Source organism: Prunus persica, chromosome G2 (assembly GCF_000346465.2).
Source record: "Prunus persica cultivar Lovell chromosome G2, Prunus_persica_NCBIv2, whole genome shotgun sequence".
Taxonomy (NCBI): Eukaryota; Viridiplantae; Streptophyta; class Magnoliopsida; order Rosales; family Rosaceae; genus Prunus; species Prunus persica.
The window spans coordinates 5,193,767-5,265,855 of NC_034010.1; the positions used below are offsets into that span (position 1 = coordinate 5,193,767).

The 72,089-nt window shown below is 37.6% G+C and overlaps 3 protein-coding genes across 12 annotated transcripts in view; all 3 read left to right on the top strand.

The window, feature by feature from the left end:
* On the top strand, positions 37,268 to 46,388 carry LOC18786558 (alpha-humulene 10-hydroxylase). The gene is made up of 7 exons (XM_007218890.2): positions 37,268 to 37,726; positions 38,137 to 38,336; positions 39,703 to 40,350; positions 41,388 to 41,538; positions 43,494 to 43,670; positions 44,152 to 44,321; positions 45,742 to 46,388. Exons 1-7 carry the CDS (start codon positions 37,456 to 37,458, stop codon positions 45,841 to 45,843), a joined length of 1,719 nt encoding a protein of 572 aa, XP_007218952.1. The 5' UTR covers positions 37,268 to 37,455; the 3' UTR covers positions 45,844 to 46,388.
* On the top strand, positions 48,317 to 49,045 carry LOC109947239. Its single transcript, XM_020557156.1, has 2 exons — positions 48,317 to 48,554; positions 48,741 to 49,045. Exons 1-2 carry the CDS (start codon positions 48,317 to 48,319, stop codon positions 49,043 to 49,045), a joined length of 543 nt encoding a protein of 180 aa, XP_020412745.1.
* The window catches only part of LOC18785505 (putative disease resistance RPP13-like protein 1), a 90,276-nt gene continuing 78,429 nt past the window's right edge, over positions 60,243 to 72,089 (top strand). For 2 of the 10 annotated variants that reach the window (XM_020556359.1, XM_020556367.1), the window contains exons 1-8: positions 60,243 to 63,799; positions 64,753 to 64,982; positions 65,195 to 65,492; positions 65,810 to 65,924; positions 66,025 to 66,234; positions 66,897 to 67,061; positions 67,270 to 67,411; positions 67,631 to 67,771. In XM_020556359.1, coding sequence (XP_020411948.1) covers positions 60,344 to 63,448 — 3,105 coding nt within the window. In that variant the 5' untranslated portion in view covers positions 60,243 to 60,343 and the 3' untranslated portion in view covers positions 63,449 to 63,799; positions 64,753 to 64,982; positions 65,195 to 65,492; ... (3 more) ...; positions 67,270 to 67,411; positions 67,631 to 67,771. Of the gene's footprint in view, positions 63,800 to 64,752; positions 64,983 to 65,153; positions 65,493 to 65,809; positions 65,925 to 66,024; positions 66,235 to 66,315; positions 66,381 to 66,468; positions 66,585 to 66,896; positions 67,062 to 67,269; positions 67,412 to 67,579; positions 67,772 to 67,888; positions 68,261 to 69,234; positions 69,353 to 72,089 lie in introns of those variants that run through there. The other 8 variants (XM_020556363.1, XM_020556360.1, XM_020556364.1 and 5 more) reach the window with 8 other exon arrangements.

The following is a 72,089-nucleotide window of genomic DNA, read 5'->3' on the forward strand; positions in this document are numbered from 1 at the left end:
TCCCATTGTTGCTGTAAGCCCTTATAAATTTCAGGCCCCTTGTTTTCCATTTTCTGTCCGGCCTTAACTTATGCTTTCTTCTGCAGATGCCTATTCATTCCTTTCCAGGATCATCTATTACGGCTTCTTTTGCTGATCCAGAACTGGAGGAGTTTGAGGCCATGGATTTGGATGCTCAATTGGATAGATTGGAAAAACTCAGCTCTCCTCCAGGTAGGGCAAAATCTAGGGCAGTGGAAGAGGCCATGGAGAGGTTGAAAATCTGGCAGTCCACTGAGCTGGAGCTTGACCAAGATAAGGAAGCCTTTGATCAACTGATGAAGGACTTGGACCTGCTTCACAAACAGAACATGGCTCCGAAGCCTATTCTTGAGATGGGCCTAAGCTTGGCCAGAGATGTGCTCATCTCGCATGATCGTTATGAGGATCTCAGGCCCACCTTCAAGACTTCTGAGTTCTGCAAGGCCACTCATGAAGCCAACCTGGCTGATTTTGCAAAGCAGAAAGCAGAACTGGACCAGATGGTAGCAGGATACAAGGAAGCGAAGGTCACCGCAGACAAGCTGGAGAAGCAAATTGAAGAGCTCCAAAAACAACTGGCGGAGTGCAGGGAAGTGCAGAGCAAGCTTGGGGCTGGATTGAGCTCCAAGACCAAGGCTACCTTCCTTGTGCAAAGCATGGTTGCAGCTTCCAGACCAGCCTTGGAAATTGCAGAGACTTCACTTCACCAGGGGGTGCTGCTCCAGAAAGAATTCTCTGTCAAGAAGGCGAATTTGCAGGAAACCCTTAGGAAACTAGGGTTTTAATCTTTTCTTCCTCTAGCCTCTTTATTATTTAAACAATTTTGCCGAGAGGGTGGCTATTTTTATCTAAGTTTATTTATTTGTCGCCCTTAAATAGCATTTTACTACTTTTTATTTTCTCTTGATGCAATAAGTGGACACAGAATTGAAAGTAAAAATAAAACAACTTTAAAGCAAAAATGGATCCAAACAAACAAAAAGAAAAAGGGGTCAGCCTTGTTCCTTTTCTACCCCAGGGTCTGTCTGTACAGCCTGCGAATCCCACATGGTTGGGTAGAATTTCTTTAACCGTTTGCCATTGATTGGGGCAGTATGAATAACTCCATCTCAGTCCTGCAACCTATATGCCCCCATTCCGAGGACCTGGTTAATTACAAAAGGGCCTTCCCATGTAGGTGACCATTTCCCATACCCAGCTATGTGTGCTCCAAGGGGCAGAATTGCCTTCCAGACTATCTCTCCCTCTTCAAAACTTTTGTTTCTGACTCTTTTTTTGTAGGCCCTCGACACAGCCTGTTTTCCTGCTAAGAGTTTGTTGAGGGTGTCTATCCTGCTTGCATCCAATTCTTCCAATTCCAGCAACATGGCTTGAGAGTAGTCCTCTCCAGTGCGACCGTGCTGGTGAGCAATTCTAAGAGACTGGACTGCTATTTCCATGGGAAGAATTGCGTCATGGCCGTAGGTTAGAGCATAGGGGGTCATGCCAGTTGCTTCTCTTTTTGAAGTTCTGTATGCCCATAAAGTCTCTGATAACTTCTCATGCCACTGTTTTGGATTCTTCTCCAGCATCTTTCTGATGATATTGATGATCACCTTGTTACTTGATTCTGCCTGTCCATTAGCTTGAGCATAGTAAGGAGTAGATTGAAGCAGTTTGAACTTGAATGTTTCTGCCATATCTAGCATATCCCTAGATATGAAAGAAGAACCCCTATCAGTTGTGATTGACTCTGGAATGCCAAACCTTTGTATGATTTGTTCTTCTATAAAGGTGATGATCTCTTGAGATGTTGTGGTTTTTACTAGCTTGGCCTCTACCCACTTGGTGAAATAGTCTGTGGCAACAATAATAAAACAGTGCTGCTGGTTGTTGAGTGGGTAGATTTTGCCAATGAGATCCATTGCCCATCCCCTAAAAGGCCATGGTTTTACCACTGGATTCATGGGAACCGAAGGAGCCTGCTGGATTGGGCCGTGCCTTTGACAGGCCTCACATCCCTTGGAATAGTTGATGCAATCCTTCATCATGGTTGGCCAGAAGTAGCCATACCTTCTGATTAACCAGCACATCTTTCTTCCCCCTTGGTGAGCTCCACAGATCCCCTCATGGGTCTCTCCCATGACTTTCATATATTCTGTCTTCCCGAGGCACCTTAATAGCACCTCATCTTTACTTTTTCGGACCAAATCTTCATTCCACATGAGGTAGCTTGTAGCCATGATTCTGACTTTTTTATTAGAGGGCAGAGTGGGATATCTTAAGTAAGTCATGATAGGCTCCCTCCAATCATCTTTAGTGATTAAGGTAGAATTGACTTCTATCTCCATCCCTCTAGTCAAAACAGATGGTAGACTTTTCCTTCCTATCTTGATGATCCTTTGGACGCAGTCTTCGGGCATTTGTATGCCTGATGCCACCTCAGCCAGTTCATTGGCTGCAAAGTTTTCCTCCCTTGGGATGTGTTCCCAAGTAGCTTCTCTAAATTCTGTCAGCAGATTTCTAGCTGCTACTAGATATACAGCCAGAGAAGGATTTAGACACTTGTATTCTCCAGCAATCTGTTTTAGGACAAGCATGGAATCTCCCAAGATCTCCACAGATTGGATTCCTAATTCTACTAACATCTCGAGCCCTATAATCAAAGCTTCATACTCGGCCCTATTGTTGGTGCACTGGAAATCTAACTGGAAGGAATAGCAATATCTGACCCCCAATGGTTCTTCCAGAACAATCCCGACTCCTGAAGCCTTTTCTGTTTTTGACCCATCAAAATATAATTTCCAAGGTGTGAGATGAATCGAATAGATTGGATTGTTAAGGCAAACATGAGCTCTAGTTAGCAGATCTGCATTTGCTATGTCTAAAGAATCCATGTTTTCAATTTCTTCTCCTGGGTGATCTGCCAAGAAGTCTGCCACAGCTTGCCCTTTGACAGCTTTCTGGGGGACATACCTGAAGGTGAATTCTGTCAAAGCCAAAGTCCATTTTCCAATCTGTCCCTCAGCATTGGTCTTGTTAGCATGTATTTGATTAAGTCTGTCTTGGCAATGATATAAATAGTATGTGGCAGCATATAGTGCCTGAGTTTTACAGCAGTGAAATACAAGGCCAGGCAAAGCCTTTCTATTGCGGAATACCTTCTTTCCACTTCTGTTAATGTTCTGCTTAGATAGTAGACTGCTTGTTCCTTTCCTTCTTTGTTATCTTGAACTAGCAGACTTCCGATGGATACTTCTGATGCAGATATATAGAACTTGAATGGTCTGCCTCTTTTTGGTGGGGACAGAACTGGTGGATTTGAGAGGTAATGCTTTATTTCCTGGAAAGCCTGTTGGTGCTGTTCTTCCCATTTGAATGTTTGTTCCTGCTTCAGCCTTAACAGGGAAGAAAAAGGTTGGATTTTTCCCGCATAATTGGATATGAATCTCCTTAGAAAATTGATTTTTCCTAGGAGACTCTGTAGTTCCTTCTTGTTCCGAGGTGGTAGGGCTTCTATGATGGATTTTGCTTTATTTCTGTCAACCTCTATACCTCTCTAGTGGACCAAAAATCTTAAAAAATTTCCTGCTTGGACTCCAAAGACACATTTTTTGGGGTTCATTTTTAGTTTGTGCTGCCTCATTCTTAGGAATGCCTTTCTCAGGCTTGCTACGTGGTTTCCTTCCTCGGGAGATTTAATCACCACGTCATCTATGTATACTTCCAAGGAATGTCCTATCATATCATGAAAAATGGAATTCATTGCCCTTTGGTAGGTGGCCCCCGCATTTCTCAAACCGAAAGGCATTACAGTATATTCGAAAGCACCTATATGTCCTGGGCACATAAAGGCTGTCTTGTGGATGTCTTGTTCTGCCATCATAATCTGGTTATAACCTGCATTGCCGTCCATGAAAGATAGCATCTGGTTATGAGCAGCTCCATCTACTAGCATGTCTGCGATTGGCATAGGATATTCGTTCTTAGGAGATGCCTCATTCAGATTTCTGTAATCCATGCAGATTCTAACTGCCCCTGTTTTTCTTTTGAGAACAGGCACAATATTTGCTAACCAATCGGCATAGATGGCTGGCCTGATGAATCCTGCCTTGAGCAACCTTTCTATCTCTTCTTTGACCTTTAGTTCTGTGTCCATAGACATTCTTCTTCTGGCCTGCTCAACTGGAAGGTAGCCATCTTTAATTGGCAGCTTGTGCTCTACTAACTGCCTGTCCAATCCTGGCATCTCATGGTAATGCCAGGCAAAACAATCTCTGAATTCCTGCAAAAGTGCCATGAGTTCAGTCTTGAGTGGTTCCTTCAAAAGTGTGCTGATGAAAGTAGGCTTTGGATCTTCTTCTGTCCCTAAGTTTATTTCCTGTAGAGGATCCTCCACTTCTGGCAGGGAGTCATCCAGTGCTGCTGGTGCAAAATCTAATACTTCCTTCTGTAAAATTTCCTCCTCTTGTTCCTTTGTGCTTTCATGGGTGAATTCTACCATATTGATGGCTGGATTCTGTATGAAAAGCCTCCTTTCTTCCCAGTATATCAACAATCTTTTTGTGATGGATCGGATTGTTGCAGCTCGATCCTTGTCCAGTTGATTGAGACTAAACATCAGAGTTCTGGTAGTTCAGCACAAAAAGGTCTATTCCAGTCTTCTAGAGAACTGGCTAAACCTTCTTCTATGAGCCTTTGGGCCGCGACACCATGGGGGCGGCCGTTCTGGTTGATTCCAAGGAAAGTGAAAGGACCGAGGTCATCATGATAATACCTTGCTTCAAAGCACATGGCAGAGGGCAGGAACGGCCGTGGATCGGCCTCTACAATCTCCATGCAGCCTTCTTCATTCCATAGTGCTAACTGTTGGTGGAGGGCGGAAGGAATACAAAGGCTCTGGTGAATCCAATCCCTGCCAAGTAGTGCATTGTAGGTGGTGGAAGTAGTGTCTATTACAAAGAATGCTATTTTCAACTCTTTGCTTCCGACTATGACATCCACGTCTAAGATGCCATGAATTTTTGTGATGCCCCCAGCGAAGTTGGTGACGGTCAAACGTGTTGGAATCAAATCCTTCTCCGTTCTGCCCATCTTGGTCAGCATTCTGTGAGGTAATAGATTAATGGCTGCACCTCCATCTACCATGATCTTGGAAATAGGGATACCTCCAAGATTTGCCGTTATAAACAAAGGCCTGAGGCGATTTGCCATTTCTGCGGTTGGTTTGGAGAAACAAAGTTGCTCTGTAGCTGGGTTATTGGCTGTTCCGCCTGTCCTGTGGTTGTCTGCTTGTCGTTCTGGTGGCTCCTTTGTCCCTCGGCGGCCCTGAATTTCCCTGGTAGGATGAATACCATGTTAATTTCCAGATCATCTTGTAGCAGGTCTTCCAACTCTGCGCCAAAAGCTTCTGTTTCTGCGTCCAATTCTTCACCAAATTCCATTAATTCTTCCCCGTATTCTTCCGTCCAGTCATCTTGCTCTACAACTCCGAGGGGTTCATTCCGATCATCTGCAGATGGTTCGTAATCCAATTACTCTTCTTCATATTCCTCAGTGTAGTCGTCTTCTCCTTGTAGCGGGGTAGACCCGGATTTCTCTGGAGCCTGTATGGTGTTGGGATGACTGCCGGATGACGAGGCTAGATGGCTAGGAGATCTGGCTGGAGGTTCTGTTTTTAGCAGTTCCCTTGACTGGCAAGCTTTTTGTTCTGTCTGGGGAAGTGTTTCAGGATTTTTTCCTTTTCTGGCAGAATTGGTCTCTGGATGTACTTGTTTATTATCCTGGCTCTTAAGATACGTGCAGTATTGCCTTTGAATTCTTCTTTTCTGAGTTCTGGTTAGCTCCAGAGTTGGTCTACAGCTTCTTCCTACGGAGTACCATCTACCCTCTATGATTGTTGCCAAGGGTTTTTCATTTCCGGGTGTGTTGACCGGTATTTCCTTCCTGGGTTGCTCCTTCCTCCTTTCGCTGTATTGTGTAGGCCTAAGACAACTCTTCTGTCTTGTTTTGTCTCGGGATGAGGTTTCAATCCTGTCGAAGACACTAGGTGTGGGCTGATTTTGTCTGTCTAGAACCACCTCTAACTCTGTTTCACATTTGCACCTGCTACAGAGCACCACCCCAGCCGAGGTGGTCGCTCTTGGTATTTGACTGGTTTCCCTTATGATTCTTCTGCCTCTGCTGCAACCAGCATCTATCATTGGCTCAGTTCCCCTCTGTTCTGGCCAATTCAAGTTGACCATATTGACTTGTGGCTGAGGGAAAGGATCTGTCGTGACTGATGGAGATTTTTCTACCAGTTTCAACCTTCCTGCTGTTATCCCTTCTTGTATTACGTCCCTGAAAACAACACAACTATTGGTAGAATGGTTCCAAGAGTTGTGCCACCGGCAGTACTGTCTGCCCTTGAGTTCTTCCGGCTTGGGTATTCTGTGGGGCGTTTCTATCGCCTTTTGCAGCAGCATTTCATCAAACAAAGCATCAACCTTGGTTAAATCAAAAGAGTAGACCTTGTTTTGCGTTGGCTTGTTGGGAACGAATCCTCCTGTGAATGGCAGTGGCTTTTGGTCTTTAGGTGGCTTTGTAAGGGCTTTGCAACTAATAGGATGTTTTAATTTTGCCATTTCTGCCACTGAAACCTCTCTCTCTTCTGATTCTTCTGCATCTTCTTGTGATTCCACCTCGATCAGGTGGACTGAAAAAGAACGGGTTTTGTAGTATGTACCTTTGGAGGAGTTCCTCCTTTGCTGTTCTTCCCTGAGTAACTCCTCATATTTGGATGCCTTATCAGCTAGTTCTGCCAGGTCTCCGAACAACATTCCGTCGAACCTCTTCCTGAGAGAGATTTTAAGGGCAGCTTGGGCCATCTGGATGAAGTGTCTTTCTTCTATAGGGATTCGGCACTTCATTTTGAGCTTTCTGAACCTGGTTATGAAATCCTGAGCCGGTTCATCTTCACTTTGCTTGAGGGCAGCTAGATCACTGATGGTGACTTCTGGCTGAATCCTGTAATAGTAGTCATGGAAGACATTTTCCATCTGTTCCCATGTTTGAACAGAGTTAGCTGGCAGGCTGGTGTACCAGGTAAAAGCTTGTCCAGAGAGAGAATTGCCGAAAAGCCTTAATTTCAACAGAGGGTTGTTCTCAATAGCTATGCATTGGACGGAGAACCTGCCTATATGTTCAACTGAGGAAGCATGGGGATCCTCCCCGTTGAACAAAGTGAAGTTTGGTACTTTGAAACTTGGAGACAGCGGTATTTGATCGATATAGGCTGGGTATGGCTTCCTGTAAGTAGGCCTTTCCCCTCTTCGAGCCTCGGGGTCCATGATTTCTCTAATCATTCTTTGCAATGCTCCTATGTCATTCAAAGCATTGACGGGGGGAAGATTTTGTCCCTGTTCTGGCTGGACGTAATCGATCCTAGGCTCTGCTCTGCATGGTCTGAGTGGAGCTTCCTCCCTGCGCTCTTCCTGCTCTTCGATGTCTGGGTGATTCCTCCAGTTTTCCCCCGGCCTATTCCTGTCATGATTAGCAAAAAGGTTATTCCCCCCTCTGCCTCTTCTCCCACTTGCGGGTGCAGGGAATGGATTAGGGTCCATCCTTCTGGGCCTATATGGCAATACTACTGGTGGTTCAGGCAGTAGTGCCAAAGGTTGATCATGCGGGGCCACATGAGGTGGAATGGGCTGAGGTTCTGGCTGGTTCTGTTGAGCTAGTGCAAGGTCATCTGGTCGGGCTGGGGCTTCGTGTTCTTGATTAGGAAGGGCTCCTTCCCTCGGACCAGCCTGAATTTCTCTGTGGTCTGGTACTCCAGCTATCCGTGCAACTAGGGGATTTTCCTGGTATGGCCATGCTAGTCCTAGCGGAGGGCCGTAAGGGAGATCTAACTGCTGGATTACAGGATCCGGGTTTGGGATTCTGGCCATGGTGGATTCTCGGTCCTTCCGGAACTGTTTGTTAACCTGCCATTGCATCATGGCTGTCATGTTATTGAGAGTGTCCTGGCTCTTTTGTACTGTGATTTCTTGTCGGAGTACTGACTCCTGTATTTGATTCATCCTTTTGGAGCCAGTCCTGGAACGTCTACTTCCTGTACTGCCGTGGGCAGATTGCCTAGCATCGCTTTCTTCTGACTCGAGGCCTTCCCTGAGAGCCATCTTGTTTCTCTCCATATCTGGTGCGGGTTCTGGCTAGAGCTTCCGGTATTTGAAAATCTGTGAATGATTCTGTCAGAGTATGTATACTGAGAAGTCCCACTGGGCGTGCCAAAATGTTCACCCGTTCTCGTGTTTACTCCTGAGGTGGAGGGGCGAAGTTCCCCACTCGCTTGGAGACCACTTGTTGGTCGACAAGTCAGCTTTTTTTGGTGTGTGAGCGTGCCACTGCTAGCAATGTAAATTCTAGCAGACTTCTTTTAGAGTGGATAACTTGCGCCCCAAGTTACTGACTTCTAAAACAAATGATTGTGAATTTGGGTGAGGAATATCTCCCAAGTAAGTTCTTTTCTTGCCTCAGACTGGTGAGGACTTTCATAATCTATCTCAGTATAAAAGTGGCAGTTCTGTCCAGAATAGATAATAATAAAGTGGACTGTTTTAGGCAAAACTGCCTTTTACAAAATTAAGAAGGGAGAAATCAACTCTAGAAAGACAAAAAGATGGCTGGAATCCCATTTCTGCCTGGGTAGAAACTTCTGATCCAGGCTGGACTGAATATGTCTGTGCTGGACTTAGCTGTCAACAACTTCGACTGCTTAGTTTCAGCTGTAAATCGATACCAAAGTTCAATTTTGGCAGAGCTTTAATCTACTTCAAGCCTTGGGAGGCTTTTGAGCGGGCAGAACTGCGGCTTCTTCAGTCTGAAGGGGCAGGAGTGGCTAGACTTGAGGACTTAATAAGCTGGAATTGCACTGTAAAATTTGTTGAGGTTTTCATATTTGTGAAAACTCAAACTCTGCTTGTCTTGGCTTTTGCTGAACCAAATTTGTAACGAGAGAGATCTCGTTTTTAGAAGACTTATTTTCTAAGTCTGAACTTTGGAATTCTGATCTAAAGCTGGTTTCTCTTGGAATCCAAGTGAGCTTTTGGTTGTTTTCTTGTTGTTGGTTTTTTTTGATTGATTGATGAATTGAGTGTCTCCTTTCTTTTCTTGCTTACTTCTGTTTTTATAAGAAACCTTCTTAGGGAGGTGGTTTTAGATTTTAATAATGGGCGGTAAAAAGATCTCCTATAATGCAAGGTAGAAGGGATTTTTATCAATCATGGCAGATAGGTTCTCAGTAGTCGCCTCCTAAAGCAGTCCCTTCCCTAGTTTCCTAGGAGGCAGCTTTCTGTTTCAACCAACGCCACCGTCTGTGTGGGCTAAATTTTATGGCGGTTGGTTTTCTTTTGTATTTTCTGAACAACTCCCTGTTTTTCTGTTCTAACTTAGAAAGCGTGATCCGTGAATTCCTCGGAAGATGATGTATTTGCTCTGGAGCAAAATCTCCGAACACAGATGGGTTTTGATCTTTTGTTGGCAGTGTTTCAGAGATGTCCCTCTCATATTTTAACTTAGTTGAAATTGCTGACTTTTCAAAGCTGAGGCAATCACGTGGGTGTGTTTTTAATTCCCTTGGGTTTAAACCCAACAAAAATTACGGGCTGACCCTTGAAGCCCAAAAAACAGTTTGGTCTTTCTTGGGCTGGGGGCTTTGTTTTCGACATCCTGGCGTGAAGCCCAATCTGTCTGAATCCTAATTTTGTTATCCTCAAGCTTTTTGGGCTGGGCAAGTAATTTCACCATGGCCTGTCTTTTGAACTTTTGGCGTGCCAAATTGTTAGGCCCAAACAGATTATAAAAGGGTGGAACCACATTCTCTTGATATAGTATTGCAATTGTATAGCAAGTTGTAAAATTTGTTGTAAGACCGTATGTGGAACAGGGAAAAGCACTCATTTCCTTTAGTTGTTAAATTTTTTGCTTTTAGTGAATTTGAGGGGTATAAATGGAAGTGAAGGGAATTGGGTTCGGTTGTGTGAGTGAAATTATGCATCTTTGTGTGTTATTTCAGTCCAAATTTGTACCTTTGTATATATGTGTGTGTTGTTTTGTTTTGATAAATGGGAAGACAATTATGATTGGGTTCCTATTGTTGTTAGATTTTGAAATTTCAACTGGAAAAAATTATATACACTACTTAAACCAAGCAAACAAAAGTGGGTGTTTTTATGAGTCATTATATATATATAATTAATTTGATGTTAAAGCTCCTTTAATTTGTCATTTTGGATATCTATATAACGGTATATGTTTGTAAATCTTCTGAGTAGTAAACCATTTTAGATAATTCTTAGGTTTTGCACTTCCTCTATCTAAAGCACCTGTAATATATAATACAATTTACATCAGAGCATATGCTTTGTAATTGAATCATGAAAGCAATGTTGAATGAGGGGATTTGAACACAAGACTGTGAGTGTAGAGGTAGTTGCTCTTAACCACTTCAATGATAAGCCCCTTATAAAAAAGAAAATTTGGTAAGAAAACATGAAGAAGAGGTGGAAAAAAAAAAAACCCAAACCTTCAAGTCTCTACTTTTTCCTTGACCTAAACTATTGTATAATCTGTACACTGTTAAAAGGTCTTGATTTCTAAGGGTAATTGCTCCTGTCCTTAGTCAAGTATTTGCATCTATTTCACATCTATATAGGCAAGTTGCGAGCTTTAAGGATACATTTATTTTCCATTCCCTTACAGTCAACGTGTTTATTCTTTGAGTTTAGCACTGAATATGCATTTTTGGTGGTATAGGGTTATGAGAGAGAATTTTCAAATCTTTGATGACAACGACAATGCAAAGATAGTTGTTTTGGGATTTTGATTGTTTAGGATGACTTTTGCATTGGTAACTTTTGATTGTTTAGGCAAGTAACTTTTGATCGAATACTCTTTGTTTCAAATGCATCTAGGATCATTTAAACAGCCCTCTTCCTGTGCCTTTACAGTGTTTTTCTTTACCTAAAACACATTAATTTGGGTAGTCCTGAGTGGTTTCTTTCTGTACAGATTTTACTCAAGTTAATTTTTTGGTTTAATGAATAGATTGTGCATGTATAAAATATTCAAGCTAATTTCTTCTCTGATTTTTCTGTTTTTTCTTCCTTTTTCTTCATTTTTTTTTCAACCATGTTTTCTTTTGATATTTTGCAGGTGGTCTTTTGTTGCTTTGAATAGAGCAGTTTGGTTGGTGTTTTCAGTTCTATTAAGAAATGGGTAAGTTTCTAGGGTGAAATTCTAATTAATTATTTTAAGTTTTATGAATAGAGCATAGGAATTAGCTAATGGCATCAATTGACATTTGGTTGGTGTTAATTTGTTGTTAAAATGATAGGTTTAGATAATTACAATATCTGAGCATGTTGGTGAATCCTTTGAGTGTTTTGGCAATTGGTACTTGAGAACTTCCAACTTGGGGAGAGAGTGAGAATGCGTAATTGATTGGAAGGAAAAATATGGTGTCTTTCTCTTTGTGTGTATGTGGGTTAGTGGGGAATCAATCATTGGCCCTGTGTTATGAAGCAGCGTTTCTGATTGCAATTTATTGGAAAATTTTAAAAACATTTCAAAGTGGTCCTAACTCTAATTTTCTATTGTTTTTTGGTTTTTGAATTTGTTTGTTTCTTTTGTTTCTGTGTAATTTTTTATTCAATACACTCTCTCTCTCTCTCTCTCTCTCTCAAGGAAAGCAAAACTTGAAAAAGCTTTTCTGATCAGTAGAGTAACAATAATACTTAGATACTATTTACATTTTCATGTGTATATAAATAGAATGATGTTCCCTGCCTATTTTCATTGCTTTATACACGTTTCACACAATTTTAAAACCCATAGCATTGCGCAGGCACCTTTTGCTAGTAAGAACATAAAAATGAAACATGAAAATCGTAAAATATAGGTGAATAAAAGCAAACAAGTGTTTCAAGAAATATATGTATTACCTAAATGATCTTCACGGCCAGTAGGATAAACTCTATTTCCTATCTCATACCCCTTGGACATGTAGTCTGGATTACCTTTTTGAGTGAACCCCAATAACAAGGCCATATTTTCCAATCATAAATAAATTATATTAAACAAATAAATAATAATTTCACTCAAACAATACTAATAGAACAAAACAAATAACTTATATTAGTAGCAGCAAAAAAAAGAAACTTACATTACAACCACTAAATATAGGATATTGGTTGTCACCCATATAAACTTGAGTTCCTTGTTCAATTTGGGAATTCTGAATTATAAATAGTATGAATTTCAATGATCATAATTGTTAATTAAATGCATTACTAACAAAAATATCATTGCATTAACGTCATACCTTCATAATAATATTGATATCTTGCATTGCAACTACATTACCACATCCGTAATTGAGTGAATCACCAGTAGGGCAAACTGGATCACTTATTACCAATTGAAAATCTTGCCACAAATACAAATATCACATGTAACATATTGTAATAAATTTATAAATACATAATCAACAAAGTTGTCATTTTACTTGCTAACTTTTATTTCCTACTTGGGTCAGGTATTTTTAAGTACATAATCAACAAATACAAAGCTAATGGATTGATATTCCTTATACCCACTTAACTTTTAAAGAATTTTATTTATGATATGCCACAAGCATAAATGATGTCTAGTATTAGGAAAGACAATCTTAATTGCTTTTTTCATGGCTTTGTCTTGATCTATAATTATTCCCTTTGGAGCACAACCATACATACAAGCAAGCCAAGACGTAAACAACCAAATAAATGTGTAGGCATCTTCATTTGAGATCAACTCGCATTCTAGCAAAATCGATTGACCATGATGATTGACCCCACAAATGGAGCAAATGGCATGTCATACTTATTAGTCAAGTATGTGGTGTCAAATGTAACAACATCACCGAATTCTTCATACGCCGCCCTACTCCTTGCATCTGCCCAAAAAACATTTCTTAAATGACCATTTTGATCTAAATCAATAGCATATAAGAAATTTGTGTTGTTAGATAGCATATTCAAAAAATAATTTTGAATTGTAGCGGCATCTCCTTTCCCAAGCTATAATCGCCTAACCTTTTCAACGTATTTTCTACATTCCTTTTCTAAAAATGGGGTATTCTCATGTAGTTTCTGTGCAAAAATACAACTAAATTATAACTCTTGTTCAGCCTTATTCCAGCTTTATCATCTATTTCAAGCTTCCTCATAATATATGTGGTTATCTCCCAATAGCACTTCCAAATATGAGATTTGGTTGGACTCAAGTCATGATTATGGTCAAGTTTAGTAGAGTTGACTCGCCAGCTTCCACTCAAGCGTAAACCTACACTAATTTGAGCATTGCAATTATTATTTATACTTGGATGTGGCTTTAGGGTATTACTTGAATTACTTTTGCAGGTCCTTGAACGGGCACATGCAAGAGTAACATATCTCAACTCCCCATCATTTCCTTTTTCTGATGACCTCTTCATCACTCGGAAGCCAGATTGTTTCCCATATTCTCTATAATATTGAATTAACTCATAAATATTGTTAAACACCATTCCAACCTTCGACTCTTGTATTTTTTTTCTTTCACATTTGTTCTATTGTCCGTGAAAATCTCATCATCTCCATTATTTTCAATTTTAATCACATCATATTCCAGTTCAACAACTTCATTTTCATCAATAATTTCTAAACTTCAGAAATATTTGAATATTCTTCCATTCCTACATCATATAGGACATGAGCTTATGATACATAAGCATATAATACCAAAATTTCAATACTGCAGTCAATCAATTCATCTAATGGCTGAAAAAAAAAGAAAGAAGGGAGAATTCTAAACAAATTAACGCATCAAAAACATTCAATTAAAAAAAGAAACAATATAAGGAAAAAAAGAAAGAAAAAGAAAGTTATAATTCAATGATATGCTAACCAAAAAAATTGAAGAAGAGAGAGTTGAGCCCGTGATTCAAATCGTTGAATAACTAAATCATATTATAACTCAAAGATATAAGTAATATATACAAAATATTTGAATACAACCAGGAGTGGTAGTTATGCTACCATGATTCAAGTTATTACAGGTTCTTATTCTTACATGGTGAAGAAGAGCATGTTTAACTAGTAAAAAAAAAAAAAAAAAAAACTTAATTTGAATCTGATTGGAAACAAATAAATAAAAGGAAAGCATTCATCCAAAAAAAAAAAAACCAGATAAGCTAAACAAAAAAAGAATGTTATAATGAAGCTTTACTAACCTAAAATCATGGAGGAAGGAGTAGAGTGGCGGATAGGCCTTATTTATTTTTGGCAAAATTGTAACAATGGTCCCTGGACTAGGATCAAACTTTACTTTTTGTCCCTCATATTGCTAAATTGTTATAGTATTACATTAATTATGCCTCCACTTTCAGAAATCGTATTTTCCGTCACTTCAGTCAACTTTTTCGTTAAAAATGACGACCTAGCATGAACAAGTTCTAATTGGCATGGGCAAAAATTTCTTTTCACACAAAAATTTAAAAAATAAATCTCCTCTCTCTCTCTTTGTCTCTCTCTCTCTCTCTCTCTCCAATTTCTTCTTTCCCCATTCTTCCTAGTGAAAATTTCTTCCCCCCTCCCATTTCTTCTTCTTCCCACCCCCCAACACAACAACACCCAATTCATATATTATTTTTTAAGATTTGAGTAATCAAAGCGTCATTCCCTTTGTTTAAAACTGGTCGTCATTTTCATGCCTGGAGCTGGAGGATTAAGTGGACCCATTTTCCTCACAAGATTTAATTGATCTAACAAAATCAATAGGACTAGGGACAATATTAATGTTCAAATATGGATATCGGATCTCTCCTCCCCCATGCCCAGATTTGTTCTTCCCCCTCCCGTTCGATAACACACATCAAACCCCACACTTAGATTTGTTCCCCCCCTCCCCACCCTATTTCTCTCCCCTATACACATATCAGACCCCACATCCTCCAACAAAACCAAACAACAAAATAAATAAAATATAAAAAGCCTCAGAAAGAAAGAAAGCAAAAAAAGAAAGAGAAAAAATTGTCAGTGGCGTCTCTGTTCAATCCAGCACATGAAAAGACCAATATGCCCTCATTTTTAAAGGAAAAGTTGACTAAGATGACGGAAATGACAATTTCTGAAAGTGGAGGCAAAAATTAAAGTATCACCGTAACAATTTAGTAATATAAGGGACGAAAAGTAAAATTTGGTCTTAGTCTAGGGACCTCGAAGGAAACATGCATCTAATGCTTAGGAAACTTTAGCCACAGCCTATACAACAAAAACATTATAAAAGGCAGATTCATTTTGTTTATACTAGCTGAACTAAACCTTTTTCATTTTAAACCAAGTATCTTAGCCTAATCTCTTTGAACACAAATAAAAAAGGAAAAAGGGAATAGATCTTTACCCTTGATGACCGTTTTTTGATTTCTCAAGAATGAACACATTTGTTGGAAAGGCCTTTTGTTTCTCTTGATTTTAACTCCTTCACCTTAAGACTCCAAGATTGGAGTCCTCTACCTCACCACACCAAATGCTCATAGAGATGAAGAGAAGGCAATCAAGAAGTATGGATACTAGTCTACTTCTTGATTGGACCAATTTTGGTTTATGAAAGATGAGATACAAAGATGATCACTCATCAACCAAAGTAGGAAACCAAAAGCCCTAACTAAGTTTTCTCCAACACTTAGCTTATATTGGACAACACAAGAGGCAATTGGGTGGGTATTTAGGGCTTCATTTGGTCCATGGGTCAATGTCATTGATCAATGCATAATTCTGTATCATTTTGTAGCACACTACCCTATTGTTTGGTTATGTTTTAAAGTAAAACTTGTTCTTTTAATCTATTTTGTGTTTGTTATTTAGTTTATTGAGCTCTAGGTACCACTTGAGGCATTTGAAGCAAAATGGTGCAAAAATATGCAAAAATTAGAGACTAAGTTAGAAATTCGTTTCGGACTTATCTTCTTCATCCTAGCTTGGATTAGGCCAAATTACATGTGATTGGAAAGAAGACATTCTAAACTTGAAGATGGTGGGCTCAAAGTTGTCATTTGATTAAGAGAAACCCACACTACTACAAAAAAGCAAAAAGACGACGGTAAATCACCGTCGTGTATTGGGTTTTTCAATGGTCGTGAAATCCACCGTCATCTTTTCCCTCATAAACCACGACGCTAAATAACCGTCGTTGTTAAAATATACAACGTCATCAACAAATACAAAACGACGTCTTTGTACTGCAAAAAGATCAAAAAAAAGCAATCGAGGATGATAATAGACGACCAACTCTCTAAAAAAACCGTCGTTAAAAAGGAAAAATATGACACAGAACAAGGCCGCAAGATAGACATACAACGACGAAAATACAAATACGACGACGTTAAATATAATTTTCACGACAATAAAAAATATGACGTCTTTAAATACATTAGAAGACGACGTTATTGATACCTACTACGTCGCATACATAAAAACAACCGTCGTAAAATTAATTTTCCACTTCGATTTTTCGATAAAAGATGACGTGGAAATAGTTGTCAGTGTCATTATTTACGACGTATATGTTTATAGAGTAGACGTTGAAAAACTAAACAACGTCGGTTACAAATATATGAGAGTCGTATTACAAAATTTATACGTCCTATTTTCAGAAACAAACAACGACGATAAATATTAGACGTTGTTAAATAAAACAACGTCGGAAAAAATAAAAACAGACGTGTTTAGTCTGCTAAAGTTCTAGAAAATAGTCGAGGATGAGAATAGACGACCAACTCAAAAAAATCACCGTCGTTAAAAAGGAAAAATATGACACATATTAAAAGAACAAGGCCGCAAGATATACATACAACGACGACAACTAAAATACTACGCCGTTAAATATAATTTACATGACAAGAAAAAATATGACGTCTTTAAATACATGAGAAGACGACGTTATTGAAATCTACTACGTCTCTTATTTACAAAAAACCGTCGTGAAATAAATTTTTCACTTCGATTTTTCTAAAAAAGATGACGTGGAAATAGTTGTCAGTGTCATTATTTACGACGTATACATTTATATAGTCGACGTTGTATTTATATGTATTCATTACCACGACGCACTTAATAATATAGACGACGTTGAACTTCTAAACAACGTCGGTTCCAAATAAATGAGAGCCGTTCCTCTTCGTTTATAAAAGAACTTGCGACGTGAAAAATGTATGATGACGTCGTATTTTTTAACGTTCAGATTATATATCTCGTTTTTTAGACGTCGGTATTATGGGATTGGAGTCGTGTTATTTTGAATTACATGGCGGTTCTTAATCCTTCCCCGACGTGATATCCTGAATAATTGCTTCACAATAGCGTCGTGGTTCTCATTGTTACGTTGCTTAAGACGTCGGTAAATATGCTGAATAACTGATTCACAATAACGTCGTGTTTATTTGAACGTAGAAAGTGAAGAAATCGCATTACAATATATTACAAAATTAATGTCATACACTGCCAATTACATAAGCATCATTCAATCCATATATCTTCACACCCATCTCGAATATTTTGACCGCCTAACTCACCTACCAGTTCATCAAATGTGTCAACATTTGGCATCCCTCTAGTAAATGGCTCACACTCAATTATCACATCACCTAAGACTTCATCACCAATAACATCATTATATTCTCTATTAGGCATTGATAACACTACCGACCAACCACGATGCATCGGGTCGTCAACAAAAAATATTTGTTTGACTTGAGAAGCCAAAACAAATTGGTCATTCCTATGTCCAATTTTACTCAAATCTACAAGGGTAAATCCAAGTTCGTCGACTACAAGACCAGAACTATCTATCCAATCACACCTAAAGACTGGGATTGTAAACTTTTGGTAGTCAAGGTCCCAAATTTCTTGAATGACACCATAGAAACCCATATTTGAGAGAATTGGGTTTTTATCCTTGGCACTAGCAACTTGCATGGTATGTGCAAGTAAATAAACTCCACTATTTTGAGTTGTCCACACATCATCTTGTGCCTTGATATTGAATTTAATACCTTTAATAAGATAGCTCCTATATAATGGCACTGACATGTTTGGACCAGCTGCTAGCCACCTTAAATTTTCTGATACGCCATGATTGTCTTCCTCAAGTTCACTTTGAACCTGCAAATTAATCATATCTTAATTCAATCTAACATATAAATAAGAAGAAAATTAAAAGAGAAATATGTTATTCAACAACATATACCTTGAAGCGTAGCCATTGAATGAAAGTGCTATTGTGCTTATCCTGCAGCCACTTTGTTCTCTTTCTAAATTTTGGATAAGCAGTCTTGATGTGAATCATATGTTGCCTACATGACACGAAAAATTCAAGCATTACGGTCCTAAATATAGAAGATAAATATAAGAAATAATTTAAAATGGAAACTTAAAGAATAAAGCTCATACGTACTCGATATAAGGTAGGACTTCCTCCGTATTCTCCAAGACATATAGATGTGCTTGATTCAACAGGTCCTGATCAACTACGCTGACTGTGCAACCTGATAATGGCTTTGAAAGTCCCATCTTTTGGCTTGAAGGCACTCCAACTGTACTAACATCAGATAAATGCTGAGTACAACACTCTACCGCTTCTTCAGCTATATACCGCTCAGCAATGCAACCTTCGGGACGAGTACGATTCTGAACATACCCCTTCAGCACTTTCATATATCTTTCAAACGGATACATCCACCTAAAATATACTGGCCCACATAGACGAACTTCTCTGACAAGATGTACTACTAGATGAACCATGATATCAAAGAATGAAGGGGGAAAGTACTTCTCAAGCAAACACAGAGTAACTACTACATCTTCTTCCAACTTATCTAGCTTGGAAACATCAACAGTCTTTGCACATATAGCATTGAAGAAGAAGCACAAACGAGTTATTGCATACCTTGCAGGCTTCTCCAAAACAGAACGAATTGCCACAGGGAGCAATTGTTGCATTAAGGTATGACAATCATGTGATTTAAGGCCAAGAAGTCTTAAATCTTGTAAAGATACAAGATTTTTAATATTTGAAGAATAACCTTCAGGGACCTTCATACCATAGAAAGAATTGCAAACCTCTCTCTTCTCTGCTCTTGACAAATTCCAAGGCCCAGGAGGCAAACGAGTACGTCTTTCTCCATACTAGGGTTGCAAATCAGTTTTGACCCCCATGTTCAATAAATCTAATCGAGCAGCAATCCCATCTTTATTTTTTCCAGGGATTTCCAGCAATGTACCAATGATACTATCACAAACATTCTTCTCAATGTGCATAACATCTAGGGCATGCCTCACAGGAAGGTATTTCCAATACTCGAGATCAAAGAATATTGACTTCTTCTTCCAATAAACTCTGTCACCATTTTCAACCATATGCAGCACTTCTTCTCCGGTTAATGGCTCGGGAGGTATGCCATATTCAGGTTTCCCATTAAAAGCTGCACGTTGCCTTCTATATGGATGATTGATTGGTAACCATTTCTATGCCCAATGTAACAAATTTTGTGGCCATTTTTCAACCTGTGACTAGGTGTATCATCGCCGCATATTGGACAAGCTTTATATCCTTTAACAACACAACCAGATAAGTTTCCATAGGCGGGGAAATCATTAATTGTCCACATTAATGCAGCTCTGAGTGTAAAGTATTCTCCATTATGTGCATCATACACTCCTCTAATCCCATCCCACAAAGATTTTAAATCATCAATCAAAGGCTCCAAGTAGACGTCTATATCATTTCCGGGTTGTTTAGGACCGGAAATCAATAAGGTTAACATCATGAACTTTCGTTTCATGCACAGCCATGGAGGGAGATTATATGTAACTAAGATAACCGGCCAACAACTATATCTGCTACTTAGAGAACTGTGGGGATTGAATCCATCAGATGAAAGAGCCAATCTCAAGTTTCTCGGCTCATTACCAAACTCAGGCCATTTATCATCAAGAAGTTTCCAAGACGGGGAATCCGCCGGATGAGACATCTGACCGTCAATTGATTTTCTAGCAGCATGCCAAGTCAAACTCTTAGCTGTCTCATGTGATTGAAACATCCTTTTAAACCTTGGAATTGGAGGAAAATACCACACCACCTTCGCTGGCACACCCTCTTTCAAGATTGAATCTTTGCCTTCCTTCCACCTTGAGATACCACAAGTAGGACAATTAGTTGAATCCTCATACTCCTTCCTATACAAGATGCAATCATTGGGGCATGCGTGCATTTTCTCATAACTCAGCCCCAATGCACACAAAGTCTTTTTAGCCTCATACATAGAGGTTGGTATTGTATTTCCTTCTGGAAGCAAATCGCCTTGAAGTATCAATAATTCTGTAAAACAGACATCACTCATCCCATGTTTTGCCTTCAAATTATACAACTTCACTAATGCCGATAACTTCGTGTACTTTCTACAACCAGGGTACACTGGTTGATCTCCATCCCCAATCACATTGGCAAACTCATACGGATCGGAACCAAAATCATTATCATCCATATCAATTTCTTCAGACACAAAACTGTACCTACTATGGCCATCATCTTCTTCAACATTTCTACTAGCATTAGTAGTTGCTTCCCAAGGTTCTCCGTGAAATGTCCAATTCTTATAGCTTTGGTCAATTCCATTAAAGTATAAGTGATCCCTTATAATTCCAACCCCAAACAACTTCAAATTAACACATTTAACACATGGACAACGGATATGTGTTGTAGTTAGAAGATTTTCTACAGCAAAGTTCAAAAATGCTTCCACCCCAAACTCATATGCCTTCGATCTTCTATCCGAGTGCATCCATGACTTATCCATCTCCGACACTATAACCTATTATCTATAATAAAGTGAAAATACAGGCAATGACCATCACTATAGCAGATTATACAAAGATCTAATAGCAAGTAATACACAACAGAGACGACGGGTTTTAAACAAAAACAGACGTATTTGGCATATATAGACGACGGATTTTCAACAGACATCGTCTAATATAAGTAATACAAACGACGGTTTATGAAAACACCGTCGTGTATAAGTAATACAACGACGGTTTTTTCATAAACCGTCGTGTAATCGTCGTCGTATGCCTAAAAAGGCGTCGTGTCTCAGTTTATTTTCAAGAACCCAAAACCCATTAAGAACACAACATATATATGAAACCAAGCAAGAAAACAACATATACATGAAACCAAGCATGAAAACAATAAATCCATTCCCAATTCAACATAACATAGGGTGATTAAAAGATCCGACAAAATTAAATCCATTCCCAATTCAACATAACAGATAATGTAATCCATGAACCCATTAAACAGAAAATCCATGAACCCATACTTATAAGCACATTATTAACAGATCGCAAAGCATATACCTAAAACCCTTTAACAAAACAACCTAATATCATTCAATGAATTTACAAGGGGAAGATAGGGTTTGTACTTACAGGTTGGACGAGCTCACAGATTCGACGGAGCAGAAGTGACAGAGCAACTTTTAATTAGAGCAGAAGTGAGAGAGCGAAATGTTATGTTGCGCGAAATCTGAAAATTTTAGGGTTCAGGGTTAGAAGAATAAGATTAAGAGCCAAATATAAAAAAATTTAGGACGCGCGAAAATTTTTAGAGCGCGCGCTCTTTAAAACGTCGAAAGAAAAACCATGGCGAAAGTTCTACAAGAACCGACGTAAATGTAATATTCCACGACGGAAACACTGAACGTAACGCCGTTTATTTTGACGCTTCATTTTTCGGAATAATTTTAAATATTTTGATATAAAGACGACTGAAAAACCACGTCGGAATTAAGAAATTGAAAACGTTGTAAATTATAATACACGACTTACATATTAAAATGACGTCGTCTAAAGTAGAAACCATGTCGGATAATTTACTGCATGACGTAACATATGTATTCCACGACTCAACCACCGTCGTTAACAATTAATACCCTAAACCCTTAAAACTAAATTATATAATTTTAAAAATTAAGTTTATAAAAGGGTTTATGGTTTTACAGCCTAATATATACCCTAGACTACCCAAAAATTATACTTTAAAAATAAACCCCAATAAATAACAACCCTAATCTCTAAACCCTAGACTCTAAACCCTAAACCATAAAACTAGAAGTGATTTTATGACTCATCAAAACAATTTTGTTTTGGATGTTCATTTTAAATTTTTGTTATTCAAAATGAATTTTTTCAAGGTTTAGGGGGAAGAAAATATATCAATGACTTCATAGGAGTTGACTTTGCATTTTTCTGATTTATTTTAAATTTATTTTGAATATTTTGATATAAAAATAATAAAATATTCTTATCACAACAACAAACCACGTCGGTGTTAATAAATTGTAGACGTTGTAAATTCTAATAGACGTCTAAGTTGTTAAAATGACGTCGTTTAAATGAGAAACGATGGCGGATATTTAACTATCCGACGTAAAATATATATTCCTCGACTTAACCGCTGTCGTTACAAAGTACTACCCTGAACCCTTAAGAAATTGAAGACGTTGTAAACCATAAACGACTCCATTGTTCAAAGAACGTCGTCTAAATATCCTTTTACGTCGGATTTGTTTAAAACGAAACCACAAAAAACGACGGCTTTTGACTTTATTACGTCGTTGGAAAATTATTACACGTCGGTAACGCATTTTGTATGTTTGTTTTTGTTTTTACATTAAGAAAACCTCAACAAATTTTTACATTATATATTATAGACAAAATTTGTACATTATAGATAAATATCAAGTGTTCAATAATTCCCCTATTCCAGTTGAAGGCAAACAAACTCTGCCCATTCATTCCGGACTTCATCAATTGCTTCTTGGGGGTATGGCTCTTCCTGTTTTCCCTTCGCATACTGCATAAAAACAATGACTATTAGAGTTTATAAATAAAAGGAAATTCAATCACAGACGACCATAACCGACGTAGTATATCTATTCAACGACGGTAATTTTACATGACCGTCGTTGATAATATAAAAAACGACGTAAAATGTTTGAAGGTTATTTCTTCTTACCATCTTCTCAAACCCCAAGGAAGGATCCATGATGATGTCCTTCATGAAGCGCATCACGTAATACCCGCATTCGACATTGCTGGGTTGCTTTGGTGTGCCTGACAGAGTTTTCCAAATGACTGCCTTACGGCCTGATCTGGCTATGTGGGAATTATAAATTTTTATGGCACTGTTCACGATGTTTTTGGCCTCTTCATCGACCACACGATTTCCTGGCAGAGGATCCAGAAAATAGACTGTTTCCCTCTTTGCTCTTACAATCAGCAAGATCCAATGACGACTGCACAAAATTAATATAAAAACGACGGTTATTTACAAAAACGACGTATTATAATATTTCACACGACGAAATAAAGTAGCAATCGACGACAGTATATATTTATCACGACGATAAATAACTATCGACGTGGTTAGTCGTTTCAAACGACTCAATAAAATAAAACACCGACGTGGTTAGTTTATACGCTGTCATTTATTGAAAATCATAAAAATAAAATCATGTTAAGGAGACTAACCCTGGATTGTAAGGCATCAGGAAAATCTGTTCACCGTCAGTCTTCTGAAGTCGTGATGCTACCAGTCGTGATCTGTCAGCTATTGTGCCAGAGCTGGTACTAACTGTAGCAGGGTCGATAAAGCCAACCATTGTGCACATATTTGCTTTTTTTAAAACATCGTGTAAGTACCTAAATATATAAAATAATATAAACAAGTCAGCGCAAAAACAACACACGACGGTTATGTATAACAAAACGACGTATTATAAGGTTTCACACGACGTACTGAAATAGACAACGACGTTATAATAAATTTATCACGACGGTACATACTAACGACGTGGTTAGTTAGTTAAGACGACACAATAAATAAACCAACGACGTATTATTTTAGAATGACAAACCTCATATGTACAGCAATGACTGTAGCTCCTATTTCCTCCATGCCTGCAAATTGTGTAATATCTTCAGGCAGGAGGAAGGTATCGTGCTCTAGACCAAAGATCTCCTTATCAATTGTAAAGTGCAGGGTCTTATCCTGAGGCCCGAGTGTCGTTTCCACATAACGACAAAGGGTTTGTAAAGAAGATGGCGCCTCCATATTTGAATAATCAACAACTTTATTAACCTGTTTAAAGAAATAAAAAAAATGACGTGGTAATTCAATAAAAACGACGGTTTAAGGAATAAAACGTCGTCTGAAAACAATTTAAACGACGGTGAAAAAACCGTCGTGGTGAATTATTTATTACGTCTTAGAAAACAAGTCCGCCGTCTAAGTTGTAAACAAATGACGGTCTAAAGAAAAATATCGACGTCTGGAATTTTGAAAAACAAATAAAAAAGGCAAAGTTATGTGAACATACCTGGTCGTCATCTTCTTTCTGCTTTTCATCTTGTTTTTCTTCTTTATTCTCTTCATCTATGACGTCGGGAATGATTAACTCCGTCGTCTAAAAACCACAAAGTTTTAAAAATAACGACGTTTAATGGCGTGTAAAACAAGTAAACTAAATACGACGTGGTATTGAAATACAAACGACGGTTTATTTTTAACATCGTCGTGGTATGTATTTCAAACGACGGTTTTATTAATAATAACGACGTCTAATGGTTTTTAAAAAAACAGAGAATTCAAAGTTCAGATATGTTACCTTTTCTTTCTGATGTTTCCCATTTTTGGCAGTATCATCCTCAAAATGCTGGGATCTCACATCACCTCCAGAGCAGCTTGCTTTGTCAGACATTGGATTTTTGGGACTTTGGCTAATTCTGGGTTTAAGCATGCTTGGATCAAAATTGGGAATTAATTGGGAAAGCTGACTCAGGAAATGCTCCCTCTCAGCCTCTACCAATTGTTTCGTTCTAGCCTCCATCCTTAAAGCCTCTTCCCTTGCCTTAGCCTCCATCTTTTTAGTCTCTTCTTGAAGGAGAACTCTTAAACTGTCCTTCAAATGGTCGTCAAAGCTCACTCTCTGTGGTTTGGGTAAATTGAAATATTGCCTTGGTGAGATCCCAGCACCTACTCCTCTGACTCTGCCTGGATGCTCGGGGCCCAAAGCCATGGTCAGCACATCATTGCTGCCATCTACTCTGACTTTGCCTTCCGAGACTTGTTTCTGCAATTCATCCTAAAAAAAGATAAACAAAAAAACACACGACGGTTATTTATGTACAAACGACGTATTATATAATTTCACACGACGCAATAACGTATAAACCGACGTTATTATAACTTATCACGACGGTAGTTATACCGACGTGGTTATTTATTTAAAACGACGAAATGAATAAACAACCGACGTCTTATGCTATAATTAAAGATAACAGAGTAGTGATTCCTATTTAGACCGTTAACGACGTTTTTAAAAAATTTTCGACGTGGTAATATCATTCACACGACGCGAAAATGAACCACCGACGTCTTATGCTGTAATTACAGAAAACATAGTAGTGATTCCTATTTAGACCTTTAACGACGTTTTTAAAAACTTTTCGACGTGGTAATATCATTCACACGACGAAAAATATAACATACGACGTAATAAGAATAATTCACAGTTTAATAAAAATTTAAAACAGAGTGATAGTAGGCTTACAATTAATTTTGCTTTCTCTGCCACCTTTGGATCAGGGATGTTACCATGTTTGTCCTGTCTAGCTCTCTTCCATAAGGTAGATCGATCAATTTCTACCCCAGGCATGGTTTCCTCCAATTGATCCTCCAATCCAGCATATCCTTTTCGAGACAATCGATGATTGTACTCGAGTTTCTCCCTAATCTGTGCATGTTGAGAATGCACAGACTCAAAATCTTTGGATAGCCTTGAAGCTACAAAGGCATCCCATTGTGCTTTCTCTATGAATTTATATGTTTCAGGGGGTTGGCTTAATTTCTCCCTGTCATTGGTGTATGGAAGGATATAATGCCTCGTTAGTGTAGACTTGAAATCCTTCCATTTCTTGGCAGCAGAAGCTAAGACAGAGCTCTTGCCCCCTTGACCTACTACAAAAGCAATGTCAACTGCTTCCCAAATCTGCTCCTTTATATCCTTGGGGATTTGAGCCCATTTCAAGTCCACAAGTGGGACTCTGGAGCGTGCCAACACACCAATATAGGACTGCATCTCACTGTGTGCTTGGCCAATTCCTTTCCCCCTTTTATTGTACTCAACAATTGACCTCAGTTTCTGAAGTTTTCTCTTCACAACACGAGGCATTGTGCTCATACCTCGACCAGCCTTTGAATCATCAGAGATTGTTGTCGCGCTGGTTGGTTCTGTATCAGCAGATGATGAAGCAAACTTCATCTTCTTCGAAGACTTCATTATCTTCGAAGACTTCTCTTGAGGAGGTACTTGCTCCTTACCTCCATTTTTGTTGGAGCCAGAATCCTTACTTTGGTCTTGGTGAGAAACCATTTTTACAGACAAAACTGCAAGTGAAAATATTTCAAGAAAAGATTAAGAACACAAACGACGGTTATTAATAAAAGACGACGTATGATATGATTTTAAACGACGCAATGAAATAATATCAGACGTAATAAATGTTTAAAACCAAGGTAATTAAACAACGACGAAATAATTAACTACAAACGACGTAATAATAAACTATAAACGACGGAATATTTATATAACGTCGTGGTATTGATGTTCACACGACGTCAGTAGTAATATACCGTCGTCTATATAAGGATCCAAAACCCTTCTTTCTTTCTCTGTGAATGTTTGATTGCAGATTTGATTTTTCTGAACCATGGTTTTTGTTTTCTAATTTGATAAAATACAAGGCCAAGAAAGAAATTTTTGGAATCTTATATAGACGACGGTATTTTAATATGACGTCGTGGTATTAACATTCACACGACGTAAAACAATAAGATACTGTCGTCTATATTAGATACCAACCCTAATTTCTTTTTCTTTATATTTTATCAAATTAGAGAAAAACAAAAACCATTGTTCAGAGAAATCAAACCTGCAATTAAACAAGCAAATAAAAAAAAGACTATAATTTTAAAAACAACTTTGTCAATTTTCAGACGACGCTAGAACGACTGACGAACCGTCGTGGTCTACATATTTAACCACGTAAATAAGAAGCTACCGTCGTCTTATTTAGTTGAGGTAGTTGTCTTCAAAGTTGGAAACTTTCCCTCTTTGTCTGTATATTTTTTCGAACTTGGAAAGAAGTAAAATGATTTTGGCCAGAAAAAAGGTAAAAAGATTTTTCAAACAAAAAACGTATGAGCATGCAAAACAGCAACCAAAATAGTGAAAATGAAAGCTTACCTTTTGCGTGCAATGAAAGCAAGAGGAAGACGATCGATGTTTAAGTTCAGAGACGACGAAGAAGACGAGAGGAAGACGATGAGATACTCTGAAAGTGCTCTGACAAGGAAAAAAGTCTAAAAGTTTTCTCTGGGAGATTGAAATTTTTAATCGGGTTTGGAAACATTGCATGTGTAAGTCAGGTACACGAAAAGTTGCTTACATATAAAACCATTTCAAAAAATAATACGGCGGTTACATATAACTACGACGTATAAATTACAAAATACGACAGTACGTTTAACTTCGGACGTGGTAAATAAGTACGACAGTAGTGTTGTAGGTACCGTCGTAGTAAACTCAAAAATTAAAGTACATAAGTAATAACTCGCGTCATGGTAGATCATTTAACACGTCGGTTTTATTAATTTACCGACGTGGATTTATGTAATATACGTCGGTAATAACGACGTTGATTTTGCAATGTAAACGGCGGTTTTTTTGTAAGGACCGCCGTTGGTTTTAAAAATTTATTCTATAAATTTGTCGCTTTCATTCATTTTCGGTTTACATTTAGGGTTCCAAGTTCTTCCTCTCTCAGAGACACTGTCTCTCACATCTCAAAGACAGTAATTTGGATGTCTTTCTCAAAGAGAAATTGAGCTTACTCGCATCAAATCTATGTCCACAAGAAGAAGCTTGTCAACTAGCCTTCTCACTTCCTTGATCAAGCCTGATAGGACATTTAGTGCTTCTGAATACTCCTTGCTTTCCATCAAAAGAGATGCAAGCCTGGCCTCCACTCGCTGTCGAAGGAAAGTTCGCTTCTCAGGGAAATCTGAAGATCAGATGTGCCTGATCCTCTGCTTGATTTTCTTGGCTAAGAAGATCCGTCAGATTTGTGATAGCCTCTTCCTTTATCCGTAGAGCTTCAGAAGAAGAAGATGGGTTTCATGAATGCGATAAAGCATGAGCAAACGAATCAGTGCTTTGAACTATACTCTGAACTATACAAGTCAATGCTTTGAACTATACAAGTCCTGCAGAAAGATAAAGGACCAAACTGTTAAAGAAACTGAAACTATTAAAGAAACCATAAACTAACACGACGCAATATTTGTTTTGCGACGTGGAATCTTTTCATTTACGTCGTTAGGTTTAATATAACCGACATGGATTTGAATTGTTAAATTATGAATAGAAATTTTTTTCCCGTGACCTTTCAGTTTATTTTTCAATTACAGTGCTTTATAAATAGAGTTTTTTTTCCTGAGGAAATTTAAAATGAAGGAAATTAATGTTCTGGATTATGTAAAGTTTCTTTTTTGGATGACAGATTTCAATTCTTGTCATTAAGTAGATCTACCGACGTAGGATAAGAAAATAAAGGAAAAAATTGTTAACAAAAATTCTTATTAAGACGACGGTTTAAATTAAAGGTACGACGTATAAAATTAATAAATACGACGTTAAATTTTATAGTACGATTTAAAGATAACGTCGTAGAACTATACGAGAATGACGTCGATATATTTATATTTTCCGTCGTTGTACATTAATTTAATACGGCGACATTTTGTATTTTAAAGCCGTCGATTTGTTTGTAATTATACGGCGTCTTATACGAAAATTTCGTCGTGTTATTTTATGAGTAAAAACGGTGGCTTTTATTGAAATCGTCGTCTTTACTTTCTACGTCGGTCGATTCATAACTTCTGCCGTTCTTTGTTGGCTTTGATTTTACACTGCGGAAATCTGTTTCAAATAGACGTCGGTTTTTTAATTAGGTACGTCGTTGTTTTTGAACAGCCATTTGAATCTCCATTTTTAGTTGTCTAAGGTAGTATTACACGACGGTGTTTTTAGAACCGTCGTCTTTTTAAAAATCACGACGGTTTTCACTTAGACCGTCGTTGTTTTCTGGTCGTCTTTTTCACTTTTTGTAGTAGTGCCAATTCGTGAGCCCAATAAGTTGTTCGTCATTCTGACCTAAGCATGACCTAATTGATGCTTGGTCATGATTAGCTATGCATGAGGTATTGCTTCTGGTGGGATTTGTTGGTGAAGTACAACAGCCAAGAAACTAATTTTCAATTGCAAGTGCTGTAGGTAGAAGTCATATTGAAATTAGATGTCCCCTTTCTTTTTCCCTATAAATACCACTTCCATTCCAAACACTTTCATCAGTCACGTCTTGGGATTCACAATCCCTCACTTCCAACTCCTACCAGATCACCCATCCCAGCACAATTCTCACTCAGACATTCATCAACCACAACCTCATACACCTCTCCCAGAAACCACTCCATCCTTCACATTCCCATAATTTCCCAAGCACATCCCCATCATTTCCCAAACAAAATCCACACATCCACACCACTCTTCATCTTTGGCTGCAAGCATACATAGTGGAAGCTGTGAGGAGCTCTTCAACAACATAATTCGTTCTTCACGGGTTTTTCTTACATTCTCAATGTTTTTATTATGATTCAAATGTATTTTCCATTAATGGGGTGTAACTAATTACCATAGCTAGCCTGACAAGACAATTTTATGTTTTCAAGTTAATGTTATTCCTTGTTGATTACTTCTAATTTTCTGATCTCATTCACTTGTTCTTAGTTGAATCTTTATGCATGTTTAAATAGCTGGCCACTATTAACACATGTATGTTGGTTATCTAGTTCAAGTTTACATAAACACCATATGACTCTTGAACTGATTAGTGAATGAATGGGTATGCATTTAGGACAAACACCATGTTTAAATGTTTACTTGGTTCCTTAGTGTTCTTCTTAGGCTTAATGGATTCAGATTCATAGTTTAGACTAAACACCATAGCTAATTTGTGTATTCTGAGTAGTTGATTAAAACCAAACACCATATGGATAATCATATATAAGAAAGAACAACTCCAGAAATTGAATTAATCAACTTAGGTGATTGTTAACTTGTAGCTTAAAATTGGATTGTCATGGTGAAGTTGAACCCCTAGTGCTTGTTTCATTATCTCTAAATTTTCTAAACATCTATTTGCTGGTCACTTGCTATTTTGCATTCCCTTTTAGTAGTTTTCAGTTACCTGCTATTTTGCATTCTCTTTTAGTAAGTTTTTGCTCCAAACAACTAAACTCAACCTTATTTAATTATGTTTAATCTGAGGGTTACTTGTGAGTCTAAGTAGTAGTAATAAGTGTCTTCATCCAAGTCTCTGTGGAACGACCTAGTTCTTGCATTCCTATACTATAATTGGTTCGTGCACTTGTGAGAAATAGATAGAGTAAAATCTATCCAACAGTCATCTTATGCCACTTATCCCTTGGGCCTAATAGCCTTTTGGGCTATTTTGTCCATTTCCTTTTAAATCATATTTAAAAGACTAATCCAATATTTCTATATGTCAATATTAATTCCATAACTAATATTTTAATATTAATTTAACTATTAACTTATAATTATAGTCTTACGCAATTTGACCCGGTCGAACTATTTGACTTTGTTCAATTGCCCTAGTCAACATGTTGAGTTTTGACCGTTGACTTTGACATTTGATTATCAACCATTGACTTGTGTCTCCTCATTTCATTTATCCTAATTTGTACCTCTAATCACATTCTTTGGGTGTGCAAATCCGTAGGTTCCCTTTAGCAAGGTAGTGGGTTGACTCAACTCCTTTGAGATTATATACAAATTAAATTCCACAATTTAATTCTTCATATTAATAAAGGTTAATTGAAACCTTTTAGGACATCCACAAACCCTGGTAATCGTCTCGTAGCAAGTCACAATTATCTGTGCTAAATGAGACGTTGTGAAAGAATCAATTCAAATTGGAATGACTGTGCAATTGAATCATTCTCTTATGTCAATACTCCTTATTCACATTATTAGATCATGGAATCCGATTGTCAATATCCTAATATGAATCATTCCTTTTATATGATTATCCTGTTAAGATTTGAAGACTTCTTCTTTTAAGTCTTATCCATTACTCTATCATATCTTGGAGTATTCTCTCACCTTTACTGAGAGTAGAGATTCCTTGTTGTACATTCATTTGCTTCCATGACTCTATTGAGAATCCTAATGAGCACCTTTAAGCTATGCCTAATTCAGCATAACCATATAGTACTCTCAAAGATTAACAACATAGCCACAAAAAATCTATGATGCCTTAGGTCTAAAGATTTGTTTGCACCATTGCAATTTATGTGTTCTAGCTTGACATGTGAGTAAAGACTTCCATGTTGTAACTCATGTGTTGGATTGCGTTCAGTGTACTTGTTCTTCTACAAGTACCTACACACATATCGATGTGTCTCCACACTTAATGACTTGAGACCTTACCATTCCCTACATATAGAGATGATACTGTGTGTACTGGTCTATGCGGAATATTGATGCCCAATCAATATTCCTATGACTAGGAACATATTCTGGATTTAGGGATAATGAGAACTCTCCATGTATGCAATCTCATTACATAGCTCTCATATCCACTTGTGTATTCCTTGGACTATGGTTGTTCTATATATTGAAAGATAATATAGGATGATTTAATATATAAAACAACCTTTCTTGTCCAAAGATAACATAATATATCTTTTATCAAAGATGTCCTTAACTCTAACTATGACATAATTAGTTGGCTTTAATGGCATATTTTTAACACTCCACCTTATTTGATATTGGCTTGGGTAACCGTGACAGGTTGCTAGATGTCACTCATGGTTTGTGGAAGCCCTGAGGACATGTCATAACTATGTTATCATAATAGGGAGAATTAAAAGAGGTTTTAATTTACAACCGATTAAGGAAGAGTCCGAATCGCCTACTACCTTTCCGATTAGAACCTAAAGGATTGCACACCCATAAAGGTAAGAAATGGAAAATTAATTAGGAGATGATGAAAAAATATTAATTAGTTAATAGAGATTAATTAATTAATCAAAGCTTGGGACTTGTATTAGACATAAAATTAGTTTTAGAAGTTCAAGGCCTATTGGGGTTGGATCTATTAGGCTTATAAGATGAGTTGTGTATGACAACTTAAATGAAGAAGCCCAAGAAGCCCAATAACAAGGGAATTTCGGCCACATAGTTGAGATGGTGGGTTTTGACCCACTTTATGACCCACATGAGTCATTTCAAGTGATATGGGTCATGGGTGACCCAATTGAAATGCATAGCCTATATATAGATAGAGATGGGCATCATCTTTCTCTCGGGTTTTGGATGATGGGAGGTTAAGGAGGCTACACCATGCTTCTCCTTCCCCTCCACCATAGCCACACAAGGAAGGGTACTAGCACCTCCACCTCCTTGTGGTTCTTTATCTCCTCCTCCATCCTCTTCCTTTTGGTGTATATCAAGTTAGAGGCCAAATATTTGGTGGCTCTCTTTTGAAGAATCATTTGATGAAGACCCTCCATGGGTGATCAACCTTGAGTTTCGCTCAAGGTAGTGCTACAAAGGTGTAAAGAATTCTCTGCTCTCTCTCTGGTAGTTTGTAAAGTTGTCTAAGTGCTTCAATTCCTTTAGCCCTAGAGATACTTGGGTTAGAGTTTGTTTTTAAGCTCAAAGTTTTAATCTTTACTTTTGTTGCTTAGAAATTAAGTGTAATATCATCTTTGTGGCTTACTGAATCTAGAATATCCTAAGGTTTCCTTCACCCACAAAAAAAATTATTATATGTAACAAAACGATTTATTATTTTTTACTTGTTATATTATATTATATATTTATTAATTCAAAATAAATATAACTTATTAATTCGGGTTCAGTGATGTGATAACAATACCATTCCTGACCCGTCACTTTAACTTTCAGGGTGTAAGGTGAGAATTGACCATTGTTTCAGAGGCCACTAGAATAAGTAAGGCTTAAAGGCACGAAAAAGACCCACCTTTGTGCTGAAATGTGTCACATATGAATAATAATAATAATAAATATTTATTTTCAAAAATATTTTTTTTAAATATTGTTTTTTTTCTTTCTCCATCTCTCTCCCCATCTCTCTCTCTCTCTCTCTCTCTCTCTCTCTCTCTCTCTCTCTCTCTCTCTCTCTCCATTCTTCCCAACCAACCGATTCCATATTCCCCAGCACCAGCCCCCAACCCATCAACCCTTACTGCCCCTCGCCCTTCCCCTGACCACCCCCTCCCCTCTGCTCCCTACCTACCGAAACTTCTTTACGCACCCACCCTACATCCTAAGACCACCCCTCCCACATCCTCATAAAGAATTTTGCCATATCCTCCCATATCCAAAACTGCTCAGCCCTATTTTTTTTATTTCTCAATTCTCACCACCAAACACCATATTGTTGTGTTTTATTTGATTTGGGAACCAAAAGTCTCCAAATACCAAAATAATGTCCTGCACCATATGAAATTTTTTTTCTCATCAGACCCAGAGAGACAGAGAGAGATAAAGGGAGAGGAGTTTGGGTTTGGGGATGAAGAACAACATGGTGGCTTTATGGGTTTTCTAAGATGATGGGTGGTCATTGGGTGCATTATGAATTTGGGTGCATAATTAGTGGGTCAATTTTAGGATTTTGAAGGTAGTGGGTTTTGGGATTTTTGATTTGGTTTATTTGATTCTGGAAGGTAGTGGGTTTTGGCAATAAGAATTGAATTCATGAGAGGGAGAAAGACAAGTCATGGGGGCATGGCTTTTGAGTGCTCTATCTGTCATGGATATACATATTTAGATTTAGGGATTTGGAAATCAATGGAAGAAGAAAAGAGAGAGGGGCGGGGGTTGGGTTGTGTCGTGGGTGGGTAGCTGTTTGGGTGGGGAGGGGCGGGGCTGTGATGGTTGCCCCCAAGTGGGTTGGTGAAGGAGGGTGGGTGTCGGGTACAGAGAGAGAAGAGGGAATTAATTTTCTAAATATTTTTTCCTATTTGTAAAATATTTTTAAATAAAACATTTTGTTGGTTTTTCACATGTGGCACTTACATGGCATACATTTCTTCAAAAGGGTGGGTCCTATTTATGCAATGTCATCATTTTTTTAACAGAACTTTTAACAAAGTTAACGTTGGGGGGCAAAGTGAATCACCAAACCTTGGTCAATGGGGCACTTTGGGTCATTTTAACTTTCAAAGAGTAAAGTGAGAATTGACCATAGTTTCAGGGGGCACTACAGTAAATAAGCCTCATTTTAATTAACAAAAGTGCCCCTAAAACTATAATCAAATCTCACTTTACTCCTTGAAAGTTAAAGTGACCCAAAGTGCCTTCTTGACCAAGGTTTGGTGGTTCACTTTGCCTCTATCTTTAACTCTGTTAACAACGTTGACATGGCACAAACTAGACCCACCCTTTTGTTGAAATGTATGCCAAGTAAGTGCTACGTATGTAAAATATTTTATTAAAAAAAATTAACAAATAGATAAAAAATATTTAGAAAATTAATTTTTTGTCTTTTTCCCTCTTTCACTCTTTATACTAGACCCATCCCCCCACCCAAAAAACCACCCACCCATGACACACACCCATCCTTACCCACCACAAACCCATAACCACTCCTACCTCCCACAAACCTACATAAACATAAAAAAAATTCTTTTGTTTCCAATGTCCAAATTAGAACATAAGGGGCAGAAGATGACCACTGCAATGGTCCTCAAAACTCCGAATGTGGATTCGATTCAAAATTTGAAAAATCATTAGCACCAAAATTGAGAGGCGAAGGTAATGATGGTTCACCTTCTTGGTCTTCTTCAACAGATGGTGAGTATACACAGTTGGATTTGGCAAAGAAGAATCTGAAGACATATCTAGGGTTTTGAGAGGTGAAGATGGTGAAGACCCATTTGCATTTTCTGGCATAGACACCAAGGCATGGTCATCTATGCGAGAGCATATATTTCACCTGCCAATAAGAAGATGACACGTGAAAAAAGATTACTCCTTAGGTCAAACTAATTATCCTAATTAATTCTTATTTAATTAGAAAAATTATCTTTGATTTAAGGGTGTGTTTACTAATCAGGAATTGAATTTCGCATATGAAGGATTCCTGCATTTATTTCACATTAAGGAATTGAAAAGTAAGTGGGGCCCACAAAAAATTAGGAATTGAATTCCTGATTTTGGAGGAATTCAATTCTTGGGTGGGATGTGATATTCTAATTCCTGGAGAACTAACCCATTAGCAATTCATTTTTTTTTACCTATTATATTCTCACAAAATATTCAAATTTTCAAATTTTCCATCTACCTTAACCCAACAATGAGGATATTTGAGTAATTAGTACCACTCATACCCCAATTCCATATGATTTAGTAAACAATTTCAATAGGAATCCGAAATCTAATTCCCCTCAATCCATATGCTTTAGTAAACAACTTCAATAGGAATCCGAAATCTAATTCTCCTCAATCTAACTCCTCCTCAGTTCAATTCATCTTCAATTCAATTCCTCCTAATCCAATTACGGATTAGTAAACATGCTATAAGATAGGAATATCTCCCTAAATCAAGGAACCCATCTTCACCAAATCTCTTGGAGTAATTCCTATCATCTTTTTGGGGAAGAATAATCCTAACCAAATAAGGATTATTCTTCCAAAACTCTACCACACAAGGAGGCTATAAATATATAGCCACACAAGACATTCAAGGTAATTCTAAAACCTAATTCTAAAACACCACGAAAGTCTCTCTCTCTCTCTTTCTCTCTCTCTCTCTCTCTCTCTCTCTCTCTCTCTCTCTCTCTCTCTCTCTCTCTCTCTCTCTCTCGGCCCCTCCCCCTATCTCTCCTCACACGCTAAGTACCACCACACATGGCTCCGGCCACCTAGCTCTCCCCGTAGAGAAAACTCCGTCTAGTTTAGCTATTGCTGCATCTTTTCTTAAAGATCTAATTGAACTTGCTTAGACATCAGAGCTTCTTTGGCTAACACCTCCTGGGTGTGGTCTTTTACTCCTATTTGTTTCTCATGAATCTAGGAAGAGAGAGAAGGAAGCTCGAAGGGTGAAGAATCTACATGCAAATATTCTCCTGTGAAAAATTTGCATAATCAATCTACAACTTCCTTTTTCCGAAAATCGTGTGGGTTTCTGGGAATATTTATTCTGTTTGTGTGGGTTTCTGGGAATATTTTTCCTGTCTGTGTGGGTTTATGGGTAGGGAGTGGGTGTGTGTCGTGGGTGGTTGGGTGGCTCTTTGGGCAGGAAGGGTCGAGTAGAGAGAGAAAGATGGTGAAAGAGAAATGAGAAAAAAATAATATTTTTTCCTATTTGTTAAATTTTTTTTTTCCAAATATGGCACTTACGTGGCATACATTTCAGCAAAAGAATGAGTCTCATTCGTGCTGTATCAGCTTTTTTAACATAATTTTTTAACACAGTTAATAATGGGAGGAAAAATGAATTATTAAACCTTAATCAAAATGGCATTCTGAGTCACTTTAACTTTCAAAGAGTAAAGTAAAATTTGACTATAATTTTAAGGGCACTACAATAATTAATTCTTTAAAAAATTATCAATCAAATCTCACCATCGCAATAATTAGCTAAATGAGTAACTTTAATAATCCATCACTTGGACTCCCTTTCATTTCAAAACCACATCACTTTTGAAGTCGCTTCATTTCAAAATCCCATCACTTTAAATTCCCTTCCGCTTCAAAGTGACACAACCTAAAAGTTTGAATTGTATACAATCAGATTGTAAAAATTACAAACGTGACAACAAAGGAAAAAACAAGAAAGAAGAAGATGACAAAAAACAAAAAACAAAAAGGAAGCTACAAGAACCGAAACGTGTCACATGCTGGACCATTCTCATTTCCAATCAACAGAGAGAAACGGACACACAAGCGAAAAGTCAGACATATTGACACAGAAAAGTCCAACTCTCATGGCTGCTGAGTCATGACAGAAGGAAATACTTGGCGACTTCTGAATAAATTAATTGCAATTGCAACTTGCAAGTCTCTGTACTCATTTATCTGCACTTTCCTGCTTTTCTATTGCCCATCCATTACACAGTTTTTGTAGATTGAGTCGAGTTTCTTCTGATTTCTGATATGAAAAAATGGCACTTTCTTCCTCATGTGGATCAGACGCGCTCTTAGCGATTCTCTCTCACTCAAGATCCGAAGCTTGCAATCGAGTTCTTCTCAGGGACTTGGCCAACAGAGAATTCAATGCTTTCCTTTGGTTTTCCCTCATCGCGGTCACCGCTTTCCTGCTCAGCAGGGTGGTTAAGCTGCTCTGCTTATGGGCCAAGGCCAGGTCAATTCCTGGGCCTCCATGTCCCTCTTTCTACGGCCACTGCAAACTCATTTCCCGCGAAAATTTTACTGGTCCGTGCAGTTTTCACTCTCTGATGCCTTTTCTGTTTCGGGTTTTATTTTTGTTGTTTGGGTTTTTGTAGTTGACTAGAGTACTTAGCTCTGTTGGGTTCAGTTCAACTTTTACGTTTGGTTGCTGGCTTATGAATCATGAATGAAAGTGAAACTTTGGCTTCTTGTCCCTGTTCTTGGGGTTTCAGAATCTGGGTTTTCATCAAAATTTCAAATTGAAGTAAACACCTGGAATATTTGTGAACTTCAAATTTGATTGGTTTTGTTAGGCTTATGAATTCCCAAAAAAAAAAAAAAAAAGAAGTTGAGGAGTAGAAAATTAATTTTTGGTTTTGATTAATTGGCAATTTGTGTTATGGATAGGGTGAGAACAATCTAACCCATTTCTCTTTTCTTTTGGCATTGATCAGAAGTGTTGTCGGATTTGCACAAGAAATATGGGTCTGTTGTCAAGTTGTGGTTGGGTCCTACAAAGCTTTTAGTGTCAATAAAGGATCCAAATCTCATCAAAGAGATGCTACTAAAGGCTGCTGATAAATTGCCTTTGACTGGGAGGGCTTTCCATTTGCCCTTTGGAAGGTCAAGTCTCTTTGCTTCCCCTTTTGAGAAGGTATGAGCTCTGTTTTATTGCCCCTCTTTTACTGCTTTTTATACTTGTGTACTTGTAATGTTTAGAAAATTATTGTGTTATACCAATACTTTGTGTCTGCATTGAGATTGCAAAAGAAAAAAAAAAGTAATGTCAGAAAAAGAAAAGGTGCTTGTGTTTCTGTTTCTCTACGTAGGTGCTACCACTCAGAATGTTAAATGTGGCATCAAGACTCGAGAACGATAGGGACTGTCTGAAGGCAGTAAACTAAAAAACCTTCCTTATCATCAGCTTATCGGCTTGTCTTCCTTGAAAAACTTGGCAAAGGGAAAAGGGAAGGAAAAAAAGAAATCAATAAACTGAATTTGTTGATCTAACTGAACCATTGATTTGTTGGTCTAACTGCTGGTTCTCCTTAGAGATTATCCCAAGAAAGAATATTAGTTCTCTTTATCTTACGTACTTAAAAGGCTTTTAAATTTAATATGTTACTACCATGTTGCAATGGCGAAAGTGTTCTTCCCCATTTAGTCCCAAACATTAGTTGGTCTATATGTCTAACATATTTAATCAATCACCTTTGTGGTGACCACCCAGCACTGACAGTTCATAGTAACGTCATCACATCCAACAAACACAAGACTGTTTAATGAAAGGAGTGAGTTGATTCAGTTGATTGGGCAAACAGGCGTAACAAGTGTATTGGACACAGAGAGAGGAAGTAGAAGAAAGGGGAGGGAAAGAAGATGTAGGCAGTAGAACGGGAATAACTAGAAAACTAGTGCAATAAATTAGCAAACTCTGCAGCCTTATTAAAAAAAGGACTTGTACATAAGTAATTCCAAAATAACTAACTACCTGAAAAAAAAAAAAACAATAATTAATTCATATTTTCTAATAAGAAAAACAAATGATAACTAAATTCGTAAATTCTAACTACAATAAATAGAAAGATAAAATAAGCCTAATTTCAGGAGTACATATACCTTAATTAAAAACAAATTTTCTTCTGTCATCTATTAACAATGAGAAAATATAATAAAGTTGCAAAATGATTTTTGTAATGCTCTGGAATGAGGAAGTTTTAGTTAGATAGCTGCCAATAAAATACTTATCGAAGTCCTTTAGAAAAAAAGTTATGAGGATTGGACTTGAAATTTGAGTAAGGCTGGAGCGATGGTGGTAAGTCGCATGTCACATTGTCACTAACTGATAATATCTTCAACCTGTTTGTATCAAAGTAAAAGTCTGTCATCTCCCAAACGTAATTTAGTGCATCATTTATTTGTTTTATCATATGATGATGGCTCTGAGTCTTGTGTAATTGTTCTCAAGTTCATCTGGTAGCATTCATAGTCTTTCCTTAAAGGGTATTTCTCATTCGCAGGTGCAAAAGGGAAGGGAAGCATTATTCACAGAATTAACTGGAAAGTTTCCTGAGAGAGAAAATGTGGTTTGTACAAAAGCTGTGGACTGTATCTTGGAGAGGATACAGAATTTTATGGCTAAAGGCAGCGTTGAAAGTAAAATGGTTTCTCAGCATATGGCTTTTACCATGTTAGGAGCCACGCTCTTTGGAGATGAATTTTTGGCTTGGTCCAAGGCAACTGTATATGAGGAGCTCTTTATGATGATTGCTAAAGATGCTTGTCTCTGGACTTCTTATAATGTTACTCCGTTTTGGAAGCATGGATTTTGGAAGTACCAGTCTCTATGCACAAAGTTGAAATGCTTAACGCAAGATATAATTCAACAGTGCAAAAAGAACTACATGCTATTTGGTCATATGGATCATAATCTCCGTGATGAAACAGAAATCTTGGGAAAGGAGGTTGCATCTGATGGACCATCTTGCTCTGAAGTTGTGATAGTAGATGCCTTATTCTTTCAGGAGCTTAATGGCCATCTTAATGCAACGGAAGAGGAACCATGTGGGAATCTTATGAGGATTATGTTCCATGGATGCCTTACCACAGCTCGTTTGATTAATAATATTTTGGTGAGCCTTGGTATGCATCCACAGATACAGGATAAGGTAGCTGGCTCCCTTGTCTTCTTTCTCCCTCTCTCTCTCTCTCTCCAGTCCTTTCTAATGTTTAATGTTTCTTCTTGAAATTTATTCTGTGAAAGCTGACATTTGATCTAGTTGAGTGTAAACAAGGCATCTCTTTATGTACTCTTTTTTTTTTTTTTTTTCTTCCACACATTTTGCTTAACATCTTTGTTTTTATTATTTTTCTTTCTCCTTGTTGAACTCCCTGTCCACATCCCCAAAAGAAATTATAGGAAACACCCAGCTCCTTCTTGTTTGAAGAAACCCTCGGTTTGCCCCATTAGGGATGTTGCTCTTTCAAATTAAAAATAATGAAAAAAGTGATAATAATAATAATAATAATAATAATGATAAATAATGATATAAATTTGACTACTAGTAATGATAATTAATTATTATTATAATTATTTCATATAGGAAATAGCTTTGTTTCATGTGTTATTTCATACCATAACATTCTTAACCTACATATTTCCCCGATGCAGTATTAGTTTGAGCAACCATACAAAGAAACACTATTATCCTAGTGGAAATGAAAACTAGGAAGATACATAGACCAGCATTTTGAAAATTTATATGGCTATCATTAGGTTAAGTGACTGGCCAATCCAAACTGAGTCTAATATATGGGTGCACTGGGCCCACCATCAATGTTACATAGTAATTGGGTTGCAGAACTGGGAACAAATTGCTTTCTTTGACTTAACCCTATCCAACAATACTAACCTATATCATGTAAGGTTCTGATCACCCATGGGACATCCCGTTTATAAATGTCTTTTCTTGTTTCTTTGACAAAATGTTTTTTTGTTCCCATATTTGTGTATGTCTAGTTTCTAAATATATTTTTAATCAGTGTTTCAATTAAAAGGGACATGGATTTGTGGTAACCTGATTGAGTCTAATACTGCTGCTTTTGGTTGCTCGTTGTAAAATTGATGATTATATCTTTCTACATTAAGCTGTTATGATCCTAAATCTTTTTATTTTTTTATTTTTTTTATTTTATGTATCTAAAGATCTACTCAGAGATAACCATGGCACGAAATGGTTCAATTAAAAAAGACCAACTGAATGTTGATAAGATGCTCTTATTATTGGCAACTATTTACGAATCTGCTCGTCTTGTGCCAGCTGGATCTTTGCTACAGAGATGTTCTCTCACACACGGTAACACTTCTCACCATTTTGTTCTTAAATTTCTGTATGAAAATATCACTCTCTCTACCTCTGTGTTTTAGTGTTTTGTTTAAGGGGGTCTAATGGTGGTTTCTCTGTGATGCCCCAAAAATCCAAATATGTTTAGATCTAGAGCCGTGAGATTAATTTACTGGATGAAATTCAAACCCTTTTTTGATGAAATAAAACATGAAGTCGAATAACCGTTCAATAACAAGAATTAATGACCCAGGAAAACCAAAACCAGGAATACAGATCCATATGAAGACATTTTCAGAACAACTTTAGGTTTTCTAATTAATATCATTCAACAGCAAACCTGTGTTCAAATAACCAAACATGGCTGTTAATTGAGGCAATGAACTCATCTTCTCAAATATGTTGAAATATATTTTCAAATAGTTTAGAAAGAAAGAATTCATACAAGGAACTTTGAGGGTGAAGCTAATGAAAATGATGCAGCGCAGTAGCAATAAGCTGCTGTCCAGCAACTAAACTGTGCTAAACCATGGTAAAAATGGAATCCATACGATCAACAACACAGAGAATAGACGGATAAAGCAATAGAATAAAAGTTGGAACGATGATAATAGAGTTGTAGACAGAGACCCAAGATAAACACTATATTCTGTAATTTCTTAATAAAGTTTATAAAAGACCCTTATTACAACTCTTAATCAGGCTTACATAGCCATCAAACCCTAATGTAACAAGGGAAATTAAACCAAATCTTAATTGGAATAGGAAAACTATAATATCAAAATAACTAATAATTTAAAGTAAATAGAACCCTAGCCTAATTGGCTAGCGGGCCCACTTTGACCTGGAAGGCATTAGATGCTCCTGTATCAGAAAAGCATGTGATACTGTATATAATATAGAACGCAGAAGCATGAAGGTCCAAATGTCAGGATTTGTCAGAAGTAAAGTCATAAATATGGGTGTACTCTTGGAAAAGAAAGGATAAGTGGAGGGGTGGGATTCAGCTAAATTTAAGCTATTTTAGTTTTGGAGGTTTAGTAGTTGTATTTTGTACAGTTCATGTAGGAAATCTTGATGATGGTGGTTTGACTTTATTAGTATCAATTTTTCCAAAAAGTAGTAAAACCCTATAAAAATAAGTTGAAATTTGAGTTCAAGAAGTATACATCCGAAAGTTGTGATAAGCAAATAGATGCTTTATCATATGAAATAGATTGATTCATGTGGTTGCAACACTTATAAGCCATGACATGCGTATATACAATTGAACCGGGGAATTTCTACTTTTTGTATGGATTGGTTTTCAAATTTAACAACAGAGGTTATAAGTAAGAGCTTTTAGGATATTGAAGTGACTACTCTGATGAGGTGGTTGGAGCTATCTATAACCAGGTCCTAAGAGTTTTGGTGTTTTTACTTATATGGGAATATGAAATATGGCGCACTATTGATATCAGGCCAAACAAAATGAAAAATGATAAGACATTTCTAAGGTTTATGTCAAAATATGATGCTGTGAGTACATTTTGGGCGACTTTTATGTTTCACAATATCTAATATAAAAGTATTGCACTGACAGCAGGGTATTTTCAAGGAAGAAAAATACATTTGATGAACCATTGGTTGAAGATGCATTTATTTTGTCAACCATTTCTAAACTCCACTTAAGAGTTTTTGTTTTTTGTTGTTGGGGTGGGGGAGGGAACCTGATTTGGGTTGATCAATCAGATTGGTTGAAATTAAGGTTCTCAAGGTAGTTAGAATTGTGGATATGATAGCATCTTGTGAATGCTGTTCAGCTAACTGCTCCTTTAGATTCCTTACTGATCTTCAGCTCCAGCTTACCTAATTGTGATGCTAAATTGAATGGTGTTGCTTATTTTATTCCACCTGTGCTATGGTGGTTGTCATTTATTTAATACTTGACTTGGCATTAATTATTTTTTCTTCCTTTCCTTTTGAAGACTTGAATCTTAAAAGTGGTGTAACCATACCAGCTGGAGCAGGACTGGTTGTGCCTGTACAGCTGGTACAGATGGATGATTGCAGTTGGGGAAATGATGCTAATGAATTTAATCCATATCGCTTTTTATCCAAGCCTGGAAAGGGATCTGATATTATGCTCAATAAATCAGTTTCAGGTTTCATTCCTACCTATTTCCAGTTTCAACTTTGTTTATATAGTTTTCAAGTTCCCTATAGTCCATTTTTTCTGAAAATGTGCAGTGCAGTTATAGCAGTATTAACTAATCATAAACTGTTGGTAATCACTGTGCCTTTTTCCATTTCTTTGCAAATGCTGCAGTAGTATATGACTTTTAGTGCATTATATCAAATGCCATTTCCAATCCCTTATGCCATCTTGAATTGCACAGGATGTACATTTTGTAAGAGAATAATAAAATGTTTGCTAAATATTCTTGTAAAAAAGCTGGTTTTTCCATTTGAGTTTAGTTCTCGCTTGGTTTTAAATTGTCACTTCACTGTCCAAAATGCATGATAGGGAGTTCTAATTTGTATACTAAGTTAATAACCCTGGTGGGAAATTAGTTTAAGATAGCATCACACATCAAGGTTCACATGCTCCGTCAGTAACAAAGTTTGGTTTATAACGGTTCTCAGGGGCTGCTGAAAACATTGTGAATCCTGTCGAGTGCTCCTTCAGTTTGAATGATCCAAATGCAAATACGGCCTTTCTTCCCTTTGGCTATGGCTTACATGCCTGTATTGGCGAGAAATTTGTACTCAATGGAGTGGCTACATTATTCGCATCATTGCTCAAACACTATGAGGTTTGTGTGCTACTTAGTTTTTTTTGTTTTTGTTTTCTTTTCTTGGCTACACTTTTGCATTGTTTGAAATCTCTTTGGCTTTCTGTCTCCGTCGTTCTCTTTAACTTTCATCATAATCAATCCTTGTTTTTAAAACTTTCTAAGAAACATAAATTTCTACTTTCAATGTTAACTTTGGCATGATGAACTTAGATTTGAATATATTAAATTCCTGTGTCTTTGCACTGATTTTGAATACCCAACGTCCAATGATAATTTATTTTATGGAAATCTGCACTATGCATAGGGCAGTGTAATATCTGAAAATACAGAATCTCTATATCTTCACTTAACCCCAAAGCTGAGCTCTTGAGGGGGTTGGCTTTGCATTTTTCCTCTCCATTGAGTGAGGCCTAATACAGATCTGAGTTCAGAGATCTTTATGTCTTTATTAATCATTGTTACATTTTTACAAACAAAAAAAAATTGAGTACTAGATAATTAAGGAGTACCAGTATCCGTCAACAACACATACTGTATTCATCCTGAATGATAAAAACCTATCTTGCGCCTAAGAATTTCCCATTGTATTGGTTTAAATAGAAAACAATTGATTAAATAAAAGTATGCTTTAGTTTCATCTACTCCCAGTGAATGCAAATACAATCCTAGGGTTGTGATCAATCTATACCCTAGGAGAGAAAGGGTAAACCCACCGATTTAAGGGCTTGAATTTATTGGAAATTTTGATTTTAGTGGACAGTGGACCCAGATACTTGTCATTAATGTTAAACATTGGCATAAGTTCCAGTGTACTTTTGAATGGGGCAAACGTGCTCATATATGGGAGGGAGGGATTTTGTAATCTGTGAACCCTTGCTGAGGAATGTTCGTATTAAACTGATTCATTACAAATTGTCAGATCTTTTGTTAGTGGGTTTCTGCAGAAATTAGTTTCTTCTTATCTGTTAGGTTGTGAATCATACTCCATTTTTTGATTTCATTGAAAGTGCTGCACTATTACTTTGTCTTGTTTTTGACAACAACATCAGTAAGCCCTCCTGTATTACAATTTGGTACCAACTGACCCAACTAACTGGATTTTCTATCTGGGGGGCACACCACGAGATGGATTTGTGCCATCCTACGAATTAACTGTTAATTGCTTAACTAAATGTTGGCTGTGGTTAAATTGAAAACAAGAAGCTCCTGCATGCTTAAAGTGGATATGAAACAAAAATTTATCCAACAAGAGAAGGAATTGTGGTGTTAACTTATGAAACTTAAAACCAAAAACTTTTGAAGTTCAGTTATTTACTTCTTGCAATTATTTATTTGTTTGTCCTTAAATGTGTATTTCATTGACCAAAAAACGGATATATATACACATGTATATTTATATATCTTGTAAGTCTAATGTTTTTATGTTACTATATTACAGATAAAGCTCCAGGGAGCAGCTGAGGATAACCCAAAATCGAACAACTGTGTGTTTGAGCATCCTTCTAGTTCACAGATAGCTTTTGTAAAAAGGAACAGCTGAAAGAATGTGGAAGCAGAAAAGTCTGTTGTGGATGCGATGTTTTGTTTTACTGTCATATGTTTTTGCATTCCATGATCACTTACAGGAAGACATCTCCAGTCATCTTTTTCCCCAACTCGGGTTTGACGAGGGAATTTTTTTTTCCGTTGATTATCTATTAGAGTAATAGCAGAGGATGTTACACGAGTGAGTTTTACGGCTCATGTTTTTTACCTCTGTTTTTAAGCCTAGGTGCTGGTTTTATAGCCATGACAGGCATAAGATAGTTTTTGAAGCACTCTGGGCCTATCGTTGAAGCGGAGCCTTTGTGGTTTTCCCCATCTAGAATTTGCAACTTCCATCTTTTATTTTTCCTCTCCCAAAGGAAGTTCATCTTGTAATCTTAATTAGCTTAGAGTGTGTATTTTATATTTGTACGGTGCACTTTTAAATAGAAGTTTAGTAATAAATAAAAAATTGCCTTCCTCTGGTTGTTTATGGTACTCTGGGTTGTTTTGAGATTTGGTTAAACTTGAGTTAAATTTTTGAGTTTCAGGTAGAGTTTAGCCAGCTTGCGTGTGGTAGAGTTAGGGGTGGGCGCGGTCCGGTTCGGTCCGGTTCTCACCTCAAATCGGAACCGAAACCGGTATTATTTAACCAGTCCGGTTCGGTCCGGTTTAGACAAAAAAAATTTCAAAAACCGGCCGGTTCGGTTCTAACCGGTTTCGGTCCGGTTCTGACCGGTTCCGGTTTTGAACCGGATTATTAATTTATTATATTTTTAATTTTTTTTAATTTTTTTAATAAAAAAATTATAATAAATAACTTATTTTTTTAGCTTAAAAATGAACAAATAATTCAATTCATACATTTAGAAATTTTTTGAAGTTGAACTTGGAAAATTAGTGATTGTAAAAGTTAAAAAATGGCATTATATTTTAAAATTTTGTAAAAATATAAATATAAAATATATGACCGGTCCGGTTCGGTCCGGTCCGGTGCGGAGAGATGTAAAACCAGAACCGGAATCGGTTGGAACCGGTTCGGTCCGGTTCCGGTCCGGTTTGTTGACTTTTTTGGTTAACCGGTTTTTTTTCGGGTTTTTTTTTCACCGGTTCGGTTCGGTGTTCCGGTTTTCCGGTCCCGATGCCCACCCCTAGGTAGAGTTTAGCGAGCCTGCATGTGGTGATTATTTACAGGTTGGTTATTTTTCGGTTACAATTACAATGTTCTAGCATTTTTCAGCTCCATTCTATGAATGATCTCCATGGAGAGGAGCCAGAGCTGGTCCATTAGATATGGAGGCCTATGCGAAGAAAGCTGATGACGCCCTATATGTACCCACAAATACATTAGAACCCACAAATAGAATTAAGATCATCCCTGGTCTATTTTTGCATACTCACATCCACTCAATTTCTTTTACATGCAAAAAGAACTACACCCAGCAAAATGAGAGAGAGAGAGAGAGAGAGAGAGAGAGAGAGAGAGAGAGAGAGAGAGAGAGAGAGAGAGAGAGAGAGAGAGAGAGAGAGAGAGAGAGAGAGAGAGAGAGAGAGGAGAGAGATGTTTGGAATTTTATTTTTTTGGATGGGAGAGTAAAGAAGTTGGGAAGAAGTGAATTTGGGGCCAAATGAAAGAAAGGCGATTTGGGAATAGCAAGGAGAGCATACCGCACGACTCACGGTAGTTTTTTATTATATAAATTTGTTAATACTTGGAATAAACTTCACGTTAGGAACCAAAAATAATGTTTTGGAATAAAAATTTGCTTAGAACGAAAAGTTGCAGAAAATATATAATATAATGCTGGACTTTTAAAAACTTTGGAGGCCCCTACATTTTGGAGGCACTATGCGGTCGAATAGTCCACACATGCCATGGGCCGGTTCTGAGGAGAGCAGATATAGGAGGAGATTAATGTACTAGAGAAATTATACAGTCGTATTGAAATACCACGTGGCACTTGCCAAGTATTAAGACACGTGGCATTATACCTATTAAACTGAAATTTAACGTTTTCTTCATAACAAAACGTTAACTGGGTCTAGTTTAGTGGATAAATGTCTTGACTTCCAAATAATAGTCTCAAGTTCCATACCCCGTACCTTGATAGTGTGCATTGTATTTAAACATTTTAGTCATTTTTGACGTATGAGTTCCCACCACAATGACCAGCCTACTCAATCACTCGATTAACACAATGACCAACCTACTCAATCTGTTAGGAAATAAGTTTGTATAATATCAATTAATATCAATACTGTTGTAATTAGGATTTACTTTCTTAGTAAGTTTTCTAGATTGGAGGACTTGTTTCCTTGTACACTAAGACACTCTTGTATAAACCAATTGTACCTATCAATTAAAATTATTCTCTTCCAATATCATATTCACATGGTATCAGAGAAGGACATCAAACCCTAGCTCTTCATATTTCTTTTCCTGCCGCACCTTACCTTCTCGTGTCACAGATCTTTCGCCACCGGAAACCATGGATGATTCCTCTGGCACATTCAAGGTTGAACCTTCAAGTCCTTACTACATCAATAATTCAGATCATCCAGGTTTGATAATTGTACCAAAGCCTTTGAATGGAGATAATTTTGCGACGTGGCGCAGATTTATGACTGTTTCATTGAACGCAAAGAATAAATTGGGTTTCGTTGATGGAACTCTCAAAAATCCATCATTGGAATCCAATCCTGATGAACACGCGGTGTGGATGTGCTGTAACGACATGGTTTTCTCATGGATTGTCAACACGCTTGATCTCGAAATCAGCGATAGTGTCATATATTGCACCACAGCCCGCGAAATTTGAGAGGATCTCCGTGAACGATTCTCTCAAAGCAACGCTCTTCGCATCTTCCAACTTCAACGGGAGACTTCATATTTGACACAAGACCAATTGTCAGTTGCTGCCTATTACACCAAGTTGAAAGGTCTTTGGGATGAACTTGCTTCCTACACAGATTCTTCTACCTGTACCTGTGTAGCCCATGGTGATCGCAACAAACTCATGCAATTCCTTATGGGATTGAATGAGTCTTACAGTGCTGTTCGTGGCCAAATTCTCTTGATGAATCCCTTGCCGTCTGTTAGGCAAGCATATGCCTCAATTAGCCAAGAAGAAAAGCAACGCACGCTTGGAGCCTCACGAGCCGCTGTTGGAACCTCCGATACTGCTGCCATGGCTGTTAGAATTGGACATCCTAATTAGAATCGATCCACCAATCGCGAGGATCGTCACACTGATAGGTCAGACCAAAACTGTTCCCAGACCTCCAACCGTAATGACCGACGCGATTGATCTTCAAGAAACCGACCCCATTGCACCCATTGTGATGATGATGGTCATCACATTGATACCTGCTGGAAGCTTCATGGGTATCCAGAAGGTCATCCATGCCACAAACCTAAGAAAAATCATGGTGGTCCATCTTCCAATCATGTTTCGGAAGGCCCAACCAAGGATGAGATGCAGTCCATTATGTCCGGCCTTTCGGACCTTCAAATTCAGCAAATGTTGGCTATAATGCATCACAAACCAGTGCTTGACAAGAAATCCCAGGTCAATGTCGCTGCCACCAAGAAAGGTTTGTCAAAATTAAAATTTCAGCGATGGATTATCGACGACTGACCACATTTCTTCTCCAAAATTGTTAGTTCATCATAATATTGAACATTCTATGCAACCGGTTCGTATGCCTAGTGGGGAGAAGGCTTCAATTACTACAACAGGATCATTCCCTCTCAATTCTACTTATACTTTGCATGATGTGTTATGTGTACCTACTTTCACAGTAGATTTGATGTCTGTGAGTAGGGTTACAAAAAATTTGAATTGCTCAGTGACTTTTTTCCCATATTGGTGTATTTTGTAGGACCTTGCTACGAGGAAGACGATTGGTTTGGGTAAGCAACATGACGGGCTTTATTATTTGGTGGCACTATTGGCGGAGAACCCCCCCAACACAACCCACCAATATCCGTCTCACCGTCCATCCTGTAATCACACTGTCACCACTATTGACCTTTGGCATCGTCGTCTTGGACATGTTTCTTCCTCCAGATTAAATTTCATGTCTAAGCATTTAATAGGTTTCCTTTTTGTCTCTAATAACGCTTGTCATGTTTGTCCCTTGGCAAAGCAGAGTCGTCTCCCTTTTGGAACAAGTTCAATTTCCTTTGTCAAAACATTTGATTTAATTCATTGTGATATTTGGGGCCCTTATAAGCATTCGTCAATTTCTGGTGCCCATTATTTTCTTACAATAGTTGATGATTATTCTCGCTTTACTTGGGTATTTTTAATGTGCCATAAACATGAGACTCAACATCTTTTAAATTTTTTTTTCTTTTGTTGGCACTCAATTTGATTCCCAAATTAAACAACTTCGTGCCGACAATGGAGGGGAATTTCTTTCTCTTCAGACTTTCTTTCATGAACAGGGCGTTATTTTTCAACACTCTTGCAGTTACGCCTCAACAAAATGGGGTCGTAGAACGTAAGCATCGCCACATCCTTGAAAAGGCTCGTGCTTTAAAAATTCAGGCCAATCTTCCTTCCAAATTTTGGGGGGAATGTGTTTTAACTGCAGTTCATCTCATCAACCGTTTTCCTACTCCTCTTCTTTCTTTTAACACTCCTTTTGAATGTCTTTATTCCAAAAAACCGTCTTTCTCTAACCTTCACGTTTTTGGTTGTCTTGCATATGCCACTAATGTTCATGTGACACATAAATTCGCTCATCGTGCTATTCCATTCGTTTTCCTTGGTTGTCCCCTTGGTCAAAAAGCCTTTAAGCTTTTGATCTTGAGTCTTACAAAATTTTCACAAGTCATGATGTTAAATTCCATGAAAATATTTTTTTCCTATCACACTTTTCCTTCCCTCTCTTCACTTTCAGTTCCCTCTTATTTTCCGGCTCCTTCTTTCCCTTCTGACGTGGACCCAATTTTTTCTTCTCCAGCCGCTACTTTACCTGAGTCGACCCCTACCAGTTCACATCCCATGCCTTCGTCCCCACCTAACACCACCACCGAGCCTGATGAGCCTGGTCCGGCTTTGCTATTATCCCCACCGGTTGAGCTCGCCCACAGTTCACCCGCCACCAGTCCACCTGTACCCACACTTAAACCACCACCTCTCCGCTGATCTGAACGCATCTCAGTGCCTTCCGTTCGCTTACGTGACTACATTTGTAATTAGGTCATGTTGTCCATCCCTGATCACTCGTTTTCTTTACGGTCGGGTCCTACTAAAGGTACACGTTTTCCACTTTGCAATTATCTCTCATATCATTGTTATTCCTCGGCTCACCTTGCTTTCATTGCAAAAGTCAGTAACATTGTTGAACCCAGTTCTTATGAGGAAGCTGCTCCCCACTCTCATTGGCAAGAGGCTATGCAGTCTGAATTGCAGGCCTTGTCCGATAACCACACTTGGAGTCTTACTCCGTTACCTGTTGGAAAGAAGTCCATTGGTTATCGGTGGGTGTATAAAATAAAGCTTAAATCAGATGGCTCTGTTGAGCGATATAAAGCCCGGTTGGTTTCCAAAGGTTTTACTCAGCTGGAAGGTGTTGATTATCATGATACTTTTTCTCCCACTGCCAAAATACCCATTGTCCGCTGCCTCCTTGCTATTGCTGCCACCCGTAATTGGCCCATTCATCAACTTGACGTCAACAATGCTTTTGTTCATGGTGATCTCCATGAGGAAATCTACATGCTCCCTCCACCTTATCTTCTGCAATAGGGGAAGAACTTGGTATGTCACCTTCATAAATCTCTTTATGGTTTAAAATAAGCTTCTCGTCAATGGTTTGCTAAGTTTTCTCAGGCCATTTGTTCTACTGGTTACATTCAGTCTAAAGTTGACTATTCATTCTTTATACGCCATAAGAGGCACCCTTTCACAGCATTATTGATTTATGTTGATGACATTGTTATCACGGGCAATGACCCTATAACTATCTCGGCACTCAAGGATTTTGCATAGTCATTTTCATATTAAAGATCTTGGAGATTTGAAATACTTTTTGGGGATTGAGGTATCAAGATCAAAACATGGCATTTTCTTATCTCAATGCAAGTATGCATTGAAAATTTTGAAGGATGCAAAACTCCTAGGTGCCACACCTGTTGATTTTCCTATGGAAAAAGGTCTTAAGCTCTTAGATAAGGGTGAATTACTTAAAGATCCAGCTCATTATAGAAGACTCGTTGGTTGCTTAATTTATTTGACCATCACACAAGGCCAGACATTACTTACTCTGTTCATGTCTTAAGCAAGTTTATGCATGCCCCAAGTAAACCACACATGGAGGCCACACTTCGCATTCTTCGTTATTTGAAAAAATCACCAGGTCAAGGCATATTATTGTCTTCTCAGAATGACTTGACTTTGCGTGCCTTCTGTGATTCTGATTGGGCAGGTTGTCCTAATACTAGAAGGTCTACTACAGGCTATTTTGTGTTTCTGGGATCTTCTTTAATTTCATGGAAATCAAAGCGACAGAAAACTATATCTTTATCATCAGCAGAGCCGAATATAGATCTATGGTGGCAGCATGTTGTGAGTTGTCTTGGCTTTGATCCCTTCTCAAGGATTTGCGCATCCTTCATCGTCAATCTGCTTTGTTGTATTGTGACAACAAGGCAACTTTACATATTGAGATGGATTGCCATTTTATTGGAGATAAGATTCAGGAAGGTTTGATTGCTACACAACATATGAGTTCGTCCTCTCAGTTAGCTGATATTCTTACTAAGGCGTTGGGACGAGAAGAATTCAACAATATTGTTCGCAAGTTGAGAGTTCTTGATATCCACTCTTCAACTTGAGGGGGAGTGTTAGGAAATAAGTTTGTATAATATCAATACTGTTGTAATTAGGGTTTATTGTTCGCAAGTTGAGAGTTCTTGATATCCACTCTTCAACTTGAGGGGGAGTGTTAGGAAATAAGTTTGTATAATATCAATACTGTTGTAATTAGGATTTACTTTCCTAGTAAGTTTCCTAGATTGAAGGACTTATTTCCTTGTACACTAAGACACTCTTGTATAAACCAATTGTACCTATCAATTAAAATTATTCTCTTCCAATATCAGATTCACACAATCACTTTTGATAAAGTTCATAAAAATAAAAGCTTTATCTACCAAAAATCTTCTAATAGATGCTAACTTTTCTTTTTTATAATTCATGCTCCTCAATAATGGACGACAACTTTATGAATTATGATCAGCCTAACCGTGTAGGTTCCCCCACGTTACGAAAGCATTTTTGTTTTTGTTTTTTTGGGTTATAAACAAAAGTCCAAAAGTTTTAGGCAGTAATAATTTCACTCGACGACTCCAACTCCAAGTAAATAAACATCAACCCAAATTTTTTTATTAGTCGAAATTTCAGGGATTAGAGGGAATGCGAAAATAAAATCGGAGTAATTGATATGCTATAAATGAGGAAGTATTAATTAAAAATGAGGGACTTAATGATATGCTTGAAAATTGTCAAGTTTACTTATTTGAAGTTTAGTGGCAAATGCTATAAATATGTAGGAATATTATGACATTTTATATCTTTAATTAGAATTTAAATTTTATACATAGATTTCAAAATTAATAAGTTGATGTCTAGAAAATAAAAATTGTATGGACCTATATTAGACAAACTCAAATTAAAAGAAAAATGAGTGTCTCAAATTATCCAGGTAAAGTGAGACACACATTTATGAAAAATGGGGTAAAATGAGATTGAAATAGACTTTTAGGGACGACAACTTTGAAAACATTAAAGAGAACGAGGAGAATCTGAGAGAATTGAAGAAAAAGATTTTGTTTTCTATTTCTGTTTCTTGCTAAAGTAATCAATTACTGTTGTAAAATATAAAGTAGTGGAGCCCACTTACTATTTGTTTGTAGACTTTGGTGCATGAGTTTATTCACGGGTGAATAGTGAATAGTGAAGATAATTGGATAGAAACATCACGGGTGCCATTTATCAATGCCTATAAATAGGCAACCTGCAAAGTGAAAGGAATGAGAAGAAAAGAAGAGAAAGGGAGAAATGGAAAAAGAAGAGGAAAGAAACAAAGAAGAGGAAAGAAAGAAGAGAGGAAAGAGAGAAGAGAAAAGAGGAAAGAAATAAGGGAAAAGAGAAAAGAAGAGAAAGGGAAACGGAAAGAAACAAAGAAGAGGAAAAAGTGAAGGGGAAAGAGACAAGAGGAAGAGAAGGAAGAAAGAGGGTGAATGAGTGAAGAGAGAGAGCAGAGAGAAAATTCAGTGAGCCACACATGTTGTAAACACTAAAGTTGTAGCCATATTATTTTATATAGTGAAAAGTTACTGCTGCTGCTCTCTGAGGACGTAGGCATAGCCGAACCTCGTTAAATGCTGTGTCTCATCTACTTTACGTGCAGCTAAATATTCGTACATATTCCAGGTTATTTTTATAACACGTTATCAGCAGGAGAAGCTCTCAGTTATAATTTTTGTGCTGCACTATTATTTATATTACTAACCACTAATAAAAATGGACCCTTGGTAATACTAAACATATTATCAGTGGGAGACCGTTACTAATACTAACATTTTTCTTATTTTATTCGGTGGTGGTTTTAACCCCATATTTATTTTATTTACTGTATGGTGTAGGTTTATTACCCATACAACAGTATTTATTTAAAAGGATGGTGCGGGTTTATCGTCCACGCCTTTGCTTTTATTTAAATGTATGGAGCAGAATTAGTGCCCATACAAGCACGTTTACTTTATCGCAAATTTACTTTTACTTAAAGTATTATTTATGGTATGGTGTAGGTTTATTACCCATACGGCAATATTTATTTAAAGGGTGGTGCGGGTTTATCGTCCACGCCTTTGCTTTTATTTAAATGTATGGAGCAGAATTAGTGCCCATACAAGCACGTTTACTTTACGAATTTAATTTACCGCACATTTAATTTTATTTAAGGTATGGTGCGGGATTAACGTCCATACAGCAAGCAATTTAATTTATGAATTTATTTTACCGCACATTTACATTTATTTAAAGTATGGTGCGGGTTTATCGTCCATACCAGTAATTTATTTACCAGCAATTTATTTTATGGATAAATTGTGCTGTATGATGAGTTTTTACAGTATGTAGATCAGGACCAGAAGTTCCTTGATCCTCATCATACAATTACATCAGGACTTGAGGATCCTTGATGATGATATTAATATGAGAGCTGGCAGTCTCTCCGGTACTGTATTTGTAAACATGTGATCGGACTTAAGGGTCCTTGATCCCTGACATGTAAATAAGGACCTAGAGTTCCTTAATGATGTAACAGTACCGTATTGGTTCATAGTGCCGTACACATTGATGATAACTGTACTGGCAGATGAATAGATACTTATTCATGACTTGATGAATAGTACTATTCACATGAATAGTGACGTATGCATAAATATGAACCATTTTGGGTAAACCGTCACTATATACAAAAGGGAACCTGCAGTTCCTTAAACTCATGGATGAGCAATTAAATGAGATGCCAGAAGTTCCTCAAAATATGGACAATTATGTAAGGGCTTGAAGTCCCGAAATATGTACAGAAAATTGTAAAAATGTCCATACCATGAGAATATGTGGCTTTGGCCTAAAGTTCAAAATTTAACAGTGTTGAGAACCTGAAGTTCCAACAATTAAATGGACAACTCTTGAGGTATTATTGCAAATTGTGGTATGCCACATATTTCTTTGGCATAAGAAGATGATGAATTTAAAGTTCGATTTTGTTATAATCGACACCTCAAGGAAGAAATATATTTTGTGAATTCCGGTTGTTAAGAATACACCGCGAAATGGATAATATTAATATAAACCTCAAATAATGAATTGAGGCTCCCCACATATTTTGTTATATCTGGGCCGGAAGCCCATGGATCCAAATATATGAGAGATCCTGAACTTGAAGTTGTGGGTACATAGTAGTTAATGCTCTTCACTACTATATTGCGATATTATCATGGCTTTTACTCAATTCATATTTCATGTCCATTTGAAAAGGGCAAATAAATTCTGAGTTTGTGCCCAGGCCAAAAGTTCCGGGCTACCATGCAATTTGGGAGAGACAATGTGGTTATTTGAACCTATAAGGCACAAGGTTCCAAACCGTCATTTTGAAAAGACGTAAAAACCACAGGTGCAAGTTTAAGAATGTGCGCAATTATTATTACAGGAACATACAACAGATAGATTTTTTTCCACCTGCAATGAAGGTGCAGGCCCTGTAAAATCTATAAAATTACATTATGTTCTGGAAGCCTCTGAAAGAAGAGGACGGCGCCTCTTAAGCTTGGCCATGAGCTTCTCGTGGTCTCCCAAAATTCTTTCATTGGAGACCTGCAGCATGTCTAGCCTTGTCAGTGTATCAACGGAGTACGAACTCACCAGTTTCAACAAGGAATTATTCTCTCCTTTAAGTTTCTCAACCTCCTGTTGAGACTCATGAAGCATTCTTTGAAGAGACCAATTTTCAGTTGTCAGCTTCTCAACCTCGTTTGCTCTAGCACGCAAACGATCAGCCATGTTAGAAACAGAAGCAGCACTCTGAATGCTAAAAGCCATTGAGTATCAATGGCCTCTTCCTCAGACCTCCCTGTTAACAGTATTTCATCCATCGGAGTAATGAAATTCCTAGCTACTATGACAGCAGTAGCATCATTCATCATCACAGAATCATTAACTGTGAGATGACGATTTTGGGATACAAAGGATGGACGCCAAACTTTGGCGTCACTGGTTGTTGTGGGAGCTTCATTTAAATTGAAATAATTTGGGCAGGAAGAAGAGGAAGCCATGTTTAAGAAGGTTTCAAAGAAAGTCTTAGGAAAACTAAAGTTTCAGAAAATGAAGAAATTTGAGTTGAAACGCAGTTGCTCCAATCAAGTTTTGCAAAGGCCATATCTATAGGAGGAAATATGGCTAATGTTTTTCAGGACCCCAATATCTTCTCGAATCCCCATATTATCTTTTTCTTTCCCAGAGTCCAAAACTTCACGTGGCCTCTAATAATGCCTGTCGGCACTTTCGGCGTTTTCAAGTATTATTTTCAAAGCCGATCTTGCTTTACGGATTTCACGGAGCTACTTTTTCAAAAGCATCCCGAGAATCTCGCAATTTTCCTATGGTTAATTTGAAATTCACCGGTTCTACCTATTCATTGTATTTGTGTATAAATGTGTTACTAACGAAATTTTCTTTGCAGAAGACATCTAGTTTTCTCCATACCTAGTGATGCGATATCTACTTGTTTTTCTCATCAGTGAGCACTCAATATGCCCGAGAAGCAAGACTATCTCTGATCATCCATTCAGGAAGCGAGACTATCCCTGATCACGTTTCCTCTGCATTAGGGAACTGTGAAGGTGACCTTATACTCCAATCTCCTGAGGTCTTTCTAGACTAGGATAAATGAGAGCTTGTTGTTTGCTCCCACCAGCTTCCTTCCTTGATTGCTTACCTTACCTTGCAATCAATATCACAATTTTTGTATTTTTTCTTTCTTTCTTTTATAACCCTCTGTTCATAAGGGATTTTATTTCTTTAGAATGAACATCTGAAGAATGAATCCATGCAGTGATCCTAACTCTGAGAGTTATTTGTTTTTGACAGAGAAGAGAATTGTGATTTTTGCTCTTGCAGGATATAACAAGATCATCAAGCGATACTTTATATTTACTGGGCCGATACGAGCTTGAATGATACTTGAGAAAAGTTTCTCCCACCTAAGGATGTAAGCAATACTTGTGTTATTTTATGCTTATATACCTATTTGATATTTTATCTTGAAAGGTAACCAAATGGGGAGATAAGTCCGTTCCAAAAGAATGGCTTGTATGTATCCATGAATTATTAACGCAAATTTTACAGATTGCAAGTTGGATACATTGATAATACACTGCACAAATTAAACTCCCATAAGAACAAAATATGGGTATAGCAGTGATCAATATGATGCACGCCTGTTGCGTAGCAAATGATGTGGATTGAAGTCCCGAAAGGACAATCCTTTGACATGTCAATATTGATATTATGCACGCCTAATGCGTAGCAAATTATATGGGTTAAAGTCCCATAATATGGGTTAAGTCCCATAAATTAATTGACATGTATGTATTAATCTGTGACATGCCTGCAGCATGACAGATATATGGGTTCTAAATGTTCCAACTCCCTAAATGGAGATTATCCACGCCCTACTATAAAATAACGCTCCATTGGAGGTTATAATCCACATTCTCACATAATAAAAGCCCCCTGCAGTGGCTTGGGTACCCAAAAGCAAAGAAATGCTTATAATTGATGCATGCACATGCACATGAGAATGGTGGGATCATGAATTGATGAATGACAATTTTTGATTTTGGAGTAGCTACTCAAATCATCAATGGGCTGTGTTGATTGGAACCACGTTCAATTATTAAATGTCGACAATATCATTGGCCAAAATGGAATGAGGTAATTCCATTATAGATAAGAATGAACGTGAAAGAACAAACCCACAGTACGAACCCCAAATTTGTCAATACTGAAAGTTATACTTGGGTGTTCGGAATAAAAGGGAATATACCTACTTTGTATGACACAATGTTTCTGGCAGAAACAAGGAATGTTGGGTTTTCTCCATATTTATAGATTCAATTGTGCCCCTTTATTGCACATTTACGGAGACCAACATGTTATCTTTAAGGGTTATTAAATGCACAGAGCATATCACCTGAAGTGATTCCCTAAAGATGTATAAATAGCTGGGTTAAAGTTATATAATGTGTCATAAAGTTTAATCCCGTTTAAACAAAATCCGTTGAGAGGATTGACATTACATAAAGCAAGTCCCTAAAGGACATGTGCTTGAAGCACAAAATTTGTACTCAATATTAATATGCATAAATTACCTCAGTGAGTACATTGATTATAATGTGATTGCAACACATTAAAACTTCTGCAGAATTCACGAGATATTTGTCTCGACTTAAAAATCGAGCATTATGCCAACGAGATTCTTGCTTATACTAAGAAAGTATTGAAGCATTTTTATGAGGATTATCCGTTGGACACTTTAATGATTTTCCGGAAGTATATTCGACTGGACATCATATTTTCCAGATAGGGCTCAACTCCATCACCATCATTTTGGAATGATGTGAGGTATATTTGATGCTATCTCCGCATAACACCTTGTACGAGCATATTCTTTCAAGTGAACTTATAAATAGCCCAAGCGTTATTAGATATGCGGACTCTGAAAATTTCTATGATTTACATAGAGATAGCTCACTGGAAATATATTTACTATATGAATTGTTGGTGGCTACATCATTCACTCACTCCGAAAGATTCTCACTCCAAAAGATAGTTATGAAGACATCAGGGGGAGATATTAATCAGGGGGAGCATCCAGAAGTATGCTATACAGATTATTGTACTCTTCTTTCTTCCTTCCATCAGTTCTCTACCTTACTAGGTTTTCTCCAAGCAAAGTCTGATGAAGCAACTGACATATTATTTGTGGTCTCCAAGGGGGAGTGTTGTAAAATATAAAGTAGTGGAGCCCACTTACTATTTATTTGTAGACTTTGGTGCATGAGTTTATTCACCGGTGAATAGTGAATAGTGAAGATGATTGGATAGAAACATCACGGGTGCCATTTATCAATGCCTATAAATAGGCAACCTGCAAAGTGAAAGGAATGAGAAGAAAAGAAGAGAAAGGGAGAAACGGAAAAAGAAGAGGAAAGAAACAAAGAAGAGGAAAGAAAGAAGAGAGGAAAGAGAGAAGAGAAAAGAGGAAAGAAATAAGGGAAAAGAGAAAAGAAGAGAAAGGGAAACGGAAAGAAACAAAGAAGAGGAAAAAGTGAAGGGGAAAGAGACAAGAGGAAGAGAAGGAAGAAAGAGGGTGAATGAGTGAAGAGAGAGAGCAGAGAGAAAATTCAGTGAGCCACACATGTTGTAAACACTAAAGTTGTAGCCATATTATTTTATATAGTGAAAAGTTACTGCTGCTGCTCTCCGAGGACGTAGGCATAGCCGAACCTCGTTAAATGCTGTGTCTCATCTACTTTACGTGCAGCTAAATATTCGTACATATTCCAGGTTATTTTTATAACAATTACCAGCTTATACGATTCTTATGTATTGTTACATTGTAATCTTCTCGACTAAGCAATCTAACTAACTCAACAAATCACGACTAAGCAATCTTATAATAGGTACAAGTGCCTTTATATCCTATCAAACTTAATGGACGACAACTTTATGATGAGTCTAACCGTGTGGGTTCCCCACGATACAAACGCACTCGCTTGTCTTTTTGCAATAATATTCTCACTCGAAGACTCCAGGTCAATGATACTGAGAGCAACATAAATCTTAACTCAACTTCTCAACAGCCAAATCCTTTGCTGCAAAACTTGCCTCAAATCTCAACTCAAGTCCAACTCCTTTGCAAAGAATCAAAACATGGCTTTGGTTGGAGAGGCTTTTCTCTCTGCTTCCGTAGAGGTGCTGTGCGAGAAGATTAGTTCTCGTGAGTTCAGGGATTTGTTCCGGGGAAAGAAACTGGACGAGTCGCTTGTAAAGAAACTGAAGATAACGCTATTGAGCCTCAATGCAGTGCTTAATGACGCGGAGGAGAAGCAGTTCACGAACATTTACGTCAAAGAGTGGCTTGATGAGCTTCAAGATGCGGTCTTTGATGCGGATGACCTTCTGGATGAGATCAATGCTGAAGTTCTGCGATGCAAGGTGGAAGCTGATGTCAAAACTCAGGTGTTGAACTTCCTCTCTACTTCTCTTAATCCTTTTTATCAAGGCATGAATGGTAGGATCAAAGAGTTGTTTGATAGATTAGAACACCTTGCAAAACAAAAGGATGTGCTTGGCCTGAGAGAAGGTGTTGTTGGGGGGAAGATTTCTCGAAGAACTCCAACAACTTCCTTGGTGGATGAATCTTGTGTGTACGGTAGGGATGGAGATAAAGAAAAGCTGATGAACCTGTTGTTATCTGATGAAGCAAGCAACAAGGATGTATCTGTCATCACCATAGTGGGAATGGGCGGGGTTGGCAAGACAACCCTCGCTCAGCTCCTTTATAATGATGACAAAGTGAAAGAGCATTTTAATCTTAGAACTTGGGCTTATGTTTCGGAAGATTTCGATGTTACTAGGGTAACTAAAACCCTACTTGAGTCAGTCAGTTCAAAAGCTTATGATAATAAAGACCTGAGTTGTCTTCAAGTTGAGCTAGGACAACAAATAAAGGGCAAGAAATTTTTATTTGTGTTGGATGACCTTTGGAATGAGAACTATGGTGATTTGAGTCTCCTACAACGTCCTTTTGCATCCGGAGCAAGGGGAAGTAGGGTTATTGTGACAACACGGAACAAAAGTGTTGCATCTCTCGTGCGCACCGTTCCAATTCACTATTTGGAACAGTTGTCTGATGAGGATTGCTGGTTGTTACTTTCAAAACACGCCTTCGAAAATGGAAACTCAAGTGCACATCTAGAGCTGGAAGAAGTTGGTAAGAAAATTGCTTCTAAGTGCAACGGTTTACCATTAGCTGCGGAGACACTTGGAGGCCTCTTACGTTTCGACACAAATTATGAGGAATGGAATAGCATACTAAATAGCAATATTTGGGAGCTGCCTCCTGAAAAATGTAATACAATGCCAGCTCTAAGATTGAGTTACCATTATCTCCCAACTCATTTAAAACAATGTTTTGCTTATTGCTCAATTTTTCCGAAGGGCTATGAATTCCAAAAGGAAGATATAGTTCTACTATGGGTGGCAGAAAGTTTAATTCCACAAGCTGAGAGTGAGAAAAGAATGGAAGAGCTCACTAAGAAATATTTTGATGACTTATTGTCACAATCATTTTTTCAAAGATCAAGAACTTTTAAATCACATTTCACAATGCATGATCTCATCAATGACTTAGCTATGTCTCTGTCAAAGGAATCCTGTTTGAGATGGGAAGGGGGCGAATCACATGAAGTTTTGAAAAGAGTTCGGCATTTGTCGTATGCTAGTGGACAATTTGACTGTGCTGTGAAATTTGAGCCATTATATGAGGTTAAGCATTTGCGAACCTTCCTACCTCTTGGAAGAGAAAGGGGTACAGATTATATAAGTAAAAAGGTCTTACATGAGTTATTGCCAAATTTAACATGTTTACGGGTGCTAAAATTGTCAAACTATGGTAATATTGTTGAGTTACCCAATTCTATTGGTAATCTCATTCATTTGCGCCACTTGGATCTCTCTAATACTGCAATCAAAAGGTTGCCTGCCACAATTTGCACTCTCTATAGTCTACAAACATTACTATTGGTAGGTTGTGAGTCTCTTTTTGAATTGCCTGCAGACATGAGAAAATTGATTAACTTGAGGCATCTTGATTGTAGTGGAACTCAAATTGAAGAGATGCTGGTGAAAATGAGTAGACTAAAAAGTTTGAGAACATTGACTACTTTTGTTGTGGGGAAATCTACTGGATCGACTATTGGCGAATTGGGGGAGTTGTCCCATCTTGGAGGAAAACTTTCAAATTTGAAGCTTGATAACGTGGTTGATGGTAGTGATGCCTTGCAAGCTAATTTGAAGAACAAACAAGATCTCAAGGATTTAGAGTTGGCATGGGGCTCCAAAGATGCCGATCATTCTGAAAAGGTGAGAGATGTACTTGACAAGCTCCAACCTGGCATGAATTTGGAGAAATTGACCATCAAACGTTATGGTGGGACCAGCTTCCCAAACTGGTTGGGAGACTCTGCCCTCAATAAAATAAAAGTTTTGCGCCTCGAAGGTTGTCGTTATTGTTTCGAGTTGCCACCGCTTGGACAGCTACCTTCTCTTAAGGAGCTCAACATATGTAGGATGGAATTTCTTAGGACGTTAGGTCCTGAGTTCTATGGTCAGCCATTTCAGCCATTTCAATCGCTGGAGATGCTGGAGTTTAGGGAGATGGCAGAGTGGGAGGAATGGGTACCAAGTGGAAGTGAAGGTCCAAACTTTCCTCGTCTGCGGAGGTTGATTCTAAGTAGGTGTCCAAAGTTGAGAGGAAGCTTGCCTTGTGATCTGCCTTGCTTGAAGAAGCTTAGCGTGAAAGGGTGTAGGGTTTTACATGATCAAAGGGTCACTGCTACTACTAGTACTAGTACTAGTCTCAACTACAATTGTCTTGAAGAATTGGAAATAGAAGATGGATGCCAAACAGGTCTGTTATCATTACTAGAGACAAAGCTCCTGTCCCTACTTTATGTTGGACGTTGTAATGACATACAGTGCTTGCCCAACATCAATCGTCTTCAAAGTTTGACTCTCTGGCGTTGTCCAACGCTATTGTCGTTCCCTGAAGATGGCCTACCCACTTCGTTGACCTCACTTAAGATTAACAGTTGTTGGAGATTAGAATTCCTACCTCATGAGATGTTGGCCCAATTAACATCGCTCCGCTATTTGAGTTTAGAGAATAGCTGTGATTCAATGAGGTCCTTCCCCTTGGGCATTTTTCCCAAATTGACAACACTTATTATTAGGAATTGTGACTTTCAACTCTGACATCTTTGGATGGAAAGGGACTTGCACACCTTACTTCTCTTCGAGAACTATTTATTGCTGGGTGTGACAGTCTGGAATTCCTGCCAGGAGAGGCACTTCAACACCTCACTTCTCTTCAAACGCTATATATTTTCAGTTGTCCGAGTCTCCAATCCCTGCCAGAAGAAGGTCTGCCGCCATCTCTTTCTTATCTGGATATCCAAAATTGTTCTGGCCTGGAGAAAAGTTATCAGAATAAGACGGGACAGGATCATTGGGCCAGCATATCTCACATTCCATGCATCCGGATAAATGATGAAGTGATCATATCATGATATGACCTCTCTCTCACATACAGACAAACAAACTCAGGTCAGTTACGTACTTCAAATAACCGCTTTAACTGGTTTTCTTCTAATTCAATACCAAAACTGAAATTCACCATCCAAATAAACTGAAATACACATTTTAAACTATTTTTATGTCCACAAATTTGTTGAATTGCCCCAAATTTTCCATCTATTTGAGCTAGGAAACATTTCAAGCTCAATTTTGTTTCATTTTTTTGTTCTCCATTAGTATTTCATCTCATTTCTAATTGCATGCATTCCCAGATTTTTGTGAATTACATTGTCACTGCAGCTTTTCATCTCATCTCATGCTATTTTTTGACCAGAATCATTTTCCAGAGAACACACAAAAACTCAATCTGTTTTGAGGTTGTGTTAACTTGTCCCCTGTTTTGTAATGTTTTTTTTTTTTTCCTTCTAATGAAAGCATGTGTCTTATCAATTTGCATGTACCTCCTTTGCACAACCTCTAAGACGTGCTTTTGACGTTTGTAAGATTGTTCTTCTATTTGTTGTACTTTCTAAATGTAAAAATCAGGAGTAACAAAAACAATTTATTACCAGCGGTTATTGTATTATCTTACATACTGGCATACTGCCATGCACAAACATTACCAAATGGTTTTGTTCAACTGAAAAGATTGACATAGGAAATTTATTCAAATAGTATAAAAATCTATATATGCCATCTTCTTTCATACAATTTTCGAAAAGTGTTCATTCATCCCATTCTTTTCCAAAAATTAATGGAGGAAGTAACACTAGTCGCATGGTTCAAAGGAGGCAACTTTCCTTTTCCCTGTCTCCCTGGTCCAGCTGCTGCTTCATTACCTAGTAGCTTTATCTATATGATTGTGTAGATATGCATATAATATCTTATCTGCAAATGATTTTTATTTTTCCGGCCCACAAATCATTCCTTCAGCTACAAAGTTCTATTTGATGAGACTTGAAATGTTAGATGTGTACTTGCAGACTTGAGAAACTTTCCCATGTTTGGAGGTCAAAGCAACTTGTGTAGGCAACCATGCCCGAGGAGAGTTTTCCATTGTATATGGATTTTTGTTTTTCTACAAAAAAATTGCAGCAAAGAAGGGGAAGGAAATGTTCTCAAGGCGGAGCTCTAGCAAGAGACCAGCATTTGGACAATGCGGTAAACGGATCTCAATCTAACATAACAAGCATCACTGTCCATTCATGATTAGGTAATCTTTCATCATAAAAGTCCTTTATGAGTTTCCTTCCCTTCTGATGTTAGCCAACTCACTCCAGCCTTCCTTGAGTAATACGTACCACAAATTTGAGATACTGGGCAATAAACAAACAATTGGTCTGCACTCTCCCTGATTTATTTTGCTTCCCCATTGTTGTAATAGATAACATCCGTGCCTTCTCATCTGATTTACTCATTTGCCAGAGTGGGAGGAATGAAGACCAGAAGGCCGGTGTCCAGATTTTCCTCATCTCAAGGACCTGACTTTAGACAAGAGTCTGAAGCTAAGAGGAAGCTTGCCTTCTCATCTTACTTGCTTGAAAGACTTAGCTTGTCGTCCAGGTGTGGGGTTCTACACGATGAAAGGGCCATACTACATGGAATAATGTCTTGAATTAGAAATATATGATGGATGCCCAGGTCTGTTCTCATTACTAGAGACAAAGTTCCTGTTCGTGCTCCTATTTGATACGGTGCCATTTCCAATTCAAAAACTTTTCAGGTATGTTAAGAAAGTATTACACAACTAGATGTTTATGATTCAAATTCAAAACAAAGCACAAATTGGATTCATATAAATCTACCTATTTGCCGTGCCATTGATTATAACATTTGATAATTGAATATGTATCTTTCAGTGTCGTCCCCTTTAAGTTTTTAGCGTATCAATTAGTCTCTTTCATCTCTATTTTCTTGTACATACTTGTTGGTTGGAAATTAGTTTTCAGAAGGTACACGAGTTGGGGTTAACTAGAGAAATTAGTTTGTTCATATTCTAAGACGAATCTAACGATCCAATTCTTAATGTCATGAACTTAGGAGTATCTTGTTGAGCTGAGATATGCATGAAAATGGAAAGCAATCTAGTTGAAATCCTCACTGGCTTTTCAAAATCTGATGAGGAACAAAAGTATGAGAAAACACATGAATGAAGGTAAAATTCTGTTGATCCTTTTCTGTGCCTTTCACTTCCGTAAGGTTTGCTTTCTGCAATTATTCGATGCCTTCTCATCTGATTTACTCATTTGCCATAGTGGGGAGGAATGAAGACCAGAAGGCCAGTGTCCAGACTTTCCTCATCTCAAGGAGATGACTTTAGACAAGTGTCTGAAGCTAAGAGGAAGAACGACCCTATCATCTTCCAACAAACTCAAGAACACTGCATGCTATGATGAGTTGAAGTTGAAGATTTAGAGAAAGAATGAAATCTGTAGCAGAAAACATAGGGCTGAGATCTCTCCAAGGTATTGCCCCACTCTCCCCCAACCTCTGTTCCTTGTATTTGAGAATTCACAAGGTCCCTTGAACTCACTTCTCTTCAACAGATACATATTTATGGCTGTCTGAGTCTCCAATTCCTGCCACAAGACTCTTTGTTTTCTGAGTAAAGGTATGAGAATAATTAGATTTATTTTTATGAAGCTGCAATAATTAGATTTAATTAAAGCCAGTAGAATTAATTTCTCCTTTGGATTTAGGAGCATCTTGTTGAGCTGAGGTATGCATGGGAAGTAAAAGCACTCAAGTAAACGTCCATATTAAAAAGCTATTAGAAGAAGCAGGCTTTTCAAAATTTGATCTGGAACAATTGAAGGTAAGGCTTGTCTGTGTTCTTTCTCTGCGCCTTTAACTTCTGAAGGACTCTAAAACATTACTTGCTCAAAATGGAACAACAGCAATAGTTCATTAGCATTTTCTTTTTCTGTAAAAAAGAATCTTGCCTTGAATTGCAAATTAGATTTTATTGGTATTAAACTTGATAAATTCTGATAATTCTGTCACTTTGTTTCTCACTGGGGCTGGTCCTTATCGGTATCCAAGAGCATGCTGATCACAACTTATGTCTGTCTAGTCTCAAATGCTGAATTATTAGTCACTCTGCACGATAAACAGTTCTCATTTGCAGGTTTCTTTCATGTCACTGCCCGAGGAGAGTTTACTGTTGTATATAGATTTTTGTTTTTCTACAAACAAATTGTGGCAAACAAAGGGGAAGGAAATCTTCTCCAGGTGGTGATCTAGCAACAGACCAGCATTTGGACAATGTGGTGAAGACGTCATTTATTATTAGGTAATCTTTCATCATAAAATTCCTTTCTGTAGGTAATAACTTGAAAACGTCATTTATGAATTTAATTTGAGATGGATGAAAATGTATACACATACTTGTTGGTTGGAAATTAGTTTTCCGAAGCTACATGAGTTGGGGTTAACTACATGAGTTTGTTCATATCCTAAGATGAATCTAACGATCCAATTCTTAATGTCTTGAACTTCAGAGTATCTTATTGAGCTGAGATATGCATGAAAATGGAAAGCAATCGAGTTGAAATCCTCATTGTGCAATCGAGTTGAAATCCTCATTGTATAGCTATTAGACTTGGCTTTTCAAAATCCGACGAGGAACAAAAACACATGAAGGTAAAATTCTGTTGATCCTTTTCTGTGCCTTTCACTTCCGAACTACAGTTCCATTTCATTAGAATTGTTTTCTTTGTTGTATCTCTAGACTCTTTGCATAAGATTCCCAATGGGAACTACCCCAACTTGACCCAATTTGGCATGCATTGTGTATTTTGAGATTTCAAGGTAACTGCTGCTAATGGAAGAAAACTAAAGCCTATTGCATGCTCTTTTAAGGTAGAATGACCTTGTCATCTTCCAACAAACTCAAGAAATGCATGCTCTGGTGAGTTGAAGTTGAAGATTTCGAGAAGGAATGAAAGCTGTAGCAGAAAACATAGGGCTGAGATCTCTGCTCCACTCTCTCACAAAAGAAAAGTAAGTTTGCACCTTTGTTTATATTCTTAGCACTAGACCGTTGCTTGGAACCATCCATCTTAATCTTTCTGATAATGCTCCCAATTTCCTAGATTCTGAAATATTAGAATTTATCAGAGCTATCTTGTCCTGCAGATAGTTCATTTGTGTTTGGAGGGGCGGCCTTGGAAAAGCTCTCTTTGTGTTGATGAAGAATTCTTCATCTCAAACAAGATAAACTGATGTTAAACCCTGGGAGGCACGTCCTTGTTTGGTTTTCTTGCAAGAAAACTTTATCGGATGATGATGAAGTTGTTGAAAGTTACTTTCTATGTAATGCCATATGCAGCCAGTTTGTTGGCCTTTGTCTATGAATCCTTCAGAGACAGCCATGGATTGTGTACTTAAACCTGTTAAAGCTTGTATTGTTGAAGTTCAATTTCCTCTTGTCCTGCATTGAAAGATTATAGCTTTATCTATGAATCCTTCAAGGACAGCCAGTTTGATACTTGTGGGAACCTAATTAAACCAAAACCCTAGGTCAATTAATTAGGCCAATCAATTTGGGAATTATTTGACCTAATTAGGAGTTACCTAACCTAATTGGGAATTACCTAATCAAATTGGGGGTTACTTGATCCCCAATTTAATTAGGGATTCGGTTCATCCATAATTCCTAAATGCACCAACCCCACCAACCACACCAACTACACCAACCCCACCTACCTCTCCAAAGGCCACTATAAATACCTGGTTACACACAAGGATGAGGTACGTCTAAATTCCTACTAAAACTCTGCAGAAATTATTTCTCAAGAACCCTAGCCACTTCCTCTCTTTCTCTCTCTCACACAAGGCTCCGGCCACCACACACGGCTCCGGCCACCCGGTTTTCCTTGAAATACCCTACCTAACTTAGGCATCGGAGGGCCTTTGGCCAACACCCCCCGGGTGTGGTCCTTTTACTCCGATCTGTTTTGCAGGGAGAAAGAGAGAAGCAGAGAAGACGAAGGAATCTTTGGCGAATATTCTCCCGTGAGATTATTTGCACAAACAATACTGATTGTTGTTTCCAACAAAAGCTTTGTCTATACACATTATAGCATATTCGTTGAATGTTACATATATTCAATGTTTCCATACATTTCAAGAATTTTGGCAAGCAAACGCTCATTGAAGTTCAATATGAAATCTTCTGAGGTTGTCTAAGCTATGGGATGAGCTGCTCATGTTTCCATTATTTCCATGTTCTGTTTTTATAGATTGTTATGACCCTTCCCCTCCTTGTTACCATGAAATCTTGTTATGCCTTCACTTAAACAAATTAGAAGACACTTTGGAGTTAGAATTTTTTTTTCTTTGTTGTATCTCTAGACTCTCTGTGTAAGATTCACTTGTTAATTCTTAGGGAATAACAATTTTACATTCTATTTAAATTTACAACGGAAGAAAACTAAAGCGCATTGCATGCTCTTTTATGGTAGAATGACCTTATCATCTTCCAACAAACTCGAGAAATGCATGCTCAGATGTGTTGAAGTTGAAGATTTCGAGAAAGAATGAAAGCTGTAGCAGAAAACATAGGGCTGAGATCTCTCCAAGGTATTGCTCCACTATTTATAATAACACCTAAAATTTGAATAGGTAAATTTTTTATGTGCTTGTGTTTGATGTTTATGAAGGACATCACCGCTGAACAACGACGAATCAACTCTAATAGATCGTAGTGACCCATTATTCAACGAATTTGATAGGATGCACGGACCAACTGAACATCACCGCTGAACAACGACGAATCAACTCTAATAGATCGTAGTGACCCATTATTCAACGAATTTGATAGGATGCACGGACCAACTGAATGATTTATGTTTCTATTAGACGAAGCCTAATTGTTATGAAGACTAATGATCAGGTAAAGTTTTCTAGCTTCAGTTTTATTATTATTATTTTTTTGTTCATGTCCACCGATGAGCTCTTACTATGTCCACTGATAATTGAAATGAAAATTTGCTTGGTTTCATTCTTGCATGAAATTTGAACACATGTTAATTTTACGTCTTTTCCCTATTTAGAAATTTTCATAGACATTTGATAAAGTATCAAATTTTGAGTTATGTGAAGAAGCAATGACTTTTACCATTTAAAATGGGTAGTTTATGGTGAATTATGTTTTAACAGAGATTCATCGATTATATCACAGGCTAATGCAGCATTTCCAGCAGCCAGTTGTTGTTTCCATTACCAGTAATGATTTCCAGCAGCACTCATCATTTTCAGTAGCACCCACTTTTTCGGAATGTTATGTTCTAGTGTTTTACTGGTTATTAAGATATGAGCTCAACTGGTTATTAGGTGCACGATTTTGTAAACATTTGTAACTAAAGGATACTTGAAGCACTTTGTTGGAACAGAGTGATTAGAAAGTAGAGTGTAAAAAAGTACATTGCAGCTAATCATATTTCGAACGGTTGGAGAATATTAAAGGGTACACTAACATTTGAACTACTCATAATTCCACACACAAAATAAAATTTGATTGCAAAGCATTTTTTGTGCTCCCTCTTAGCAATACCACGATCTCCCCAACCAACTGAACAACGGTAGCCACAATCACTCGGTCGTATTGGTCAGCTTATTCTTAGTAGGTCTCACGTGCTTATGGTCATTCATGTCCCCAGTGATATAGACGAAATAAATATTCAGCAATATTTAGAATTTTATTATATATAAATAAACCATAAACCATTTACTAAACAATGTATAGCACATGTTATGTTACTTTTGACTCACGTGTCAATTTTTTTAGAAAAAGTACGCCAGCTCTTTAATGTGAACATACATGATAATGGGGCTTTACTGATTCTCAACGTTCTGTGATATTGACTACTTATTGAATAATATTTCGATATTTGCAAAATATAATCTTAGACAAAAGGAACACATGACAACTTGCAATACATAGTCCCAATAATTTTATATGAAGCAAATGAAACTGATATTTGTGTTATTTTAAATTAGATAATGACATTAAGGGAATATACTTCTAATTTGTGCAATACCACAATCACCCCCAACCAACTGAACAATGGTAGCTGCAATCACTTAGTCATATCGGTCGGCTTCTTCAGAGAAGCTTTGACGTGCTTATGCTCATTCATGTCACCACCCTCATCTAGTATCTCTCTCACAACATCAAGGGACACATAGTCCCAATTATAACTTGTATGAGTAGTTGCCGCAAATGCTCGGAATTTTTCGAATCCTTCGTTGAATGCCAACTCCAATTCACTGTGGTGCTCTTCGCATCACATATGGTTCATTAAACAACATTTAATTTCATCATTCATTACTGTATCCAACTCCTCAGCTTTCAGCTTCCTTTTATGACTCAGCTTCAAGTACTTGTTCTTTTGGGAGAACACTTTGTTCACTCTAATGTTAAGATCAGCTAAAATGGCCTCGTCTTCAACACATTTCTCGTGCCATGAATTGATCAGTCTGGAATTATAATCTAGCTTGCTACTGACTGCATGTATTGCCTCTAATGGATCATCGGAGTCTTCCTCACTCCCAAATGATGTTGAAAATGAAAGGGGTCGGCGAGTACAACGTGAAAATGGAACCTGCGACTCCAATTTTTCATCTTCGATTGTGTTGTTGGCGCTTGAAGAGGTTGACATGCTTGAATAATCCTATTTGTTTTGGGAGGATGAGGATTGCATATGCAATTTCGTTTGAGAAAGGGAACATAGCTTTATAGACCAACATACTAGGGGTGGGCACGATTCGGTTTGGATCGGTTTTTACCTCAAATTAGAACCGATCCGGTACTATTCATCCGGTTTGGTTTGGTTCGGTTTTAATAAAAAAATTTCAAAAACTGTTCAGTTCGGTTTGAACCGGTTTCAGTCCAGTTTCGGTTTCGGTTCGGTTGAACCGGATTATAAAAATTATTTTTTTAAATTATTTTTTAATACAATTCTCAACTGAAATATTATTTTTTTACTTGAAAATTAACAAATTATTCAATTTCATATAAAAAATAAATATTAAAGTGAGAAAAGAGAGATATTTTGACATTGAACTTGGATAAATATTAGGTTTCTTATAGTGAAATTAAAAATATAGCATTAAATATAAATATATATTGAAATTATATATATTTTTAGTTTCACCGGTTCGGTTCGGCCCGGTTCGGTTTTTGAAGACATGGAACCGGATCCGAAATCGGTCCAAATCGGTCCAGTTCGATTTTTGACCGGTTTTTGACTTTTTGGTCAACTCGGTTTTTTTCCTGGTTTGGTTCGGCTTGGATTTCCGTTTCGCAGGTTTGAGT

Excerpts from the sequence above, each read along its gene's own strand:
- LOC18786558 (XM_007218890.2), top strand. The coding sequence starts at position 37,456 with ATGGCACTTTCTTCCTCATGTGGATCAGACGCGCTCTTAGCGATTCTC. Across the intron at positions 38,337-39,702 it reads TTGCTTCCCCTTTTGAGAAG|GTGCAAAAGGGAAGGGAAGC; the intron begins GTATGAGCTCTG and ends TCTCATTCGCAG. Across the intron at positions 41,539-43,493 it reads GAGATGTTCTCTCACACACG|ACTTGAATCTTAAAAGTGGT; the intron begins GTAACACTTCTC and ends TTCCTTTTGAAG.
- LOC109947239 (XM_020557156.1), top strand. The coding sequence starts at position 48,317 with ATGGATGATTCCTCTGGCACATTCAAGGTTGAACCTTCAAGTCCTTAC. Across the intron at positions 48,555-48,740 it reads ACACGCGGTGTGGATGTGCT|TTGCTGCCTATTACACCAAG; the intron begins GTAACGACATGG and ends ACCAATTGTCAG.